The sequence below is a fragment of the Mchenga conophoros genome, linkage group LG7, assembly GCF_057382185.1.
Source record: "Mchenga conophoros isolate Kocher_MC1m ecotype Shallow Benthic linkage group LG7, M_conophoros_male_GT1.1, whole genome shotgun sequence".
Taxonomy (NCBI): Eukaryota; Metazoa; Chordata; class Actinopteri; order Cichliformes; family Cichlidae; genus Mchenga; species Mchenga conophoros.
The window spans coordinates 25,474,872-25,535,661 of NC_140532.1; the positions used below are offsets into that span (position 1 = coordinate 25,474,872).

Below are 60,790 nucleotides of genomic sequence, written 5' to 3' on the forward strand. Positions count from 1 at the left end.
ACATATCTGAATAACAAAAAAGCTTAACTTAAGAAATGTTAAACATGACATATTTCACGCAGTAAACATTAAAATGTTTACATTTTCAAAGCAATCAGTAACATATTCATACATAATGTATGTAATCATGTCATGTGATTCAACAAAGTGAAGTTAACTCTGAACTTTGGTTAACAAACAGAATTCCTCTGAAACTTCCTCAAACCAATGAGCACCATATTTCCTGCATGCTGTATGCACTCATGTTTTCCAAAACATTTTTGTACTACTTAGCTGTGTTGTTTTTGAAAAAGTTGTTGTATCTCATTAATGTAAGTCTCTCAAAGCGTTCACTTGACAGTCTGTTCCTTCTGGGTGTAAGCACAAGATTGCCGAGGCTAAAAAGCCTTTCGACTGGTGCGCTTGATGGTGTGGCTGTGTTGTACCTCAGTGAAATGGCCTTAATCCTGGGAAACTGGCTAAGAACACCCAGCTCAGACCCAGCAGATTTCAAATATTCCATCACCTCTGTTTCAGCAGAGTAGGTACAGTCGTCCTCCTCAAATGAAAAAAAGTCATCAGTGGAGTCAGCAGGGTTCTTGTGATCTTGAGCAGGTTGTTGGTCTTCAAGAGACAACCCACGGCACTCTGTAGTAAGCATTGCCCTAACCATGTCTTTTTTCTCTTCTTCTCTGATCCAGCGTAACTTAAATTTAGGCAAAGTGACTGCAGCCAGGAGAGCTTCTTTATTGTCCATCATTGAGGAAAAGCGCACCTTGATCGCCTATGAGAAAAAATACATCAGACACTTCACATAAGAGCATGATAAATAAAACAAAAATTTATTTTAGGGTAAGGCTATATATAGATTACCTTAACAATGATATCAGGGAGGGATGCTGTCAGCTTAAGCTCGTCCTGCAGTGCCAGCGTCCTGGACATTAGAATCTCCAGAGTTGGAAGAAGGATTCCAAAATAGCAGTTCTCTTCTCCTTGCAATATGTCTAGTGCAACAGTGAGTGGCTTCAACACGATACAATACTCCTTTAGGAACAGATACTCCCAATCAGTGAAGCATTTGATTCCAAACTGAGTGCAGACAGTATTTAATTCAGCAAGGGGAATGTCAGTGATCCTGGACAGAGCGTCGTGAAATGAATTCCATCCTGTTGAAACAGCTACTATGAGTTTTTTCTTGAAAAAATTATCTACCAACTCTGAAGCAACAGAAGAACGGTTTGCTTTTGTCCACATTGCAGAACACTTTGAAGTTGCACTTCTGTAGATGAATTTTGCCTCATTTGCTTGAAGCCATTTCTCAACATCATGAAAAAATAAGTTGAGTGTGTGTGATGCACACCTTAAGTGTGGAGGGAGAGAAAACTGTCCTTCAGATTCTGTGGAGAGGGTCTGCTCAACATCAGTAAATGTCACCTCTTCATCTTCTTCCGATTCCTCATCAGAGTCTGATTTTTGGAACATTCTAAAAGCTTTGATAAAATTGGACCCATTGTCTGTCACGGTGGCTGTCACTTTAGAGAGTCCATAAGCCGAATGTACTTGCTCGATTTCATTGCCAATGACATCATATGTGTGTCTCCCTCGAACTCTTTTACATGCTAGCGCTGCATGTCCTCGTACAAAAGTAGAAGGATCAATCCAGTGTGTCGTCATTCCGAGAAAACTTTTGTTATGGCTCGTCCACATGTCAGCAGTCGTGGAAATATATTCCAAACTCTCGAATGTCTCTTTAAGCTCCATTTCCATGTCAGCATAACACTTATCGAAGTAAGTAGAAAACGTTTTTCGATCATGCAGTGCTGCTTTTTTGCCACACACAGGTATTTTGTTTAATTTGCATCTAAAAGACAGAGACTCTACAGTACTCAGCGGTAGCATCTCTTCCACAACGTAACATTTTCTTCAGCTCACCTTCAGACACTTTCTGTGTTGCTGAAGTGAAATCAAGTTTCGTCTGCTTAGCAGGAGTTGCCGCGGTGTTATCCATGGATGATGAAGATGGCTCACTCAGAAGGCTTTGTCTGTGCTGCCGTGTCAGGTGCTTCAGCAGATTACTTGTGCTATTGACAGCGGCCGATAATTTTTTCTCCCCAGGACACAGCTTACATATTACCGTAATGTTCTTGTCTGCTTGTTTTAGAAAAGTGAAATGACGGGAATATTTCCATTTCATAAAACAGGCCCTCGCTTCAGCCGAGTCCGACATCTTCCGCTGTAGAATACGACTATGTGGCAAACTGGCACGAAATGACGTACAGCTGCACTACAGCGATTTTAAAGCGGCAGAGTTTATTTTTACCTGTAGAAGATAAATTATTGAAATTAAATAATGATTTTCAGCGAGTTTAGTTATTTTACAATGTAACGCAAGTACATTGTAAGTAACTGTATTTAAAATACCTAAAAATGAACAGTAATCAGTTACTCTACTTTCTCAGTGGAAAAGTAATTTAAATACAGTAACGTAAAAAGTAAAATACAGTTACTTAGTAACGCGTTACACCCAACACTGATGACGACCCCCCCCCCCCCAACAGCCCTTTTGAACGTCTCCCTAATTCTGAGGCATCAAGGTTGGCAAGTATGATCGCTACGACTATCACTATGGCCGGTTTCCTCTGCTTGTCCACCACTACTATGTCTGGTTAGTTAGCCATCACCATTTTGTCCATCTATCTGGATCTGTATCTGGAAGTCCCACGGGATCTTAGTCATTCTCGATCACCCCAGGGGGCGTCTCCCACTTCCAGGCCATACTCAGCACAGATATTTCTTTATACTATGCCGGACACTTGGTTATGGCGTTACATGTATACCCTGCCTGCTAGCATCTTGCACGCTGCTGTTATGTGCTGGATTGTCTCAGTGGCATCTTTACACAGCCTGCACCTGGGGTCTTGCCTGGTGTGATAGACCCCAGCCTCTCTGGATCTTGTGCTCAGAGCTTGTTCTTTGTTGTGATATTTTGATACCATGGTAGCATTTACAGGATATTGTTTTATAGTGATATTATACAGGAAAACTGTTACTCAATAAGGCCCATTTACTAGTTGTTTTTCTCTTTCTCTGTGACCCAAGAATTAATGTGTAAGAATCACAGGATGGTACCTCAAGGTCGAAAACACCACAGAGATCACTTCCTTACTCCCATCCTCCCTTCCTTATCTTTTAGAAAAGAGCTTGTTAAAGGCCAGGTGGTTTGTTTCAGAATTCACTAATGAAAGAACTCTGTATTCTATGTCTAGGAGTGTATTTTGCTGGAATGATCATAAATTGTAGCTGAACTGATAAACTACACAAAGGATACTTCTTTGCTCAGAAGGCAGGAAGACGTTTCCTTATTTGGTCTGTACCGGTTTGAACTGAGAATCTGCTGACACACGAACCTTTTTTTTCCTCTATATAAACTGTTGTATACTGAATAAACCTTTGAGTTGATTTTGGAAGAGCTGAAGCTGAAGCAGTTTCTGTGTCATTTTGTTCTCCCAAGCTACTCCCGGCGCTGTAACTAACCTGCTGAACGGCATACCTGAGCTTACTTTGAATAATTAATTTTATACAGAACTCTGCTTATCGGTGCTCACGCCTTGGAGGAAACCCGATCCATGGAGAAACCCGGGACGGAGATTTCTTTCATTCTTATGCTGCCATGATTAGTGCCTCTGTGCTGTCTTTCAGTCCAGCTTTGTCCAGCCACTGGTAGGACTTCTGTTCCTACCAGTTTCCTAGCAGCCTCTTCATGGTTCCCATTTGCATGTGGAATTCCCAGGTACTTGTAGCTGTCCTCATTGCCAGGGACTGCAATGTTGCCTTCTGGAAGTTTGATCCCCTCAGTTCTGAGAACCTTTCCAGTCTTTGTTACCATCCGACTACACTTCTCTAATCCGAATGACATTCCGATATCCTTGTTGTATATCCTGGTGGTGTGGCTCGGTGAATCAATGTATCCATAGCTAGTCTTGTCATTGATCTCACTGAGGGGGTTCAGGCCTATGCAGAATAGCAGTGGGGAAAGCGCATTTCCTTGGTAGATCCCGCACTTGATGGCAGCCTGTGCTATGTCCTTGAAGTTAGCCTCTAGTAAAATACTTATGTGTTTTTTATTTTTATTAAACTTGCAAGAATTTCTAGCAAAATACCCTCATTTTATTACTTTATTACTACTGAGTGTAGAATTTTGATGTGGAAACATTTTATTTAATCTGTTTTGGAATAAGACTGTAATGTGACAACAAATGGAACAAGTGACGTGCTGGAAGCACTGCAGTTACTGTAGTTAAGTGTTGTTCAACATACTGGATTTTACCCTCCAAATCACTCCATGACTGGTGTTCAAAAAACACAACAGGTAAAACATTTCTCAAGAAAAGCAGACTATTTATTTTGGTTACAATAATCAAGACCAAACTGGCTGATTATAAGGTGTTAATACTATGACTTCTAGCTTCTGCATTCTTTCACTCTGCTACCCACACTAAAAAGTCTACTGCCAGTGTCACATAACAGCCAGGGGAGATCACCATACCAGACTCCTCTGCTAGCTAAGCTAACTAATAATGTCAAAGTAAACAAAAAGTAATGGTGTGAGTTATGTTACAGACTAGTAGAATGTAGGTATTTAAACTCTAAATATTTTCATATTAGCATTTGCTCCACTCACCACTGCCAAGATTTCTCTCATTTTCCGCTTTTTATTTTCCTTTCATTCAAAGAACTCCTTTTCATTTTAATTGACACACTGACTTTCATTAGGTTTGTCATGATTTCCCAATAGTGTTATTGATACCTTTCCAGATGTTTCTACACATTGTAGCGTACCCTCCATTTCTACCTGTGCATGTTTCTACAACTGAATGACAATCGCTTTTTCAGTCCTTTTGGGCTGATGCTCAACTTTGCTCAGTGTTGTCATTTTGTAATCATACATAAATACTGAATGAAATATTGTATGCGTTATCATTAGGATAGGATTTTGTATTGTATTGGTGTGTGGAACTGTAGATTTAAGATTTAAATGCTTTGTGATAATGTCTTTAAGTTATTTTTTGGAGTAATCTAAACAACAGGTAATGAGTGGAGTAAGAAATTATAAGTAATTAAGTAATGCACAACATTGCTTCTAAGAAAAAATTAACTAATTTAACTAACTTAATAAAGTAATCTGTAATTTTTGAGTAATGATCCCAACACTGTATATAATATTGCCTTTCACTTTGATGGCGATAATAGTTGGACATACCTATCAGTGAAACCTGACACCAACTCCTATTAATGCTTGTAGTTGTTTGGCTTTTCAATCCACTAAACTATACTTACAAATTAGCTCTGTTGTCAAAATAATCTTTGTTCATCATCTGACATTTAGCTAAGTCAAAGTCAGATTTATTTATATAGCACATTTAAGCAATAACTATTGACTAAGGTGCTATACATTTAAGATAATCAAAAGAGATTAAAAAACATGATAAAAATTAATGATAAAAATTGAGAAATACAAGCATAAAATGAAAAGATTTGAGTAAGAAATAAGACAAATAAAAGTAGTAGTAATCATTGTGATTTAAAAGCCAAAGAATAAAAGTGGCCAAACGCTTGCTTTCTTTCAAAGACTGATTGTAACTTCAAGGCTGGAATATTGCAAATCACTGTCAGAAAAGGTAAGGCCTTAATGCTGGTGGTGCAGAATGCTAGCGCAAGATCCCGAGTGACACATGTAATTTGCAATATTTCCTCTATACTGCCATCTCTGTATTTGCTATCTATTGAACATATAATCCATTTGGAAATCAGATTGTTTCTTTATACATTTAAAGATTAACTTTCAGACCTGTTGCATTATTAGTTCACTCTGACTCTATGAATTGTTTTGAATCATCAGAATATTAACAGTTTTCTTGTCCCTTCAAAATACTTTCAGATTTGTATTTTGTTTCTTTACTGGATGCACAGGGGTGTAAATAATCTATATTTATCTATTTTTATATCCCTCTTGGAAAAATTGTGCTTGAATTAAAGTGAAAAGTAGAAGTATAACAAAAAATTTAGTGGGCCAACAGTTCTCCTGGAATATTGTGACAACGGTCTCTGTTGTCCTCCAAGATAAATTTAACATAGGAACTGTGTGGTCTTCTTTAAAAACATGGAGATTTTCATCATCAAAAAGTTTTGACAGACTTTCTGCCTTAACAGGCGGCATTTCCTGCGGCGACAAAAATGCGGCATGATATGCAGTACAAAAGAGAGAAACGTGGCGTTTGTTGGTGAAGCCAAAACTCCCGGTCGCTTTCATCGAGTCATCTAATTATTTCTCAGGAGGTCTAATTAGCAAAACGATGGCCGGACATGAAGCGAAACGATGGTCCTGTAAGGAGCAAATGGACTGGATATCTATGCATATGGTACAAAAGATGCTAAAAATACACAGCTTTAAACTGCTCATGAAAATTCCAAGTAAAAGTTAGTGTTTTCCCTGAACTTTAAAAACTTTTTAGCGGTGGCACACGGATGAGACAGTTCTTTTGATGGCTACAAATCTGGAACCTGTCAAAGACAACGCAAGTCTCATTTTAGCAAATGACCAAATGCGGTTCCATCACTGCACACAGAAGTCCAAGTAACAAAGTTGTGTTGATTCCAGAAGGTTTTCGAATATGATTTAGTATAGTTATGTAATACAAGAGTCAAACATCACACAGTGCTTGTTAGATAACTTTACGAAAATAAAATAAAAATACCTTAATAAAGATATCAATTATGTTATGTTGTACACTAAACAAGCTCAGTTATACAGTGTGTGTCCAGCTTTTTATAATATGTAATCAAGGGTAACAAATACTACTTGCTGGATATATTTTAAAAATATGGGTATATTCTTTAAAACCTCAATAACAGTCTCTACACCTGCTTAATTTCAAGAGTCATGACAAGCTCACTACTTATATGAATGTCCACCTTTGGAAAATAAACAGAACAGCTTGGATTCTCTCCAGAATGCTAGCTTGATCCTCCAGTCCAAAGACATGCATGTTAGGTTGACTGGTGATTGTAAATTGACCACGTAGGCATGTTGAAAAAACACGTTTTTACAGGATGCTATGCTGTCCTGTGAAGAACAAGTATGCTCTTAGTGCTTCCATACAAATTAAAAGGTAGCAAACCAGTGCTGCTAATCAAATGCACTTGATTAATACATCAGCAGCAGTTGTGATTACCTCTAAATACAAATTATTTAGCAGTTGTTTTGTCTGGCCTTCAGGTATCACTATAACACAATTTTCCACAGGAGCGCACATCCCAGCAAATTCCTGCAGATCATACAATGCTCCGAAATTTCAAGACAACAACAACAACAACAACAACCACAACAACAAAAAGCAAGAGCTCCTCATGTTCTACAGGGTTCATTTGGCAACGTTAAACATTAAAATTCATGTAGTAAAATTAGAAAAAGCTTGAACGAGATGGGACAGTGTCTTTTGGACAAATGAGTCCAGGTTAAAGATGTCTAACAGTAATGCTGAGTGACAAAAACCAGATACAGGATATCAACACAAAAACCTTATTCCAACTGTCAAAACAGTAGTGGAGGGGTGATGATTTAGCTTCTTTTACAGCAAAAGGATGTGGCTTCTTGTAATCACTGAGTAGACCATGAACTCCTCTGCATAGCAAAGTATCCTAAAGTCAGATGTGAGGCCGTCTGTTTAACAGCTAAACCTTGAAATTGGGTCACACAACCGGACAGTGATCCCAAGCACACTTGCACACTGACACAATGGCTGAAAAAAAAGAGAAAAGATCCAAGGTATTAAAATTACTTAATCAAAATCTAGACTAAAATCTGAAACTTCAATGAACTGAAGCAAATCTATAAAGAGCCAAAATTGCTCCACAGTGATAAAGAGTGATAAAAATATAGAAATGTATTCCTTAAAGTTCTTGCTGCTGAAGGTAGCTATTGAATCAAGGGGTGTACTTAGTTTTTTGCAGGACTGCATAGAGTCACATGAAAATGTATTTATCACAGGTGTGATTGTGAGCATGAATGATTGTATCTCTTTGTTGGCCTTGTGATAGACTGACACTTTCCCCACTGCCGTGCCTTACACCCCACTTCCTGAACCTAGTGAGCATCCATCTTATGTTCTTTCTTTTGTAGTCTCTTCTTCTTTGCTCTACTGTGGCCAGCCAACACTCAGGACTGCATGTTAATCAAAGTTTTCTTAACAATTGATATGGGCAAGCTTAAAGCACAGACAAATGGACTAGGATGTGCCCCATCCATCACACTCGCAGAAGACTCATTGTTTGCAGATTTTAACCTAGAGGAGCTCTTCCCATTCCTCTCCTGTGAGACCCACAAATCACAAACTGACAAGAAAAGCCAGACTGAGTTGGCCAAGGGACGGGAAGCTCTCTGGTTTAACAAGGAGAGACTCTTCTGCTCTGCCTTCTTGGAAGTTTGTTCAGAGGTATGTCCTTTAAACAACCTCAACAGCTTGTTAATAACAGTTAGGTAATAAAGTTTAGCTCAGTTAACAGCTTTGCATTTATTTTTGTTTGCCTGCTAGTTTAAATATGCAGCAATGGTAAGAACAAACACTTTAACATTGCAACAGCAACAATTACTGGAAAAAGGCCCTAAGAACATACTGACAGTAAGATTTACACAACAAGAGAGTCGCACTCAGCATGAAGTCAATGTAATGTGGACATTAATGAAGCAAAATTGTGATGATGTTTGAAATTTGAAAGTTTGACCTTTCTTTTTCTTGGGAGAGCTGGAGAACAGAGAGAGTGAGCCATATTCACTGGTTGTTCCAGGAGGTTCTGTAATCCAGGAATACCCATCTCTCATCTCCCCACACTGACTGACTTCTTTATCAGTTATCAATTTTTTATACGTTTTACTCGACCCAAGCTAACGAAGAGAAGAATGTTTAAATATTTATTAGGATAGCAGTAGAAATAAATGAATGAGGGGGAGAGAAAAAACAAAACAAAAATCAAATGTACAGTCATAACTAAGTTGCTTAACAACACAGCATAAGGGCCTCATGACATGCCATTATTTGGTATACACTATTTTATTACCAAAACAATCAAATATAGAGGTGTCAAACTCATTTTAGGTCAAGGGGCACAAACAGCCCAATTTGATCTCAAGTGGGTCAGACCAGAAGCCTGTGCTATGAAGCAGGATTTGGGATTATCGACATAACTTCAGGGTTAAACCTGGGTTTTCTGTTTTATAAATAAATTGCTTCTTACTGTTATCATAATGTGATATTAGCATCAATAAGTCCTCTGACCTACACATATCTTCTCCAAAAGAAGCAGATAAAAAAAGATTACATGAATCTAAGAATGTTATTGCACATCATTCAGTTATTGCCTCGAAACCTGGATGTGGTGAGAACAAATATTGGAATGTATGTTTCTGGAATGTCTCTTAATGCATAATAAAATATTTATTTCACAAAAAATAATAATTTATTGTTGTTTCATTGTTATTGAACTATATATTCACCACTGTGCATGAAAGAGAGGGAAAGAGGGAGAGAAAAAAGAAGAGTAATGTTCCTGGGTGGAAACTCTGATCCAGATGGGAGCTACAAACCCAAAGAGAAGCTTTGATTACTGGAACATAAGCAGGTGCATCTATAGAATTTTCTACATGCCAAACACTTGTTGTAAACGTCAACAGTCTGTGAGATTCATGACCATATCTCCACCCTGTAAAACTCTAACCTGTTTAACCTAAACAAAAATGAATATGTAGTGTTTTAGTTACAGCCTTGCATTTTTATGATTGTTTTCTTATAAACAATTAATTTATTTTTTTGCTTAATAATAACACATTTAGGGGTGATACCTGGATGTGAGTCTCCCATGCCTTAATTGCAGAGTTGTGGTAAATGGACTGTTACTTGTGTAGTGCCTGTCTACACAACTCTTTCGATTTGCGAAACTGAAGTTTGTTCACTTCCACGATCAACATTTTTTCCAACTTCAAATGGGCTTAAGTTTATTGATATAGAAGATTTTTCTGACATTAGTTTTATCTTCCTTTGTAAAACCAGCTATTCTACTGACAGTATGCTTATCCATAATTATAACTGGTCAGTTTCTGCTAAATCCACCTTGGTCTTGTCATGTTGAAGGACATTGTAGAACCTTAAGCACCACTTCTCAGCCTATGTGCATTACAGAAAATCCAAAATACATTTCAACTTGTGCACCAAAGTTCTGCTTTTGAAAGACTAAATTTGTATGCTGTACAATCATTCCACCCTGAAAAGGGATATTTCAAAGAAATCAGCTTTTAAAAAGTGCCGTGACATTCATGTATATAATGAACTGTAAAGTGAAATTAATTTTGTAGGTGTTCTTGATGTATTCTGTGCTCTGTAACTGTGTTTGGCAGTGTTAAAGAGACTTTACACAATTTCTGTATCATAAGGTGAATACATGCACATTTTACTGACAATGCACTGTGTAGTTTGCACTGTAACATTTTTTCCTTTGTGTGATAGCAACAGTGCTGGGGACATCTTTTCCAGGGTCTCAGCTTCAAAGGCACTGTGAATTGTAATGTTACGGACAAGCTTGTTAAGACTTAACAAACAGTTGTAATTAGTGTTTGTTAAGATAAATAAAGGTGTGTCCTCATTGGCGTGGTAGTATTTAATAAGCTGCACCACAACAGAAGGCCAATTACTAGGGTAATGATGGGAATAAGAATTAATACCTGCTACCAGTTGGCTGATTGTAATGGTTTACAGACTGACAGATAAACAGGCAGGAGTGTTTACTTTCACTTCCACTTCCTGACATTTAAGAACCGAAGGTTCTGTTTAGGGATCACAGATATAGATAAAATACATTTGTAAAATAAGTCATTTCACTCAAAGATGCAAAAAATCATTTAGTATACAATTCTGTTTAGAATGTATCATTTTAATTAAATTATTTAATTGACTGAATATATCCATTTGTACATTTGTTGAGTCTAATCTTCATGACATTTTTTTTAAATGTTCTATTCAGTTCCCTGACTTTCATTCATAGTTTTTATTTATTCACTGAACTTCTAACTCCTCTCTCAATCCTTGGTATTTTTCGAGCTTCTTATGTTTGTTTTTCCTGATGTTGCTGTCAGCCTTAGTGACATTTATCACTACTGTCGTCTTCCTCTGGTTGTTCACCACTACTATGTCCAGTTGGTTAGCCATCACCAGTTACTCCATTTGTATCTGGTTTAGTCTTTCTCAACCACCCTGGGGAGTGTATCTTATTTTGACTTCCGGGGCATAATCGGCACAGATGTTCCTGTATACTATGCCGGCCACTTGGTTATGGCATTCTATTTATGCCCTGCTAGCATCTTGCACCCTGCTGTTATGCTCTGGGTTGTCTACAAACAGTAGATATATTTGCCTCTGGAAAATAAAATGTAAATGTGGCAAAAGATACCAATCAGTGAGATAGTCAGGGGCAAGGTTGTTTAGGCATTTGAAAGTAAGCAGCAGAACTTTAAAATCAATACGAAATTTAATAGGCAGCCAATGTAAGTCAGAGAGCACTGGAGTAATAGAGGCAAACTTTCTAGTTCCAGTTAGGAGACAAGCTGCAGCATTCTGAACGAGCTGTAATCAGTGGAGGTGAGCGAGTTGGAGTCCAGAGTAGAGAGAGTTACAGTAATCTAATCTGGAGGTCACAAAGGCACGTATCAGTTTTTCAAGATCTTTGTGCGGTATTGTTTGACCTTTGAAATTTGGTTCAATTGGAAGAAGCCAGATTTAACCACTGAGGAAACCTGTTTATCCAGCTTAAATGAACCATCCAGGCAAACACCTAGATTACTTACAGTATCTGTAAGAAAGCAAGCAAAGGGACCAAATCGGGCAGCTAGCTGGTCATGTGGAGTGTGACTATCAAACACCATAATCTCAGTTTTCTTCTCATTTAAAATGAGAGGATTGGCTGACAGCCACTCTGTAACCTCTTTCAAGCAGTCAGACAAACGATTCAGTGAAGCTGGCAGGTCATCAGACAACTGGAAATAGATTTGAATGTCGTCAGCATAACAGTGGTAGGAGATCTGATATTTGTCAAAGCTAGAACCCAGGGGTAGCATGTACAAGGCAAACAGTAGAGGGCCCAGCACAGACCCCTGTGGTACTCCACAACAAAGAGGAGCGGTGGCAGACAGAGAAAGTCCTACCCGAGAGGTAGGATTTAAACCAATTAAGGGCATAATCCTTGATGCCTATAACATGTTCCAGTCTCCCTAAAATAATTTTATGGTCTACCATATTAAAAGCAGCAGACAGATCCAATAAAATTAAAATGGCAGGGCAACCTGAGTCGGTGATTAAAAGAAGATCATTAAAAACCCTCAGCAATGCCACTTCAGTGCTGTGGTGAGGTTTAAAACCAGACTGAAATTTGTCACTAATATTATTTGCATTTAAGTAGGCCAGTAGTTGGGAGAGGACGATTCTCTCTAATATTTTAGATAAAAACTGAAGTTTAGAGATTGGCCTATAATTCGCAAGGTCAGTGTGGTCGAGGCTAGTTTTCTTTAGGACAGGTTCCATCGCTGCATGTTTAAATGCAGATGGGACACGGCCCGTGAGTAATGATACGTTTATCCATGATAAGAAATGAGGCCCAATTACATCAACGCATCCTTTAAAATCCGGGATGGGAGGGAATCATGATCCGAGTTCGAACTTCTCGATTGATCAATTATGCTTTTAAAAGTAGAAAGTCAGATTGGTTCAAACTGGTAGAAGTTAAAGACTTCATAGTATCACATCTCCCCAGCACTTTCAGAATGCTGGTTTACTTGTGGTTCCTAGAGTATTAAAAAAGGAGAATGGGAGGCTGAGCCTTCAGCTTCCAGCGCCTTTTCTTTGGAACCAGTTCCCAGTTTGGATTGGGGAGCCAGATGGGTGTCATCACATCTTAAAGATCTCATGGTACATTATTATCCTAAAAGAGTTTAAGTCTGAAGTTTAAAAATGTTCTTAACTATTTGCATATCCACATATAGATAAACTCTGTTTTGGCACTGTGAATTACTTTAGCCATAAAAAGGCTGGATGTTAAATCTTTTTATTCCACTTTTGGATAAACATGAGCCGAGAGATCTCAATCTCTAACTTGGCAGCACAATGGAAACAGAACGTACTGGAAACATTTAAACTGTTGTAGATTAGCACACTAATTAGAATACCATCAAATCCCACAGCAGTCCCACTGCTCCCACTCAGTAACACTACTCTCTGTGGTCTCCTTTTGACCTCTGACCCCTCAGTGCTGTTATGAAGTCACCTATTTCATTAATCCTCAGTATCCTCAGATGTAATTAAAGAGCCAGTAGTGTGACTGGAGGTGAATATCAATCTCTGAAGTGGTAATGATGTTGGCGGCAACTTCTGTCCACCCACATGATCGCACCTGTCTATCAAATTCAGCACAGCAGTGGAATAAGGAGTGATGTGTATGTGGGTGTGTTAAAGTTGCCATTGACTCAAATGAAAGATTCTTAGCTTATTTCAGTCATGCAAATTATTCATGAGTCATTTCATTAAAGTGCACTAAACTGCACTTTTCAATTTATGATAACAGAAAAGGTGAAAATAATTTTAATGAAGTGGTTTTAATAATTATACTTTTAGAAGGAACTAGTGCTTTCCTGAAATAAGCAGCGCAAATAAAAGTGTGCCTTATAAAAGCACTGTGTATTTCAGGGCAGAGAGCAAGCTATAATCAGTGATAAGGTCTCACATTAAGCATGCATAGAAAAGTGTGAATAATGTGTGAATGTGAGCTAAAAGACGCCTTTGGTAAAACAGAGGGTTTAATAAGTTGGGTGAACCATAGCATTCAAATAATGTTGGACTAAACTAACTAAAGCTGAACATTTTAAATAGTCTTCCTGCATGGTCACAATCATAACCCCTCTCCTAACACTGTGTGGATTCTTCGGTGAATAAAAATGCATCTTTACACTGAATAAAAGGAGAGAAAACAGAAATAAAAATGTTTTTCCTTGTCCAAATACAGCTGTAATGAAGTTTAACAGGCAACACTCAAACTTTTTTAGTTAGAAATGCTATTTGAATACACACTAAAGATAAACAAAAACAAAAACATGGTTAGACAGCACAGTCTCACATAGCTTATAATATAGTCATTTAATTTATTCATTGTATTAACATAAATTTTATTTTTTTTACATTTTACATTTTTATATTTTGTGATTGTCATTCTATAAAAAGTGAAGATTCTTCTGTTTTAAAGGGTGAAAAAACGCCACATTTTGAGTTTGGAGGGGTTTGCATTAAAAACAATCATGCCACTGGTCACACCTTAGCTCACAGTTTGAGTGGGATAGATTTTAGGACTTTTTAATTGAGTTATTAATCATTGAAAACAGTTCCTTATAATCAGTTAAGTTAATGACATAAAAAGCAGCCGGTTAAGCCTCTAAAAAAGTCAGGTTTAAAATAAAATTATGGTGTTGGTTAGCAAAGAATAGTTTGCTATAAACTGACAATTTTTTCATGCACACAAATTGTCTTTTCATGACTATTTTACATTTTCCTATGAAATGTGTTGGTGTTATTTTTATACCACACTGCAATTATGAGTGGAACTGATTATTATATTTTTGTCGTGGATTAAAGTCCAGTGTTCGATCCTTTCATCCACCACAACCTGATCTTAATGTGGACTTTGTTGTTATGCACTTCTTTCACTACAAGATGAGCTGCACTTTAGTGTTGTCCAAACGTGTGAGCTATGACATCCCAACTGATTTGTCAGTTGCAATAAAGTTGGAGGAACAACATCAACATAGCAACTTGGTCTCAGCTAACATGCTTTCTATATAAGCTGAGACATGCATGCACTGAGAAGTGCAGGCAGATTCATGAAACTATATGTTTATTATTTCATAGTATAAGATTATGCCAAAGTAATAGGATTTGAGTTTAAAAATTAAAAGTGAATTCAGAGTTTCTGCTTCTGGTTATAGTCCATACATGCTGTCTCACCTTTAATCATCTCTGTGTGAACCTTCACCAACATGAAAGCAATATTTAAAGGTTTGTGGAGTCAGAACGAGTACAGCTTTTACTGATTCCATACATCTCTATGTGTTTAAAAGATGTCACCTTTATCTTTCACTCTGTATTTTCTTCTAATTACCTATTAGCATGTTACTGCTCTCTGTTTCTCTTTGGGCAAGGAGCAGTAGATCCGTTTTTTTTCTGACACCTTTTGGGAAATTAATTCATTTCTTGCTAAAATGTCTTAATAATTACAGCGACATTGAGGTTAATTGCTTAATCTCTATTGAATTGGAACCATCCCGTTGAAATCCCCACACAATTTGTTCTAGAAACAGCAGCCAGAAGATCCTTTGTTACCAGAGGGGACGTTCTGACCCAAATATTTTTTTTTATTCCTTGAACATGGAGTAGGTAGCAGACAGGGAGCTCAGGTAAGCTGTCGACTGTTATTAATTCTCTACTTTGATTTCACGTCTGAAACTTGTTGTGTTGCAGAGGGAGAGAGTAGCTGACTGAGGTTTTTAAAGTATGGAGGTTCACTGGAGGAATGTCAGCCAAGGACTCATGCTAGTACCTTAAAAATAAAAGTGCCACAGTTTGTTCTAATCTTAAAGTTCTGAATTATGACCAGAAATCACTTAATGGCAGAGCTTTCACTGAATCATAAAACTTGTCCTTCACATTTTGAGCTTCTTAATAGCCGAATGCCTTTTGTGCACAATGACAAGTAAAGTTTTAAGCGTCTCCATCCCAAACTCATTCAAGAAAAAAGAAAAGTGCAATTTGTTTTGTTTAAGTGTGACTCTATTGTTAGTATTGATCCACAGGTCAGATCTCCATATCTGCACGATGGCTTGCTCTTGTTTCAACACAATAATTCTTGAATTATTGTAGCATAAAAGGCAGCATAAACCTGGACTGCCCCATTAACCCCTTCACTCTATAACACATCACTCATCTGCACAGTGAACTGAATGGTGTGATTGATATGAGTGGTCATTATGTTCAGGTTCAGGCAGTGTAGGACCCAATTCTGAAATCTCTGGTTCAGGCAAAGTGGGACCCACTGGCTCAAGTTCAGGTGGCTGGAGTGGTACTGGAGATAAAGAAGACTCAGAGTTCCCTGGAAGCTCAGGATTCTCAGAGGGTTTGGGCTGTGCAGGGTTCACATTCTCCTCTGATGATTGGGCCTGCTTTGCAGGGTATGCAGTCTTGTCAGAAGGTTGGGGCTGCACAGGACCCACTGCCAATTCTGGAAGCTGAAGGTGAGGCTGGGGACTGGCTGCACTCAACTTTGGAACAGGAATGGGCTGGGCCCTGGCCACACACACCCTAGATGCAATTATAGGTGCAGGGTGTTCAGTCTCTGGAGAGACACTGAAGACTATTGCTCCAGCTGTGCAGGCAAAGCTGCACTGCTACAGGTGGAGCAACAATCTCTCGTCAGGCCTGCACATTAAACTTTCTCTGGGAAGAACCAGTTCAGGAGCATAATATACAGTTCCTGAAGGTTACTAAAAACAGCTTCTGAATCAGCAGGCTGGGAAACAGAATATTCAATATCTGAGTGAAACATCTATGCTCAGCAGTATAAAACTCATGCTGGGCTCTAGAGGATTTACAAGCATGAAACACAGATTTTGAGTGAGGTTCATATGCTTTCGTTCGAAAAGGCACTCAAGAGGTGCTGACTCTGAAGTTAAAAACACGTCGTCTACAGTTTTTACATTAGCTGTAAAAACTGTAGACGACGTGTTACATTAGCTGTTTCAGTTACAGAAAACATAGTGTTCTCTTTTTGTACAATGGATATCTTGGAAAGGTTTGCATTACGTTTAAAAGAAAACTATAAACAAAGGAAAAGAACCAATGTGTTAATGAGCTCTCCATCTTACCTTAAATCAAAGTAAGGACAACATTTAGAAAACAACCATAGAAACCAGCATTTCTTTCTCCTCAGTCTTGTATTCTATGTACAAATATGGTGTGATATTGGCTAAATTTTCTTCAATAATGACATATTTTCCTTATTAAAGATTAGCTGATATAAATTTGAACAGTCCAAATATTGTCTTATTTTATTCATACTTCTAAAAAATGAGACTGTTGGAGCCTTGTTATCTGTTGTAGGACTCCTTCCAAATGAAGAAGCTGCTGAATGAAGTTGGGATGAGTCAAATACTTTGGTGATGGTACTTCATCACTAAATTCATTGATTCTTTGATTCATAAGAATCAAAGAATGTAAAGTGACAAAAACACTACCCTACAAAAATATTAATATTCGAAGCACTCATATCGTCACTCTGTCATGAGGTCACATAAAAATGGCCAGCGCCGACAGCCTCAGCATGACATCACCAGTCAAAGCTCAATTACAGTCAGTGGCATTCAATTTTTTTTTAAAACCAATGACCATGCCCTTCACACGTCAACACTGCGGCAGACTAAGCCGTCCGAGTCACACCGTTTACACCAGCACTGATAGCCCATTTATCACTGTTTCAAACAGCAGCAGCTGGTGGTGGCAGCCACGGCCCCTTCGGCACTCTGACGGCAGGAGAAGGTGAACAAAGATCTTTTCTGAGTGAAAACAGCAAGCAGTCAGTGAAAATGGCTGTTGTCCTCAGGGGCAAACAATGGTTTTCATTTAGCGTTTAATAAGTTGTCATAACATGACAGATGATTTGTGAGATGATTGAATAAACTATTAGCTCAGGGAAGGGGTGGGGGTCTGTTGTATGCTGGTGGACTTGAATGAATATGAAGTTTGTTTTTGAATATTACAGCTTAACATGCAGGACAATATATCAGCAGCCTGCATTAAACTTTATGTCTTTTTTGTTGCTTTTCAAAATAAAACATAAAAAAAGTTATATGCTCCAATGACCATGTTTAAGCATACCAAATAGTATCCCCAGTGCATGTTGCCTACTGCCATCTCCAGTGAAGAAACAGATGTTTTCGACACACCTTACAAGTAAATGCAATGACATTGTGTGTAAAATCATGGGATATCTTTTCCTACTTGAACTTACAGGCTTAAGTATTTTCAGATGTGACACAGTCAAAAAGCTACGTAAGACCACAGATGAGTAGTTATTCCTGTTAAGTGCAGCTGTTTCAAAAAAATTATTATTCATATGCATTAAATACACATGATTTTATCTGTAATAACATCCTTTCAATCAGTATGTACTTATTAAGATTTGTAATTACAACAACCATTTATGAACATCTTAAACATAAAAAGGTACATCCATTATTTTTTTATCAGAATACCATTTTAAAAGTAAATATGGACAAGAAAAACATTTTTATGTAGTATCATATAAAAACCCAATCTATAGTTGATATTTAGTACTTTAAAAAAAAAAAATTTTTAATCAATATGGGTGTCTAGGTCTGTAAGATGTGCAGACTGAGTCCTGAGGTAAAAGACCCAAATACAAAAAGACAGGATTAATCTTAATAAAAGTGAGACATTTACTCCAAAAACAAAAAAAATAATATTAAAATAAAATAAATAAATAAAAGAACTGAGAATTTCAAATTAGTAGAACTAAACTGGGAAAGTGATGAATGGCAAACTGGGAAAATGAGCTGGCAAAGCGAAAGTGATACAATGTATACACTGGAGGGTGATTAGGGGAGTGGAGACAGTGGGGAAACACAGTAGGGACAAATTAGACATAATGAGACGGGGGGAGTAAAACTGAAATAATGCACATGAGACAGGGGACTGTCAAAATAAAACACTAACATACTAAGACACATGAGTTGGACATAGACAAAAACAAACAAACATGGCAGACTTAACATGGAAGAAACTAAAAAATACAAAATACAGAGGTGAGTGTATAAGGACAAGAGGGAACACTAAAGGGTAAACTAATAAACCTGAGACATTTAAAATAGAGATGCATAATAAAGAGGAAAAACAATATTGAATAATAATAACTCATAAACACAAGGAAACCAAGGTATGAAAATAGAAGCAGGGAGCATAAACCATTTCACAAAACGTATAACAATGAAGAGCTATAAGCAGAATTTGTGGCCAATGCAAGTTGCAAGACTGTTATTTGCAGCATACACACAGTAAAAAGAAATCCGTAAAAATACTGTACAATCTACAGTTTTTCCATGAAGGAATTTTCTGTTTTGATATTTCACAGGTTTTTATCTGTATTTCTTTAACCCCCTTAAGACCTGAACTCTTCCATGGCATGCATTTTTAATTTCTCTTTAATATTTGGGCATATTGGGACCTGATGAATGTAAAAACAAAGAATTGCCAGATTTGTTTTCACCTTATTTTTGTTTCAGACAAAAATGAGATGCACATATGAGGATATTCGTTTAAAATTTCAATAGAGCAGTGGCAGCATGATGTCCTCGTACGTGGATATCAGGCCCTTGTAGAGATAAATTTAGTATTTTCATCTAGACAACCCAAAATGTGATGTCTACATATGTGGACACCAGGTCCAAGGAGGTTAATTACGCATTGCATTGTGGAGCAGGAATCCACAAGAAGCGTGAAAATTTACAAGCAAGGCAGCTATCTTCATGGGCAGGGATTTGGAGACAATTTTGCACCTTTCTGAAGTAAATATCAAAAATATATTTTACATTTTAAACTTTATATCTTAAAAGACTTAATTTTATGTGCTTTTGAAAAGGATGTGAAAATTATTGCCTATGCTTCTTGGAACAAAGAAAAAATATATATAATAAAATAATTACAATAATAATTAAATTATAATAAAAAAATAAATATTAATAATAATAATGGATTGGATTTATATAGCGCTTTTCAAGGCACCCAAAGCGCTTTACAATGCCACTATTCATTCACTCTCACATTCATACACTGGTGGAGGCAAACTACAGTTGTAGCCACAGCTGCCCTGGGGCAGACTGACAGAAGCGAGGCTGCCATATCGCGCCATCGGCCCCTCTGGCCAACACCAGTAGGCAAGTAGGGTAAAGTGTCCTGCCCAGGGACACAACAACCTGGACAGAGAGCCCAGGGATCGAACCGGCGACCTTCCGGTTACAGATGCCATTCCCAACCCCCTGAGCCACGGTCGCCCGTAGATTGAATGTTGCTATGGCTCAATGTTTCAGAAAGATATTCTGAAACATTTAATGCCTAGTTTAAAAAAATGTGTCAACTTAATTTTCTTCTGTGACTTCCTAATATAACAAAATACTATATTCCCTAAACTTTAGAATATCTTAAACTGTTCTCATATATTGGCACAGTAGTTGCTGATGGGCGAGTCCTGTTATTAACTATTAAGTAAAATGTATTGTGTTAAAAGTAAAAAAAGATTTTAAAAGTTAAAACCCCTAAAATAGGGGTTAGAAAACTGAAATAAAACACTTTGCCTACTTCAAATTTTTCTTTAGAAGGCCAGCCACTGTTTGATTTTTTATTCATTTAAAAAAATAAATCATTCAATGGCTGCAATTCTGTTAGCTCACTTATTAATGGAATCCTAAAACAACTCCAAATTTCCACATTTCCATCTTCTGCATTTGTAAATACGGTGCTTGTCTCCATACTGAACAATGCTAAAAGTGTTCTTTGCTTGCTTCTAGCTACTCCTTACCCAAATCCATCTTTTTTCTTTTTTTTTTTACCTTTGACTGCTGATCTACTCTATGTGCAGCCATTGGTTTGATTTGTTTTGCTGATCTATAACCAATAAATACTGCAGTAAGCAGGAGCAAAAAATCTTTTTTTTAGATGCCTACAGTTAGCTGATCTTAAGCTGCCACTCATTTACTCACTCATTCCAAGTCACCCCCAGTGACCTTGGGGGTGACTGGCAATGTCACCGGCAATGGATTGCTTCCATATTTACTTACATAACCTGATCATAAGCGCTGAAGACAAATTACTCCACAAACTGTTTCAGGCAAGACTATATATATTTATATGCAGTTTTATATTTATAACTCCAGTGAGTTATTACTCAGCAGCAGAAAACATGAGGAGAATTTGAAACTGGAGCAATGTCGGAGGAGGGCATCAGCAAAGAGCTGTTTTACTAGAGAGTTCAGTGTCATCTTCCTCTTTCTTTCTGTTCCTTAGTCAAAAACGTATGATCCTAAAAACTGCTAACAAAAAGTTATGAACTTAATTTTCCAATCCAATCAAGAATTTAGAAACTGAGTTCTTGATTGCAAGCTTTATTTGCAACAGACTTTTTGACTGTAAAAGGATTGCATTGTTTCACTGAGATAGTGTGTACAATGTTTTCTCCTTTTACTTGTTGGCAATTAGACAACAAGTAAAAGGGAAAAAGCAGCGTTTAAGGTTTAAGTAAATGTAAATGTGATTGAAACAAACATTCATGTTTGAAACATACATAAATTTGATAATTGCAGTTGCTTCGTTACACTAGTTATCTGATGATTTCCTTCAGATTTGTTGATGATTCTATCTTGAATTCTATAGCACATCTTCGGTTTGTTAATATCCTTTCAATAAAATATAACAGGGAAACACATTTAACATTATATCAAAATAAAACTCTTTTATGGAACGATCTTTTATTATTTTAAAGTGCTTGCTCTTGAAGCCTGAAGACTGATAAAAACAGCCAGGATCAGCTCTTTTGTTGTGATGGCTACCCCGACTTTAAGATGTGTAGAAGAAAATGGCTAACAGGTGGCATTTTCACCAAAATGTGTGATTTTAAATACATTAGTCATCAACTTTTTTTATATTCTGTTTCTAGCTTTGATTTCAATATGTTGTTTCATCTGTTGAGACTAAATATAGATAATTGCCAATTATAAGCAGAATTTGTGGCTACTGCAAGTTTCAAAACTGTGGCATTGCAAACAATTGAATTTTGCCCCACAAAAGAAAGTAAATGAAAGGGAGAGAGCTCAAACCCTTTAAAAATGGGGGGAAAAAATTAAGCATTCAGTAAAAAAGTCAATCAGGTCATCCCATGGTGCATCAGCGTCTGATGTGAAGTCCGAAGCTGATGCAACCATTTTATTTAAGTAGAAAGTAATTTCTCCAGTCTGACTGGACTTCTATTATGCAAAGAAACAAACCTAGATACACAGTCCATTAAGTTTTATCAGCAATTCAACAAGGACTCAAAACACTGTGAGGAAACACCTTCTGAAACACCTAAAGTGATTTCAAGTGATGTGAAAGACTAAACAAAGCAGTGCTGTCACAGACACACATCTGACGGGTTTACTATGAAGGAAGAGAGTAATGGCTTGAAGTTGGAATTTTTAGTGTCACATAAGTGGCTCTCTTTTTACCTGGCTATGTCACTTTGGTAACTTTTGCTGAATATGGGATTTAGTATGTTCTGAGTTTTTGTTCACAATCATCTGGAAATGCCAATTTTATTGATTCTTTCAATCAATGCTGGATTTGCTGCTGGGCAGTTGTGTTTTATAAGTTGTGTACTGTACTAACACCAGTAAATGAAACAAAAAGTATCTGTCACATTGTCACTGTGGTACAATATCGAGGCAATATGTGTAATAGACATTTTACTTTGTTCTAAACTGAACTAAAGAGATTTCCATGGCTTTGGGACAGCAATATTTTCATTTATTTGAATGAATCCAATGTAAAGTTTTGAAAGCTCTGTGTGCAGCTGTCAATTTAGAAATTAACATCAGCACAAAGAGTACTTATTTGACCATTCTCTGACATGCCTTCTTTGGCGCAAGTGCATCAGAACCATCTCCCCATCACCATTTTACCATATTTCTACTTTGGTTTTTATTGATTCTGGACACCCCCGAACCTACTTTGTAACTATGGAGTATTTTGAGTGCTGAAAGGAAACTGAAATTTATGAATCCTTTAATAAACCTTTAAAGGTTTAAAGAAGATACAAGAGATGTAGTGAAATCAAAGGGCTATCATGTGAATATTATTTCAGTGCCTAAAAAACAGATTTTCAAAATTTTTTTTGTAATTTTTTTCTTTTTTTTTTGCTTCCCCCGTTATTAGTACATAAATACTCCAATGAATGTTATCAGACAGTTATTTTCCCTTTATAGTGTTTATTTCTTGGATTGGAGCTATATTACATTGTAACTGTTACCATAAGAGTAGTAAAACATTTATACTGGTGCAGATTTGTACTGAATGATAGCAGTACTCAGCCATCCATCACCATCATGGTGGAGACATTGGAGTGGTCTCACATCACCTTTACAATCTGCCAGCATTCAGTAGTGATCTAGACACTGCAGTGCTACAGGGAACTAAACTTTAAAGAGCCAATATCAAGCTCCATTAACTCTCCTTCACAGCTTTTCATTACACTTTACTATTTGCTGGTCGACCACCACATAGCATGTTCTTACAATGTAGGGAAATGCATAGTTTAACTGCTCATTTGTCACTGTAGACATGACATGGGTCTGATTTAGTGGCCATGAGCAGGAGGAAATGTCATGTTCAAATTCATTTCCTGACTGCACTTCTATTTCCTGTTAGCTACAGGATTAACTTGTAAATTAGTTAATGTATTAGCTTTGGGATCAGATTAGCCATCCCATTTAGCATTTCTGTGATTCCTTTGGTCCTTGGAGAAAAATCGATGCAAATTAGCCATTCACTGTGATTTAAGGAGCTCTCTGCTTTTTTTTTTTTTTTCTTTCCCGCATGTCCCGTTTGGTTTGCTATCAGAATTATTGTCTAAAGGCAAAGAAAGATGCCCAGCAGATTTACTTTACCAAATGGACCACCCCAGCTTTGCTGTATTGGTCTATTTGATTCACCTTTGCTTTTATTGTTTATTTTATTTTATTTTCACTTGCTACACGCGGGACAGACATGCCTGGGGGAAAGAAAAGGGAGAAAGAAAGAGGGAAAGAAAAACAGCGGAGAAGAGGGATGGGGATAAAGGGCAAAAAACAAAAACCAACAAAACAAACAGACAAAAAATGCATATATCAATCACCTGGATCACCTGTTGAGAAAGAAAAAAGAGAAAACAAGCAAAAAAGAGAGCAGTATAATAAACAACATCATCACAATAATCTATGTGAATATAACAGTAAATACTAAATACTGAATATTATTGTGCAGCATGTAAGATCGACAGCGCACAGTGTGCTTTGAGGTAGGAGCCAAAAAGGGTGTAGTTTGTGTCTGTGAGCACCCGTGTGTACACCTGTGAGCATGAGCGTATACCCCAGGTCTAGGTACCCTTGCCCCCAGAGGGGGAAACTGCACCGAGACCCAGTCAGTGTTACCCTCTTCCTGGGGTGGAGAGAAGCAGACTGCCCCGACTCCGCAGCAGCAGGGAGGCCCCACATTCCAGACCCCAATCGGACGGTGAACTCCTCCCAGCCCCCCCCCCCCCCCCCCCCCCCCCCCCCCTATATAAAGACATTTACATCCATGTTTATAAATTACATACTAAGGGGGAATAATGTTTTATAAATTATGAATTAAATATATAAAACAAAAACATGTAAATATTGTTTCATAGTTCCATATGAAGTCTTTTTCCACAGTGGCAATAACTGTGCATGGATTCTGTAGCAATGATTTTCTCCAGAACAAGATGTAGTTCCCACGTCATGTCTCAGTAATAGTCTTAGTGTTTGTTATATCCTGTTTTATTTTGATAGACGTTCGTCTCGTGTGCCTTGTATTTAGTTCTGCAACCCTTTGTCTCATGAGTCTGCCTCTGTTTGTTTTTTGTTGTGTCCTCCCATGTTTTTCCTGTTGAGTCATAGGTTTGATTTTCCTCGCCTTGTTTTTGCACTTTATTTTGTACAGCTGTTTGGATTTGCCTTTTCCAGAATACTATGCTTTGCTGAATGATGACCTGTTAATGTCCTCAGCTTTTTAGATTACAGACTTGGCATTTTACTCTCACTGCCTTTTTGGTTCCCTGAGTTTGGGTATTATGGTCTTCTGAACTGTCTCTCTTTTTCTTCCTGCTGTTAAGTTATTCTGTCTCTCTGTGCAGGAGTGTGGCTACTCACTTATTCTTTTGCGCCCCATAGCTAGCCAAAAAGCACTATTTTATTTATTTTTGTAATTTTATTATTATTTCATCTGTTTAAAATAATGGGAAAATTCTGTTATATTAAAAGAATAGCAAAAAGAACTTGCTTGATTACCCATCAGCAGATATATGATAAGATACAGTTTAGATCTGGTTAGGTTAATGTATTTTGTCTGTCTGTCTCCTAGACATAATCTGCCCTTGATCATCTCCATAACCATTTTTAAAAAAAGTCACAGTGTCTTCCTCCCCAGCATCACTTGACACCTAGGTCATTACCTCAGGACCTCCTTGGCAGGGTTGTGGCAATAGATGTGTGCCTGCAGCACTCTGCTTTGCAAACTAATATCAAGATTGTCATATTATATTATTGGACTGCAGAATGGGTGAGGTGAATGTCTTAAGAAGCTGTCTTGGCTTTGTTGATCACTCATTTGTTGCTGCTAGGATAAATGTTTTTCTTGTTTCACAACTTAAAAACATTTCAAATTGAAAAACACACTTTCACTATCTGTAATTAACTCTAGCTAGCTCTACTATGTATAACTATGTTTGTCATTTTCTCTTTGAATCAGCAGCTTTGCATATTAGCTGCTTGGACTGCAGTTTGTTACAATGCAGACACACACAGAAGCATTAACCTTGTACAAAGATTTAGTTTTTGCAAGCTCAGTAGCCAATCGTGTCAGAGCTAATTAACAGTCTGAAATATGCTAATAAGTCAGTGTGGAGACTGACAGATATTCAATCTCTATTCCATCACACAGATGTGGTGCAGCTGAATATTGCCCAGCTTTATTTATGAATCAGCAGATTGATCAGTCATTTGACTTGATGATGAATGTGCTTGTGTGTGACTGACATCTCTCTTAAAAGATGACTTTGGCCTCCCCACAGTACAGGAGGTGAACCCTGCCCACAAAACATAATGTTTGAATCATATGAATAACTTAAGAAATTTTAAGGTGTTCTTTAAGTGAAGTTTCAACTTCTGATGATGATTTAGTTATTGTCTGTTTTCTTGAATCAATATTTTTCTCTAAAATCTGAAATATGTTTTTAAATTTAGTATTTCCTCTTGAACTTATGTTTTAAAATTGTCTTAATTCTTTATCTGTATATTTTTTTATAATCTATTCTCTTGAAGACATTAAAAATATATCCCATACTTTGACACTTGATGGGCTATTGTACTTATTAAGTCTTTCTGTAGACTAAGCTGCTAGCCTGAAGATAGTAAGGTCATCAAGACTGTACATGCAAAACGCAGCTGAGCATGTAGCTCAGGCGGTAGCACAGGTCATCATCTAATTGGAAGGTTGGTGGTTTGATCCTTGTGTCCTCCAGTCTGCTGCAGACTGAACCAAGATGAAGTGGAATTAAATATGAGCCTACACGTCTTGATCTTTGGTCTTTTTGAAAGATTAAATATTAGATTAATAAGGGTAACAGATAAAAGTTTAAGGAATCATCGGCTATTGTAATGCACCCTTAAGGAAACATGAATGTCTGAATTAAGTGGCATCAACAAATACTTGACTGACAGTAGTGCGCTTTTGTAGGAATATTTCACTATATTAAAGCTTAAAAAACTAAAAAATTGCTTGCGGCCAAAAGGAAAAAAGTAAATAACAAAATTAGCCTCTAAAATTATAGACCTAAAACTATAAGCCTGTCTACTATGTGTGCACAGACATCCAGAGTATCTATGAGGATTGGTGGTACCTGCAAAATAACACTGAAGACCTGGGGTTAAACCTGAAGTTACCCGCTGGAGCCTTAAACCCTTGAAAGCCTTTGAGGATGCCTTGTGATCCAAACAAAACATCCTAATCCTAGGTTATAAGAATTACTTTTTCTTTTAGAAGTCTCAGGGGTTTTGCAAGTTTAAAGTGTTTCTTCTGTTTTCTAGTATTGTTTAGGGTTTTAGGATTTTTTTTTATAATTACCAATATTTACAAAAATTGTGCTTTTAACCACTTCTCATGGGCTTTTTTGATTCTTTGGTTACAATCCTTTCTTGGTTGCTCACCATCTGAATCAAACTATTCCTTGAATTCGTGAAAGGAAACACAGAGTCAGTACGCCTTCAGCAAGGGCTAAATTGCAGCACCCCGGTTTGTCTCTTGGCTGGCCTGCCTCCTTCTGAAGTTTGTAACCTTACTCCAAGACAAAAATTCAATAAAAGAAAATGTTGAAAAACTATTTTCCAAAAGAAACAGTGGACATTTTGGGTTGAGAATATTTTTTATATAATGCAGACACTTGAAAAAAAATCTGTCCAATAAAAAATCTAATACAGACTAATTTAATTACACTGCTGTGTTTTGTCAGTCTAAATAAGCTGAGAGTTGATTGTTATAGGTACACCTGGTGTTTCTCCAGGAAATAGGTCCCACTGATGATGCAAATCTCCCCTCATAAATCATGGGTTTTGAGGTAATTCAGTTTAAAGATAAAAATATCTTTGCTGACTCTTGGCTTGTCTGGAAACACTTCAGAAAGTTTAAGATCCAAACATCCTGTGATTCAGACATTCAGAATCACCAAATCAAACGATTGAAACAACTAAGGGAATCCATACAAGCCATGAAGGTACTTCTTGGGACTGATATTCTATTTTTGCATCATAACTATGTATCATAAAATCTATCTTTTGGATTCTTGTGTTAGGAAAACACTTTTGATGAGTGGAGAACCTAAGGGGAGGCCAGGAGAAAAGTCAGTGTGAGAGGGGTTGATGTGAGCAGCTTTTCCTTCCCTCAGTAAAATTTATTGCCTCTTTACTTTTAATGTCTTGTCACAGTTAGTATTCACAGTCTGCTGTCATTTAGCAGTGGGTGGGTGTTATTGCTGGAGCATCCCCACTTGCCCAGAAATGACCACCATTTCTTCCTGTTTTGGATCAGTTAACCTATCTGTTCAGTGCATCACAGTGGGGTCCTGCTCCACAGTTTAGCCACTGATGCATTTATCAAGGGGTGACAAATGAGCTGTCCTTCCAGATGCCTGATTACTTGACCTTTATTCCCCAGGAGCTGAGCAGTTAGCAGGGAGCAGCGGGTGGGGTCGGTGCAATGTCCTGATGGAGCTCAGTGATGCCACTCTCATATTCTCCAAGCTGTTGTAAGAGGAAAATGCCTAGATGGAACACCCAAATGCAGACATGAACATGACTTAAGAAAGAAGTTAAGATTAACTGGTGTTGAGTTGGAGTAAGTGAAATTCTCACATTCCCTAGGAACAGCCAGAGACCGTGCACATCAGTTCCATTTGAGGCAGAGAAGCTGATGAGTATAACACATTAAAGCATGGGAGGAAAACTCTTTTTATTGGACTCTGATTCAAGATCATTACATGAATGGAATGGCATTAGCCTGTGAATGTGGCATTTCTTTTTTTTTTTTTTTTTCTTCCATCTTATTTCTAGTTTTGGGCAGCAGATTGCCACTTACAGCCCTATTTATGTGTTTTCTATTGCTACTTCCCAGTTTCTGCACACAGTAAGCAGGCCTGCTGGTTATCATAAGTCCACACCACAGATAGCATTATCATATCATTAGATTAGATTATCATTAAACGCTGCATTAAACACGCAAACTCATACATGTAAACACACGCACGTACAGTACAGGCATTAACACAGTATGCTGCTGTTAATGCTCTCCTCCCGAAATTCCAACTAAATATTTTCATAGTACAACCTTCTGAAGAGGAACTGAATAGTATGTTTTCATCTTCTGCTCTTTAGATCAGAGAGATTTGGAAAACACACATGTAGTCTTACAGCAATGACTCACAATCTATAACAACTATGATTTGATGCTTCATGAATGACATACTTCAATGCTACATTCATTACTCATAGTAAGACACTGCACCTCTGCTCTTAAATAGTAAAACCTTATGCAATTCAGTTAATCGCCGCGTGCAGCTTTCAACAGAGTAGCTTATAATTTTAGATCAACCACTAGTAGTCCTGTTTTACAGGCTTTTGAGGTTTACAGTGAAATCAAAGAACAAATAGAAGTGCTACAAGGAATATTGTCATCATTTCTTTTATTTTTTGGCAGGAGTGTGCACCTTAAATTTGATCCTTAGCATCAGGCTGTCAACAGGGATGTGAGGACCTGGAAGAGCATTCAGTTCAATAAATATTGTGCATCAGATTGTACAAATTAAACACAATGTTTCACAAGATAGACAATCTCTGATCAACAACTGCCATACTCACCAAATGTGGCTCAATCCCTTTTCCCCAATACGAAATTTACATTAAAGATTCACAGGTCCAGCGCATACGGCCAGTGCTGATATGCAAATAGTTGGCAAAACATTTAAAGAGCAATCTAAAAATAGCATCAGCACTGAATGCAGTGCAGAGGTGCAGAGGGAGATGACCTCCAAATTTAATTAGAGTAAGGTTTTTCTGAGTCTGACTGTGCTGGTCTGCTGGGGGCCCCTATATGTTGGTAACATGCTCCAGCAAGAAGTCTGGAAGTACATAATCAAAAAGTTCAGTTCAATTAATTGAAATTCAACCATATTTATATAGCACAAAATTAAAAAAACAGTCACCTCAAGGCACTTTATATTGTATAATAAAGACACTACAACAATAAAGAGAAACCCCAACGTTCAAACAACCCCCTTTGAGGAAGTTCTTGGTGACAGTGGGAAGGAAAAACTCCCTTTTTTCCTGGAAGAAACTTCTAGCAGGACCAGGCTCAGGGGGGTGGCCATCTGCTGTGACAAGTTCAGGGTGATGAAAGTGTTAGTCAAACGAAAGTGTTAATGACTGTTTTTAATGAAGAGCTTAATAAAGCAAGAAATGGGTACTTCTCTATTTCAATTAACACAAATAAGCACAGCCTTGGAGCTCTTTTTAACACACTGGAGTGTTTAAATTCTGTAACCTTTAATCAGATTATGGTGTTGATTGAGAAAAGTCTTCACTTTCTACATTTTTTCAAGTCTAAAGTTAAATGACATAAAATTCTAAATAGCAGCTCCTCATTCTTTTATTGGTGTCCCTGGCTCCCAATCTTATTTAATGACAATCTCTATGGATGAGCTTTTAAATACTGGTACAACTGAGTTGCTCCTCAAGCTGTGTCCATGTGATTCCACAAAATTTCAGTTAAATGTCACTGCACCAAAATGCTCAGAATGAATAAAAAATATATGTAAGGGAAAACAAATAAAGGTGTAGGCTTTAACATCCATCCATCCATTTCTTCTGCTTATCTGGGGCCAGGTCACAGGAGCAGTAGCTGAATCAGAGAAGCCCAGAGCTCCTTCTCCCCAGTCACCTCCTCCAGCTTATCCGCTGAAACACTTATCCGTACACTTTGCTTTTAAGGTCCCGGTATACCCGCCCCAACTATTTTTTAAAAGATTTTTACTCCCGCAGAAACAATTTGGAAATCTGTGCCTTCCTACTTGGACCTTAGACACTGTTATCAGGTTTGCTACAGTAGACTTTTCTTGAATTGGTTGTGCAGGTTTCTCTCTTATCATTTTGTCACCACTTTCTCCACTTGTGAGTCTGTTAGCTGGAGCGGTTTGGAGCAGAGTATGAAGTGGTGAGTACTGGGACCTCCGAGTCTGAGGCCTTTGGTCTCAACCGGGAAAGAGTGGACTGCACACTTTAAGTCAGGGACGAGTTGCTGCTCCAAGGGGGAAAGTTCAGGTATCTTGGAATCTTGTTCATGAGTGAGGGAAGAGGGGAGTGGGAGATCAACAAATGGATTTGGGCTACCACTGCAGTGATACAGATACTGTACCGGTCTGTCGTGATGAAGAGAGAGCTGAGTGTGAAAGTGAAGCTGCTGGTCAATCTTCGTCCTTACCCTCAACTATGGCCACAAACTTTGTATAGTGACTGAATGAAATTGTGAGTACAATTGTCAGAACCCTTAGACATAGAGTTAGGATTTCATCCATTCTATGTGGAGGAGTAAAGCCGTTGCTCCAAAGATTTCCAAAACAAATTAATCTCTAGAACAAAACATAACAACAGCATCATAAAAGATGTACATCCAGTCATCCATCTGTAATACTCATACTCAATGTATCACCTTCAAACTCCCAAAGCTAGTAAAGATGTGCACTATTTGTCCTGTCAGACAATCAATGAGAGAGCCAAGTTCAGCCAAGTTCAGCTCTGGCAGTAAGCTAATTGATTGCACTGGTCTGCTTTTGAACTGCTGCTGGTAGTTCATTTGGGCCACTGTGCAGTAATCACTCACAATAGATTATATTTCATCATCACGTAGTGGCTCAGTTATACCCTTCAACTGAAAAATAAATCAAGTACCTGTAAACAATAAGGATTGGCTGTCTATTGTATTATGCTCACTAAAAACAACATGTGCTGAAGTTACATCATGTGCTAAAAACGTAGTTTTTCCTCTAACATCTTTTGCGGTGACTCAATCAGAAGTTTGTTAAAGTTGTGCTTTTTTAAAAAAATCTGACAAGTTATAAACTTCATAGGTAAACATTTACAATTTACCAAGTTCTTGTAGTCTTGGTACTCCGGAGGCACTTTTCTCATATCAATATAAAACTTTCAGTTGCTTAGCATAAGTGGCCATTTTAACTTTGAACAGGATGACAATTTTTCATTTATTAATTTTTTTTAATCCTGTGAGTTCTTGAGAGTGAGGACAAAACTTCATTTGGGGCCTCTGCACCTTCTACAACCCTCCCACCCCACCCCAATATCTGCTGCAGATGAGGAGATCAGCAGGGTGTGAAATGGCCATGGTGATTGCTCCGAGGCCATAGGGCCTCTAGCCCATTCACAGCCTGTCAACTCTCTAATAGAGCCAGAGGAGATTGGAGACAACCCCACAGTTACCAGTGCTACCCCACCATCATTATTGCCACCATGCTGTTAAAAGTATAATGCGTTTTAGATATGGAACGGATTTTCTACCAGTTTCCTACAGTATTTAAGAATTAAATAGATGTTCCTATTCTATTTTAAGTTTGATCTCAAGGGAGAAGGTGATTTAGTATGGTAGCCCTTCCTTTTAAAGTCGCCTTATTATTACGTACCAAGTAAAATATGGTCATTTATAGTGTAGAATAGAACAGATAGAAGTAAAAAATATCAGAGCTATACCAAGACAAGGGATAAGAGAAACCAAATAAAAATTATATTGTTTTAATTTTGGATTGGATGTTGACACAAATTCTAGTGAAGTAGCTGCAATTGTGTGAAAGAAGGGATACGATAATTAAATTAATATGACATTTTTGCTCTGACAGCAGCCCTTAAGAAATTATTTTTATAGTGATGATGAAAACATACAAATTTGAATTGTATTATAAAACAAAAGGAAGTGTATGTGAACTATTCCATCAGATAATTTGGACTAAGTGAACGAAATCTTAAAATGATGACAGATCACTGACATTTTGTATCTACTGTGACTGTGCAAACTTGAGTCTTGAATTAAGAATGAACTGCCGTTAAAATATGTCATAACAGAAATGACTTGATCTAAGAATTAGATTTAGTTTCAGAGTGGCCTTCACAGAGTAAGCTGTGCATAGCGGACAAAAAAGTGGGCCAGGCTTCTTTTTGATGTGTGGAGTGTAAATACAGCCCTTCACACCCCTTCCTCTAATTGTAACTGTGTTGTTTTCATATTGTTGAGTCTCAGAGATGTATAATTTATCACACAAATAATCTGGAACAAAACAAACTCTCCTCTCAGCTCCCGAGAGCCCGAGCATCTAATGAGTTCACTCCATAAAATATTCATACCTCTGCAAATTATACTATCACTTTCCCTGCAATATACACAAGTGCACACACACACACACACACACACACACACACAAAGAGCTGTCCAACATTCCATTGGATATAATGGCAGGTTGTACAACCTTAAAAGCTCATTGATCACTGTCAAACAACAACAATGTATTCTTTATTGCTTTACGTCTGTGACTTGACTTAATAAAGACATCAGTTACTCATATTGATCCAGATCTCATTTAAAGTCTTCTCAAATGTTTGGACCCTCATCTTATTGACCAGGGTCATGCAGACCCCAGTGGTATTTTTGTGTGTTATATTTCATAGGTGTGGGTGTTTTTTTTTTTAATAATTTCCTTTTTTTTAAACTTTGCAAATCAGTTTGTATCTCATAAAGCCACATCATTGTTTTCTATTTCTGCTTTGATTAGTGCTTGAAAAAATGTTCTGGCCAGATTAGCGAACCTGAAATTGATAGTTTCCAGGGAAAGGAAAAAACAGGGACTGTACTTTTTCTCAAAAGGTATTCAAACACTTACATTTCTGCAGGTGATTAATCCAAATTTGCACTGATGAGTTTTTAGATAGTGTACAATTAGAAAGATTTAATAGTAGTAATTAGGAATTAGTAGTAATGTTAATACCTCAGACATATTACCTTGAATTAAAACAAAATTTTTAAAAGAACTTAAAAATTCATCTCTCAACTAAGGTTTTATACTTTTTGGCTTTTGTCCTGTAAATCAAAATGTTACACCAATAAACAAATAAGATTTTACAAAAGTACTCTTTTTTTCTCCACCCCGTTCTTTTCACCTGGTTTTAGATTTTCTCATGTTAGAAATATGAGGAAATATTATTTCCAGGCAGCGGGAAGGTTGAAGGTGCCATTTTCATCCAGTCACAGCCAATTATGACCTGGCCATCAAGAGATGAGAAGTGGAAGAGCAGGGAAAGAAATCAGACGAGGTTTTCATGCTGAGAGCCTGCCACCCTCCACCAACACCTTTTTCTCTTCGAGGAGAGAATCCAAAAATCCAAATCAGGAAACCATCTCTCCTCTTTAAAAAAATTCAAATGCCAAGGGGCTACAAAAAGCCCATGTGACAGAAGATTGAGCACTTGCTTCAGCATGTGAGGGAATGACTGAATTTCATTAAGATAGACTCCAACACTTTTGTCTCATTAGCAGATCAGGAATCAGGGGACGAGGCAGAAGGAAACTGCACTCAGAGTGATCACACAGGTAACCACTTGCCCAAGCACTTTTTGATTGGTTAATTAGTGTGTTTTCAATCAGCCAGCTCTTGCAGCGCACTCCCCCATAATTAAAAGGTAAAAAGAAGGCTTCTAATAAAGCCTGCAGCTTCTTCTCTTTTACCCTGTAAAGCTATTATGGTAAAACCTGGACTGAATACAGTGAGGAGTAATGCACACACATAAGTTAAAGTATGTATAACACTATAAGGATATGTGAGAATACTTTATGAAGCTTATACTTGATAAGGTTTGAGCTGGCAAAAAAAAGTCCTATTTAGAGATTTAAAAAGGACAAGCCAAGAAAAAAGACAATTATAAAAGTGTTTGGTTACAGTTCATTTCAAAGTTTATTGCTGGATTTACAATCAGTCATACAGGTGTAGCAGTTGAACAGCCAATCATAAGGGGACTACAAAGGCTTAAATAGGTGATTGCAGCCAGGTGTGGGGACTGCTTCCTGCCATTGTCCTGGACTCTGGTTTGGCTCCCCTGTGGGTTGAACTGATTTACACTTTTGCCTGGTGAGCTGAAATAGTGGACTTTTTAATAGTTTTACCCACTCCAGTGTTTTGTTTTGTACTGGTATATTTCCATTTAGTAATTTGTAGGTGCCATAGCTAACTTATGTTTTGTTTTTTCAGGAGCACTGACTGCTGTTTATTCTGGGATTTATTTATTTATTTTTTAGCTTTCATTTGAAGTATTGTTTATTTAGCTATTTAATAACTGTGTTTTTCATATTTGTTGTTCTGTCCTCTTTGTTTTTAGTGCTGTGGCGGGTGGCTGCCTCCAGCTCTAGGCTTTGTTGATATATTGGGAGCAGTTTGTTCACTAATGGAATACTCCAGGTATCTCAGCAGTGGTTGGTTTTTATTTATTTATTTTAACTACATATTTTAGCAAAATTCTTAATAGCCAGTTGGCAAATACAAATGAACTGAATTATATTAACCCAGTTTTCAGCATAATCCCTCGCAGCTCAGACTTATGCAAAGTGCACACTAAATAGATTTTACCAGAGTTCTTGATTTAAAAACTTATTTTTTTCAACTAAAGGCATCACTTCAGACTAAAGTTCCTTTCTGTGTTTTAATTTCCTTTTTACCTCGAAGAGGAAGGAATTAAACTTGGCACACTTTGTGACACCATGATTATTTTGTTGTAGCTGCGCTTCTAGGCAATAAATCTTATGCTATTGGCGTTATTTCCCTTGAAATTGTGGCACATTTGTAAGGAAAATGCATTTTGGGGTTGAGCATAAGATGTGTGAGTGTATGCACTGTCTATGAAAAACGTGCACAATCTTTCTTTACTCTGATATTGACTTATGTTCATCATTTATTGGACTGGATGATTAGTCATATTGGCAATATAACAATTTATTGAGTTAATGGTCCCTCTGCATGTAGAGGAACCACAAGTATGGAACCACCTCCTGATGGTTACCCACTGTGGGATGGCATCTCATCAACCAGAATAAGATTGTGTTATGTGAACTTGTGGACTCAACATTAGCTGTATTGTCCCTGTAACAAGGAAAATATTGAAAGTGGGTTGTGTTTTTAACCTTCCAATCCCCCAGAATTTTTAGACTTGAACAGTCCTCCAAATCCTCCTCCATACACATGAATGCACATTCACGTTTATCCTTGCCTCTTGGCTTAAGTGAAAGAAAACAAAACACAAACTTCAACTAAAAACTGTATTCTGACAACGATATTGGTTAGGGCTCGAGTGATGCTGCATCAAACACCATGATTTTTACATAATAAAACAGGAATCCAACTGGTGCTGACAGGAAGGAGATTTCAGCAGAATTTGTCAGAATTTTAGAGAGACTGTTTCAGCTTTTTAGATTTCACTCTGGAGAAAATAAATTTCATGACCTTCAACACAAACAAACAGATGCAAGCTGGTTGATTCAGCCAGCATCGTATATGCAGCAGTGGCAGCTGCATTGTTGTCAACATGTGTTAGGTTTATTGATTAGCTAGAAATTGTTAATTATCCATCCAAATGGGTAATTAACAATTTCCAACTTCAAAGACATTTAAACCCCTGGACCCTGCTTCTAATTGAAGGATAACGAGTCATCAGAAAAACATTTGAGGGACGGCTGTCAAAACTGAACCAGCAATGATAATAAAAACAAACAGCAGCCGCAGTTTGAAGAATGGAGCAGAATGACTTTTCATTTGTGTAATCATAGTCTTTCAAAGTAGTTTTTTTTTTTTCTTCTTCTTCTAGTGAATGCATACTCGCAGTGCAAATGAGTGCAATTAAATATTGAATGAAATTATATTTTCTCACTTGAAAAATTAGTGCAGTAATTTGTGGAAATGGTTCTTCCTTCTTTTGTGACATTTCAGTGCTCAGTTAACACTTAAATTGGTCAGACTTCATATTGAAGGCATGTGGAAAATGTAGTGAACCTGACATTAAAATCAAAAACAACATCCACAGCAGAGTTGAGGTCAGGCAGACTTTGGAAGCTCCAGCTCTTAAAGAACAACTTCTATCCACATTATCAGAAGAAGCACGTGTCTCTATAAAGTAGTGCAACTTTGATTTGTGTTGTCAAACAGTGTCATGGTGATGTAGTATATGGAATGAATAGATGACTTATCCCTGTCCCCAAATGGCTACAATGCATTGAGTTCTGCATTTATTATTCTTGTTGGTGTTAATAAGACATATTTCCTTTAATCAGTTAAGGTGCAATGGCTCCATCTAATGGTCACTTGGTGATATACAGGGAAGTTGCTGAACTTGTTTACTCAAAATTTTTTTTTTCAATATAAAAACTTCTCAGTATAACAAGTACTATAAAACCAGGCAAACAGCCTTGATTTTTTTTTTCTTGTAAAGTCTGAATGAAAAATGTGTAAAAACAAAGCCAGAAGACATTCGGATTGATTTAATAACATATTTTAATTTCAGTGTTTTAGTATAAAAATCCCACCAGCCTGCTGTCAGCTGGGTTCTGTTCCCTGTTAACTGTGGTTTTTCCCAGAGAATCAGCTAAAGTACCAAATCTATTTACACACAACATCCACATTCAGAAGGACCAAAGAAAACAGGAAGTCTACCCACTGCTACCCTGCCAAAATAAAACACTGTCACCTCACCCTTCAGATTTAATGCTATCAATATGGGAAAACAAAGACTGACACAGGTAAAAGAGAAGGGGCTTCTATGTGACTCCTAGTGCACCTGTAGTATTTTCTTACTTTCTCTATAAAGTAATGCATATACATTTTTGAATTTACAATAAATTAGTACAGGCACATTCTCTTCTCGCCTACAGCTGACTGTCCACTCCAGGTTGAGAAGGTGATTCTATGACATTTTTACAGAAGACTTGAACTCATCACAGCAAACAAACAGGCCAAAAACCTGAAAAAATCTAATAAAAACCCCATAAAAGATAATTGGGGAACCTGTGGGCAGCTTTTTTTCTCCTTTGTTTTGGTGTGAATGATGCACTTTGGGCATTTTAAACTTTGAGAGTTTTATAGATGTTATATAAATATGTACAAACAGTAAAAAAAAAAAAAAAGTCCAGTAAAAACATTCAGAATTTAAAAAAAAAAAAGCACACACAAAAACACATTAATGCCAAAGATGAGAACTTGAAGCTTGAGAACTCAATAACTTACAAAAAAACGTACAAAAGGTGGTGAAATAAAAAGGTTCAATACAGTATGCATGTTTGATTTTTCTCTGTAGAGATAGCACCAGCAGAAATCCCAACACTGTCAGTGCTGTTGACAGCGCGAATCATCACCTCACTGTATAAATATCAGAATGCTGTGTACCAAAACTGACTGAGGGAATGAATAAATTAGTGTCAGGCCTTGTACAGGATATTTACAGGAGCTGCTGCTGTCACACACAATGATGGACAATTTCATGGCAGTGAGATTGCAGCAGTCTTGCAGCACATTTAAGGAGGTCAGAGGCCAAACTCTGCCACATTCAACAGGTTTAGACCTGCTACTTTTCAGTCCTCGCAGCCAAGATTTGATTTGTTTTTTTTCCCCTGTCAACTTTTTGAATCCACTAACAAAGACGTTTTTCATTGCATAGCTCTTGACAAATAAGAACAACTGTTTCAAGCTACAGTATTTCAGAGAGGTGGAACCTGTGTGTGAGGAAGGGTGGAAATGATTTGGTTCCAGTTTGAAGGACATAGTAAACAAGATGTGTTTGTGTTGTGCGTATACAGCAGACACCGTGTTCTCTGCAGTGACAAAAACATGATTAAGAGATGGGAGATGGGAGGATTCTTGAGGTGGCGGGGCTTCAAATCGTGACACCAAGGCCAGTGTTCGGCTTGAGCTCTCTAGCTCGGTCTAGATGGTTCATGGCTCGATCGAAGGCGAGTCGCACAGATTTTCGGACGGAGGACGACCGAGCCTCCATCAGCTTCATTCTGTCGAGCATCTTATTGACGCCAAAGGGAGCCATTTTGGATTTAGGAAGCCATTGCCTGATGAGAGAGAAGACCATTTTGGAAAATGTTTTCACATGTGACGAAGTGGAGTTCCTTTCAAGACCTTTTGTACAAGACACAGAATGCAGTTCAGCATCTCTTTCATAGTCTGATCAGTCTAAATTGGTTTTGTTTTACATATATAGTAATAATTTGACATAGGACAAAAAAAAGGTCTGTATTAAGTGGCTAACGTGTTTTGTTTTTTGTCTCAGAAGTCACTCTTAAACAACATCAGTACAAAAGTAAATTTTTGTTAAAGTGAAGCTTTCCTTTTTTCTTTCTTTTTTTTTCCCCCCTCTTCTCCCAAACTAGGTCTCTGGAAAAACTGTTTGGGGACCACATCACAATAGTTAAGTTTCCTATTATGAACACATTAAAAAGCTGTCATTAAGCAGGCTACAGTGACTCATACATTGGCTAGCCACAGATATGACTGGTGGAGCTCATCGACAACAGCAGGAGTAGATTAGAGTGGATCAAATGTTGCTTTCCAGGTTAAATAGGTTTCAAACGTACAATCTGTCTTGATCACTTGTTTTGTTTAAGCAAGATTAATTCAATCCCAGCTAACAGTGAAAGAAGTTGGCTGCTCACCAGCTGCGCCTGCTGTCGAAGAAGTGGACGAGGAAGAGTTTCTCTGCGGACCTGAACTGCATCCGCTCTCCGGCTCTGAGAACGTCCAACGGTGGCTGGGGAAGCTCCACCCCGCTGTGCCGACACATTGTCCTCCGTGACCTGGGGTCCATGATCTGTGAAGACCAAGAAAATGGAGCGGGACACTGAGGGAGGCAGACTTCTTGCAGGAAAACGTGTGGCCAAAAATTGGCACCTGGAGTTTGGGACTTTTTTGTTTTGTTTTTTTTATTTAAATGGCTGGCTGAAAACTTGCAAAAATACTAATTTGTCTTGATAAGTACATTACTTTTGGTTTGTTTGTGTTATTTGAACAGCCCACTAACATCACCAAGTCAGTGCCATTTCTGTGAAGAGTTAAATATCTGCTTCTGCCATCAACTCCACATCTAAGCTGTAAGTTGTCCACGTCTTGCTTGGGGGAAAATCTTTCTGTAAAAGGTACTGATAACTGAGAAGTCCAAAAAAACTATTAATTCCAAATGGCTCAATTCCTACTGAGCTAGATCAAATAATTCAAAATGCAAAATTAGCTTTGTCTCCACTCGGAAGTAAAGGAAATAGAGAAGATCTAAACAGTTCTATAATTACTATTTCTATTTCATTCTTACAGTAGATGTGATGTTTTAATGAATGTTATTTTTTTTGGATGGGCATATTTGAAAGTGTTTTCTGCATTAGAAAAATCTGACCCTGAGCTTTTTTTTTTTTTTCCTAATTCTCATTTCACTCGTTTCCATTCTAGCTGATCAAGTAAAGCTAAAGACATTATTTGTAGCCCTGCTACAAGTTGACTACTCGACTTACATTTTATGTCTAATTGCAGTGACTAAAAACACCCCAGTTTGTTAGACATTCAGACTAAGGAGTTAGCAAATATTATACCAATTAAATACAGAGTACTGTCTTTATTTTTAGACAGTACTGTGTGAGCAGTGTAAGTCTTACATGACACTGACATTGTGCCAGCCAAGTTATTTAGCTAAGGCTTTTGACAATGTAAGAAATAAATTACATGCTTAACTATAAATGGACTTGATTTTCATGTTGCTAACTTTAAAGTTTGTAACTAAAACTGAAGGATGCTGTTCTATACAAACTAACAGTTCCTGTAAAGTGACTTTCTTTTTAAGTGACACTGATCGAAAGATCTTTGTTTCTGACTTGCAAACTGTATTTTAAAATCATATTAATGAACTTAAGCTCTTTAAAGAGACTATTCTGCCCAGATTTGCAAGGAGCAAATTGTTGTTATACATGATGATGTAATGTATTTGCATTAGACTGCCTCTGACCTTAAACCCTTCAGCGCAGTCTCTTTCCACCCTGTCATTGGTAACAGGGGATAGATTTTAGAATGCATTGTTTCTTTCCATATGTGAAAGTTGGGAGGTAGCTGTTGAAAAGAACTTTACTGGATTTTATTTGTTAATTCCGCCAAAAAGGGGGATTGGTTCAGTGTTTCTATTTGTTAGCAGATTTACACAAAATGTTATGGATGGGGTTAGCATGACGTTTTTTAGCAGAGGTGGGTTCTTGGCCCAACTTAAGTGATTAACTTGTGGTTCAATCAGGAGAAGGATCCAGGCTTTTTGGAACAATTCTTTACCATTGTGACACTTAGCCTTTTTCCTGGTTCTCAATGCATGTTATGGAGGGAAATTTCATCCTTTGCCCAAGTGGGCAAACTTTCAGGGACTATCCTTTAACTAGAGATCAATTTCACATTGCTCTGCAGCTCCATGACTCACTGGTCCTGAAATTCATTATCCTAATACTAAATTTAGGGAGCTGACTTTTATTATGCTGCACACAAGTGAAACAATCTGCAGAAGCCTGTAAAATTAGATAAACTAATCCAATGTAATCCCCCATCTTGAACTGACAGTTGTGTGAATGCGTGAGATTTCTTTCAACTGATGTATCTTAAATTATTGCCCTGTTTGTTGACATATTTAGTCACTTCCATGTCCTTTGTGTTTTCTGTATTCTAATTCAAAGCACTTGATTTCCAGTATTTTTAAGAAAAAAAAAAAAGAAAAAAAGCTGAAGTGCATAACCTGGTGAAAGAAGGCAGCATTCAGAGAGACAAGCATGCAAGGCCAAGTCAAGCCCAATACACCCAGAGCGAAGCGACCCACACTACACACGACGACAACAACAACCATTCCACTATCAGCCAGCTGGAAGCTCCTGCGTGGCCATGAGCACAAATTACGAGCTACAGGATGGACAATGGCAGAGGGGCAGATGGGTAATGAGATACAGAGGGGACTAACACTCACTCACCAGGGCAGGGAAGGAGGGATATCCACTACATTTAGCCCAAACTAGTTTAAGAGGCTCCAGAACAAATGGAGAAGCAGCAGTGGGTTTCCACACCTCTACAGGAACAACAACAAGCAAGTTATGAAGGATACACTGCAACAGAGAGCACAACCAATCTCAACGCACACACACACCACCAATAATACTTTCTATTAAGTAGACCATGTAAACCATTTTTAGGGTGTATATCGTATGTATGTGTGGGTACTGGCTCTTTTTTTTTTTTTTTTTAATATAAATATGTCCGTGTTAATTTATATATTAAGTTCACGTACTGCTGATACTTTTCATGAATGGCATAGGAAATAACTTTCTTTAGATTTGCTTTTACCATTGCAAACACTCACACTCACAAACACACACACACACAATCAATCCAACTTCCTAACTTCAAGACTGTCATAATGCAATGTTCATTAACGTCGGCAGTAATGATGAACAATGCAGTTTTAGTAGTTGCACCACATCAGTTCAAGTACAATGTAGCTGACGGGCACGAGTGTATAATTCGCTTTGAATCCACAAAGAAAATACCAGTCTTTAGTTCACTTCCACCTCGTCCATCCGCGGTTTCCCGTTTCTGTTGTTCTCCTGCGTTCACAACTTCCTTTGTAGCTTGAACTCAGTGTGAGCGCAGAATATGCTGACTTAAATCCAGTACCTGATGAACCACTTAACCTCAGTTTCAGAACCAGTGTGGAAGACTCCATTGATGAATCGGTGATTTCATGGTTCTGTAGTAACCCCTTTTCAAGGATTTCTATTTAAAGGATTTTTACATCAAAACCTATGACACTCAACATGACTCATTCAACTTCAATTGCTCTGTATTACACAGGTGTAAAAGTAGAAAAGTGAAGATGTAACATGAAAGCAAGAAATTAATTTAATAAAATGCTGCATGCTTGGACATAAGAAGTATTAGTATCCCAATAAAGAGCCACTCTTTAATTAGTTTAGTAAATGTCTTCAGAAGACAGAAGTAAGAAATGACAAATCAAAGCTTGCCAAGCTGTTTCATGCACACTCATTAGGTCACAATCCAGAGCTGATCGGCTCACCTGAAGAGATCTTTGCAGCTTTGATGAACTCGCCATTTTCAATGCAGGTCATTAGAGTGCTTTTGTCATCCACAGTGCTACGTCGAGCGGTGGCCGGTCGCCCTTTACCACTTTTAGACAGGATAACGGTCCTGAAAGATGCAGGAGCAAAGGTCAATGAGGAAAATGTTTTTTTGTTTTGTTTTGTTTTTTAAAAAACCCTCATGTATGAGCTGCTGGAATGATTGACTAACAATTATTAATTTTGTCTTCACCAATTCATTTTCAAACTCCAAATCTAGTTAAGCAAGTGAAACCAAAAGAAACCTACTTCATATTATTAAAAATATATTTTTGTCTTATGACATTTTGTTCCAAATTATTAAATATCAAATTTTATACTTCAAAAGAACTTTTAGTTTTACAAAATATAAGCTAATAGATAATACATCAAACTAGGGGTGGGTGATATATCGAATATACTTGATCTATTGCAAGTTTTCCACGTACGATGGTTAAAACAATTATAAATTGCCATGGCAATACTAGGCTGTCTGCATGGGATTTACTAGGAGTTTTTTTTTCTCCCATGCATCCAATGAATCATTAATCCCCCGCTCCCTACCAGAAATGTTTCTACCTGGCACACTGCACTGAGCATGTGTGTTTATATACTACCAGATAAGGAAAAACATATCGCAGCAGGAGTTTCAGACGAGCGAGGGATGGAGACTATCATTTGGATTTCACAGGAAGGATGCCGTAAAACTATTGCCACTAAAGGTAGCAGCACCACAAATGTATTCCACCAGCTAAAGTCATCCACTACAAAATGAAGCTCGTTTTAAACTCCGCATGTCAGCGTCTCCCCACACACCAAAGAAAACGTTAAATAAACCAGCTGTGACACCTGTGACTGTTCTTGGTTAGTTCTTTTTATAGACACTATCAAGACTTTTGTTTCTGTAATTTAAAGTCATCACATTTTTTATTCTACTATTTTTATATGTTATAACCACAAACAAGCACCTTTTTAATTTCAGTCGTTTCATTTTGCCGCGTGAGTTTTTTGTTGCTATGATCTTTTGTTTGTTAAAGGTCTGGTGTTGACCACAGAAGCAGACTTACTGTGACAGTATTGTCATTTGTGGAAAACCTCTGTGTGCAACTGACGGTTAACTAATTTGGTTTGAAAACAGAAAGTGTCTTGGCACCTTTCGCCTTGGAGGCGCATATATTAATTGTTCTGATTATACTATAAACTTGGTCACCACAATGTTAACACTGGAAGAAGTTAAGGACAAAATTATGAAAATAAGCATAGCCACTCAGGATTTGGTTGGTTCTTTTCTCACTCACCTTGTGTCACAAAGGATACTTCCACTTGAAGAGATGCTCGACTCGGAGGCACAGCGTCGGCGTGGCTCAAGCAAACGGGGAGATTGTGAGACCACACCCTCCTCTTCCACCACAAAACCGTTTGCCATTCCTGAGAGGGATAATAATACAAGAATTGTTTTAAACTCACTGAATCTTTTTGTCACCAGCATTGTTTGCAATTGAAACAAAATAATTAATATCTGACTGGCACCTGTACCAAGGCGTTTGATCGGCGACTCCTCGTCGTCCTCACCATCAGCGCTGCTGCTGCGTTTTCTTTTCTTTGGCAGAAGGAGCGTCTCCAATCGAGGTATCACTACTGACAGGAAGGTTTTGGCGCCCAGGGGTGGGGGGGACCCAGAGGAGACCTCTTGGGTCCGGGGTAGTTTCTGTGGGCTAGCACTTTTTGACTTCCGAAAGAGCACATTGGTCCTCCGGTTATAGCGTTCCACGTAGAGGTCACTTTTGGGGAGCAACGACTCTGGGATGTGCCCATTAGGGGTGTCCGATGGCACTGAGGTAGATGTGTTGGTGACGTCCTCAAACTCTGTGGGTGACTGGTCCAAGGGCTTTGTGAGCTTCACGGGGGTCGGGTCCAAGTCCATAGGCAAAATTTGGGATGGTAAGGTTAATGTCTCTAATGGTGGTGGAGGTAAAGACTTGTCTTCCTGTGGTATACTGGGATCTGCCAGCAGTTCTCGTAGTGGTTGGTCTTCAGATTCAGCAGGAGATGGGCTGGGATCTGGAGTAGAGGGTTGTGGTGGCAGGGAATTCTTCAGGCTTATCTCACTGCGGACCTCCGTGATGGTTTTCTTGAGTAGCTTTAGCCTCTTGCTGCGGGACGGGCTGTGCTTCATGGCTATGCTCAGGTCCAGTTTCTCCAGGAGCTCCTTCAGCTGATCCTCCAGAGGAGTCTTTTGGCGGTACGTGGGAGTCAGTAAGCGGTCCACTACGGAGGACAGTGACATATAACCACGTCATTATCCTGATTACATGACTATTTTACTATTGAACTCACACTTTCACTGTTTAAATATTTATTATTATTCAATATACTTAAGAGATAACGATTAAAGATAAGTTACTTATCACTTTCAGATATTACTTCATGAAGCACTATAAGCCTACCATCTTCCCAGGTGAATGGCGGTGTTGGCTGCAGTTTCGGAACTTCAGGAAGATGCAACCCACTGGGGAAGTCGAAGCCAATCCTCTCTGCTTCTCTGCGGGCCCTGCGAAGGATGGCTCCGCCATGGTCTTGCATCCGCTGAGCCGCCTTGTAAAAGAAGGTGTCCTTGGAATTGTATGTCATGCAGTTGGATATTATGAGGTCAAAGTCTGCTTCAAACTCCTCCAGGCTCCTGTAGAAGTGAGCATCGATTCTTTTTCTCATGGTGGAGAAGTCAATAGGGTTCTTGATGATATCCAGGTAGTCAGGTACCTGCAGAGAACAGAGAACAGACATCAGGTGCAGCAGTCTAAGAGGAGGAAGAAATTCTGGTTCACGATATCCCTTTTTCAAAAGGCACGCTGGAAGGTACTGAGCCTTGACCCTCTAAAGCTTGATTTTTATGGATGATCGGTTTGGGCACTAGTTTCAGAACTTGGATGTCAATTTTTAAACCTCAAAATGGTCAACCTTTGCAACGCAGGTTGACCAAATTTAGAAAACAATGCATGCTTTCATTTATATCAAGAAGCTTTGCACTCACATAAACAAATTGCATTTCTTCGATCATTGGCACAAAAGGTGCCATTAGTTTCACTGTTTAGCTGTTCATACAACCCACTTGATACTGAGGTATGGAATCCGTGCTACATGTTTCACTGTCAGGGCAGCACGGTGTTGTGTGGTTAACACTGCTGCCTCACAGCAAGAAGGTCCTGAGTTTGACTTCACCACCTGGCTGGGACCTTTCTGTGTGGCGCTTGCATGGGTTCTCTCTTCCTCCCACACTCCAAAGACATGGAATGAGTGGGGTTAGGTTAACTGGTGATTAAAGTGTGAATGGCTCTGAGTGGTGACCTGTCCAGGGTGTACCCTGCCTCTTGCTCTATGGTATCTGGGATATGACCCTGATATGGATAAGTGGAAGAGGATGGATGGATGTTTCATTGTGGTAAATATCACTTTAAATAAAAAAAATAAATTAAAAAAAGGAAAAAAGAAAACAGTAGAGAGAATACCACAGATGCACAGGAATCGCTGATTTGAATCGCAGGCCCCTATCATACACTCTCTATTTGCACATGGACAAATATTCTTCAATTAGGCTGAAGAGAGTGTGGAGCCAAATACACATTGTGGAAGTACAAGGGCCTGAAACCCTGTCTGTACCAGTTGAGCATGGTGGAACCAGACTTTATACCACACAATCTACTGCTAAACTTGCAAATATGGTGATATGGTGGTGATCCCTGATATCCCTGGTAGTATGTTATTTACACTTTTACCATTAGTCGAAACCAATACTCATTAACAACTTGGTGTCAGTGCATCTCATTATCCTGAAATGTTCATCACGTGAACATGGGACATCGTTCCTGAGTTTCAATGGAAAGTATGCTTTTAAGGAATGCAACTGTTGCTTAAAGCAACTGATAGAGCACTATAATGTAATGAAAAGCCAGTCATCTCAAATGCAATGCGTGAAATGTTTTCTGAAATGAGAATACTTTCACATTAAATTGGGTCTTCTTGAACTGGTGATTTCGGTTCAGTGAACTACTTTTAGTATAATGATGGAGACACACTTGATTTGTTTAATACAGTTATGTAGATGTTAAACAGACTTTATAAATAAACATCTTTGACTAAGACTATGGCAGGAAAAAGAGGTGTTGCTAAATGTCGTTATATATTAGCCATTTCATTTGAACTGGGGAAAAAGACTTGCTTTAAACTGTTTTAAAGTGAATAATGAACAACTGCTGACCTCTTTAATGCTGACAGGCTGAGCGAAGATGCTGTACTGGTCCTTCTCCTGCAGCTGACTGAGCACAGCTCTCAGCAGGATGTTGAAGGGAGTCAGCTGGACCTCCAGCACTGATTGCTGAAGCTTCATCTGTCGAAAGAAGGTAGCCAAACAATGTTAATCCACATGAATGGCATGAGGTGTTATCAAGAGTCCAAGGTCAATGTTTATTAAAACCGAATGTGTGTATACAGTAAATCCCATTTTGGGGTCGATGTTTATGTTTTAGCGCATTGGGTGTTTGAAGCACATAAAAGGTTTTAGACTAACAGTCAAGTAGTCAAATTTGTGAGGAGCTGTCCAACTAATCAGTGGAATTTGGGATGTTGTGGGTAGTAATGAGTTAACTAAACAAGAACAAATATAATTACAATAGTGAGTAGTAAATGAAAAGTAAAATATTTAGCTTTAACTTGAGAATAAACAATGTGTCCTGAAAAGAAATGATGAAAGGAATAAAGCTCTGCACTAGACAATCGTGAAGTAGTAAATGCTGAAAGGGTTTTACCTCCTCCCTCTTCAGTTTTTCTCTCTTCCTGATGAGCTCCAGCAACAGGCGGGCTCGCTCCAGGTCGTGACGGAGGCGGTGCCACTCTTTCAACTGCTCCTTCAGTGCCTGGTTAGACTCCATATGGTCCTGCAGGAAACAAGCGTCAGCTCAATAACAAGAACTACATTAAAAAGGACAATACCCTACTGTGTGAGGTTGCTAGCTGTCAACAGAACTGACCGTCTTCTTGGCTTTGGGCGGCTGTGGGTTGGCCTGTAACCGGCGGATTAGGGGCACATTGTTCCTTGACTGCCTCTTCAGCACCCAGTAGCTCAGCACCCCCTCAACAAATGAACGCTTCCTCTGAACTGATACCTGGTTGAGGATGGTATCAAAACTAACCCAACATAGAAGAAAAGGGGAATATTAATCAGTGAATAATAATAATAATATTTTTGATAATATTTTCTCCGTAGCTCTAAAATGCTGTCAGATCTCTGGCTTGTCATTTTTGACCAATCAGATATCTTTGTATTCATCTCTTATAAAAATCACTGCTGACACACCCGTGGAAAAAACCTTTAACTCCACTGTATTGGAATAATGCTGGCAAAGTTCTCTTGAAGTACTACTGATAAATATCACTTATCTCAAGTTAAACTTTCAATATTTACTTTTTCCAGATTCATACAGTTTTACTGTTTTCTGTATGTATTAAAAATCCCTACCTTAGATAGCACTCAACTAAAATTAGAAGCAGAAAAAAATTATCATTTCAAATGAAATAAAGGACAAAAGACCAAGGAGAGAGAGTGTTGATTTGGTAAGCTAAGGCTGACTGTTACCTTGAAGCAGTAATGCTAGGTCCAGAGCTGGTCGGAGTTTCAGGTTCCGTTTCTGGTTCAGGGTCTGCTCGTTTATTCTTTTTCTTCTGCCAGCCCTTGGCCTTCCCTTTCTTTTCAGCTCGCTTGTGAAAGGCTCCATTTTTAGGGTGGGGCTCCTCATAGATGTTGAGTGGCCGGCGGTCACAGCCTTCAGGTGTGTGGCTGCAACAGTAAGCAGTCTTTTTCACAGAGAAAGTGGTGGCACCAGATGCAGTCACCTCTTTGACGGGCTCCATCTTCATGCAGAGACCAGCTTTCTGGGCGCAGCTAACGTGGAAGGCGGTGTAACAGTTGATCTTGTCACACTGGATGCACGCGCCGACACCTTTCTCCTTACACAGATAGCAAGTAAGCTTCCAGCGAGCAGGTGGGATGTTGCGGACACCGTCAATGGGCTCGATGAAAACTGTGTCCGAGAAGCCAACTTCGGGCACCCACAGGGCACATGCTACATGGCCCCAGCGGTCATCATCTGTCTTCTTCAGAGCTCCTCCTCGATTCGGGCAGAAAACACACTCAGCCGGTCGTGTCGGACACTGGAGGCAGTGGCGACAAAGCCACTGGCCTTCGGGGATGTATGGCACACCGTAGCACTCCTGGTGCACGGCAATGTTGCAGGAGTCGCAGAAGAGGATGACGTTACTGTCAGCTCCATCTCCATCCATGCATATACAGCACACAGCATCCTCATCCACAAGTGACTGCAAGTCACTCTGACCCTGCGTGGCTAAGAATGACTCTTTCTCAAAGCGATCCATGAGAAACTCAAACAGGTTGTGCGACACTTGACTTATTCCCTCACTTTTTCTTTTCTCATTGATGATCTCCATCCAGGCATAGTCTTCCTCATCCATGTCATACTCCACCTCCTCATCCAGCTCCTCAGGTGTCCTCTCAGTGTATTTGTAGTAGGTTGCTGGCCTTTTCGGTACCACTGGCAGATTGTATTCAACTGTTCTAACCTTCGGCTCCAATAGGCCACTGGCACTGCTGTGGGTGGCACTACCACCATGTGAGGTGGTGAGAGCTGCATTCTTCTTCTGCTGGTTGTTTTTGAGGCGGACAGAGCGCACCAGAACCTGCTGGGGCTTCTCGTTATTCTCCTTGTTGCTGTTACACTCCATGATCTCTTGAGCTGTGGGGTCGTCGTCTGTGATAACATCCAGCTTGTCGTAGATGCTGAGCCGGTGTACACGGCCATCCACCTCCAACTCCACCATTCGCTGAGCTTGTGCATATGTCAGTGTCTCCCGGTTGGGCGATGGCTTGATGGGAGAAGTCTCTCTCTTAATCACTGCTGGTCGTTGGTTTCGACTTTTCTTCTTCATGTTTGAGCTATGAGGACCCTGAAAAAACCCAAGCAATGAAACAAATGTGTAAATATATGTTTTAAAATTTATACTCTTTTGTAAATCATCGTTGGGTTTCTTGAAAAGCGCTACACAAAAAGTTATTATTATTATTATTATTATTATTATAAATAACTCGCTGATCTAGCAGCTGCTGAGAAAGCTGTCATGTCATGGATTTCACTGTACATTTCTGCATGTACACAACTGGCTGCTGTCACATCTTCCAACCCTTGTTTACAGATAAGGGAAAAAATGTCCCGAAACAAAGTTTTCACCTCTGTATTTTGTGTCTTCTTCGTCAAGCCTAATTTAAAGTAGTAGTAAGCCTTCTACATTTAAATGACCGACTGCTGTCTTTTGATCCTGATGGTGCAATTGTTTTGACTATATTAAAGGAGTGCTATGTTAAAGTTGCTAAACAAAACCCTGTTCATTACATTAGTTAGGGAATCATATCAAAATACTCCAAAATGCTAATTAGTAAATATTAAATAAAAACCTTAATGTGAGATCCAGAATAAAGTTGTGACGTAAATTTTAATCCTACAGTAAATCTGATCCATTGACAGCTACAGAAAAACAGATCAGGACTGGGGCTACTTGGATTTTAATTTCTTGTGCTCTTTATGAATTTGTTGACACACCATTAAAAAGATCTATCTTTCTGTAACCAAAACGTGAAAGATATAGTTAAATGTCATAGACGAAGAAAACCACCAAAACCTACTTTCCAAGCGTATCTATTATTGGCCAGGTAAACCATTATCAAATGAATTATTCCAGCCATGTTTGCATATGTATATCGATTTCCCTGAAATCCAACTCCCCCCAAATAACGCTATTACTTAGATTTGTACCTTCGCGACACACACACTTTATTTTATTTTTTAAACCAGGGCAAGTGAAGTTAAGCTAGCAGCTTTGAACATAGTGCTCCAACGTGTGCTGGTGCACCTTTAACTCGTGAGATCAATGCGCTTTCAGCCGGCTGCGCTAACAGTACCTTCAACCTTCACTGGACAAATGAAAGAAATGCATCGAGAGCAGGAAGCAGCAATGCCGAAGACAAGGAGCCTCCGATCTGCGCAACCTGTGTGGTTTGTTTCCTGAATAACAGCGGCTCCACGTAGCTGCAGCTTGTTACTAGATCCATGTCCGGTACGGGTAGGTACGGTAAGTCCGTCTAGACAGTGATCCGTACTATGTTTCGAACCTGCTTTAGAACGACCAATCAAACACTGGCGGGTTACAAGAAAAGACAACCATGTTGTTCCCCTTAATAAACAGGCGGTGGCCTCTCTAGTTGCTAGTCCGTCCAGAAACCGGGCTAACATTAGCCTGCTACTACAGGGACTTGAAGAGGAAGGAAATATGGCGACCAACACAAGAAACTACCTCAATTAAAAAAGTTGTCTTTTTCTATGAGTAGCACTGTTTCGTTTCTAACTTAAAGGTATCCAGGGTACAGGGAAAAACATTAAACGGGTAAAACGAGAGTGAGGTAAAACTTACCTCGCTATTTTCAAGAATTAAGCTTATAAAAACAGCAGCAATGGCGGTGCGGCCTGCGGAGCGAAGCAGCAGTTAAATCCACATTCAGTCTGGTCATCCAAAGGCGACCGCGGCTCGCGCTGAACCGAGTGAACCTTAGAAGTAACCGACAGGTATCCAGGGCGACGGGAGCGGTTTCAAGTGATATACTAGGATATGAGGCTTAAAATCGATCGCTGGGACTGTGGAAAAGCAGTAAGAAGTGGCAGGGCTCAGCGGCTGCCTGAGCTTCTCTTCCCCCACAACAATGCGGTTGTGTGAGTCGCTATGCCGCGACGTCACCACGCAAACCAGGAAGTGTATATATATTTATTATTGTTATTATTTCATATTTAAATACGAGCATATGATCTCTAAATACGATACGCAAAGATTATTAAAAACATTAAAGTCGTTCTGGCATCCAACAGATGACCGATCGAAAGGGTATGGACTTTCCGACCGCATCGCTTCCATATGGTACACGCGCTAACCGCTTGTGGGGTCGTCTGAAAGACGTTTTGAACCTACCCACTGCACTTTAGTAAAAGGTAAATTACGATTCAAGGAATATAAAACTATGAGCCGTATGTATTTGTGATTGTAAATTTTCTTTTTCTTTTAAATGATTGCATTAAATATATACATTTAATGTACATTAATATATCTTTTATGACTGAATCTGAATTTATTTTGAATTTTCTCTAATCCATGTGGATTTATAAGTATACATACTGGCCCAAATATATACTCAGGTAGTGATGTTGAAAGTTCCACAATGCTAACCTGAGAAGGCGAAGGCATATTAACTTCTCATTAGTGATCGTGACCGACTACAACTGGTAGTTTCTCTTTGCATAAAATGATTTTTGACAGCCTTTATGTATACTTCTGGCACTGCCAATAATATCAGTCAACCATATATTGATCTATTTTTATGATCCTGAAAAAATGTCTCGTGTTTTTAAAAAAAAATATATAATAAGTAAAAACTGCACCAGTATAAATGCGGAGCAGTGAGTTAAAAATACCATCCGTAAGTCTCATGTTGAGACTTACGGTTTATATTAGGTATATATTTTAAAACTATTACTGTTCCAAGTAGATAATCCTTGGGGTTATTGGCAAGAGTGGCATTATTAAATACTAAACATCACCATAGTGAGTGCTTTTATTTCACTTTTTTTTTTTTTTAAATACAATTTTATTATAGTGTGACAACTGAACAATTATTAGTCATGGAAAAAATAACATAACATTGACTGTGCCTGGTTTGGCTTAAAATAATATTTTTCTCAATTTAAAAGTAATGGATAAAAACATTTGTTTCAAAGAATTTTGCATCAAAATACAAACCAATAAAAACATACATCTCTGCTTAGAAAAAACATTCAAAACAGCCTCCTGTGTCTTTGTTGATAGACATGCCACTACAGGCCTCATAGAAATTAAACTGTTAGCCATCTTCTCATCTGTCAGGAAAGAGTTCTTTTAATAGTAACTATCCACCGTATCTGGGTGTTGGCCGATTTTGTTTTTTTGTTTGTTTTTTTTCCTTCAAACCACCAAGAGCATAACTGATTTGGATCAGGTTGATTCAGCGTTTGGCTCTGGCTCATCTTGGCTCTGGGTGGGACAGACTGATGGAGCATCCTCTCTGGACAGCAGGTTCTTTTTGCGGAGATGGCAGGCCTGCTGGTATGGGGGACGTATGGGTGGCTGAGCAGGGGGCGTATACTGGTACTCTTTACCAGCATCAAGCTGAGGAAAGGCAAGAAACAGCCAGGACACAAAGACAGCAAAGAGAAAAATACATTAATTTCTTTGGACAATTTGTTCAACAGCATTTATGTATGTAGGTAAATAAGGATTATTTTTGAACGGTGAGTCAAGCAAAACTGCACCCCCTATTATATTTCACTCATTTATTACTAAACCATTAAAATTCAGTATTAAGATATTGGAATAATTATGCATTCCATATTAGAGTGAAAAAAATATAAAGCAAGGGATAACCAAGACATCACAAGAAAAACAAAAGTTTAATTAAAAATTACACTCAAACAGAAATTTTTTTCAAAATACATTAATTAAAGTGGACATGAAACACTACACATAAAGACTAATTTACACCATGGAGCTCTGCTAAAAAAAGTAAGTTTTTAAAACATGTTTAATGTCATCTTCTGTCAGTATACACATTGACCTACTTTCCCTGCAGACGTGCTGATGGGATTCCCGATCGTGCTTCGGTAAGAAACATAGTTACGTTTGTGGTGTGATGTGCATGTAGCGTGCTGCTATGTTGTAAACTGTCTGGGCGTGCTTGAGAAAAGAGATTTTATTGCATAAAATAGAGCTTATTGCATCTGCTGATTTCCCCACTCAGTACACTCGGCCAGAGGAGGAAATATCAACTTCTGACTCCAGCTTGTTGGGCTGGTGAACCACCTGTCACCTGGCTCAAGCACACTCTCTTCCACACAGTTCTCATTTATAAAGTGCTTTACAAACCTGAACATTACAGCTAACAGCTGGATTTCCCCATGTCACAATTAGCTAGCAAAACAATAACAAACCACTGATTGCTTAAGAAACAGAGTGAAAGTGGACAGTATATCCTCAGTTTTAACATAAAACTCATTGTTGCAGCCAGAGACAGCACAAAAGTGACCCCCCTCCCCCTTTAGACTGATTTTTAGTTTTAGTGTAGTTTAGTGCTTTCCACAGATTTATCAGTTCTGTCACTAGTTAGCTAACACAAACTAATGTGTCTATTAGCCCGAACCAACCAGTGATGACACGTTCCGTACTGGCACAAGATGGCGCTAAACATGTTATAAAATCTGTAAGCACTTCTATCTTAAATACAGCTTCACAGACGGAGTTATATCTGTCAGTTTTTGAGAGCAGGGCTCCATGGTGTAAATTAACCTTTATACACATACGGTTTCATGTCTACTTTAAGTTTGGTTGGCAAGTTTGACTCTGTATCAGGATCAAGAGGATAAAGCAGCTCACCTGCAAAGGGTAGGTTCTGTCAGAGTCAAAGGCACTGAGGTCACCACACGCCAGGAATGGGACAATGACACGGTTTGGACCTTCTAACTGGTTAAAATCCACATCTTAAGCACAGAGACCAGAAGAGAAACTTATAGGTGTGAATTTATGCTGCAGAAAGAGACTATGCAAAAGTTAATTCAACATTCAAAGGAAGAAGCAAAAGATGTGTAATGCAGTGCTGCACAGTCTGAGGTTCTGTTCATGCAATACACCATGGTTTGGTATCTAGCTTGTGTTGGCTTAATGTGCAAGCAAGGAAAAAAGGAAAAAGCAAGGAAAAAGAAACACGTGGCAGGACCTACAGATGCAAAAAATGTAGTATTTAAACTTTAGCTTTGAATAAAACTTACTAAATATAACTTTTGCTTATGTGCAAGAAAACTCCACAGGGTATTTTTTAAAAGAATTACCAAATGTGGCCACAAAATTATTGTTAGCATACACTATTTTGCCAAAAGCATTCACTCACTCATCCAAATAATTTAATTCAAGTGTTCCAACCAACTCCATGGTCACAAGTGTATAAAATCAAGCTCCTAGGCATGCAGACTGCTTCTACAAACATGTTTGAAGGAACGTCTCGCTCTGAGGAGCTCAGTGAATTCCAGCGTGTTACATGATAGGATGGAAGTCCAGTGGTGAAATTTCCTCACTACTAAATATTCCACAGTCAACTGTTAGTGGTGTTATACCAACTAGTGGAAACGATTGGGAAGGACAGCCATGAAGTAGTGGCCATGTAAAATGACAGAGCAGGGTCAGCTGATACTGAGGTGCATAGTACGCAATGGTCGCCAACTTTTGCTACAGACCTCTAAACGTCATGTAGCCTTCAGATTAGTTCATAAACAGTGAATAGTGTTTCATGGAATGGGTTTGCATGTCTGAGCAGCTGCACCCAAGCTTTACATCACCAAGCACAATGCATGTCATCACTGGACTCACTGGATCAGTGCAGAGGTGTCTCTTGAAGTGACAAATCACACTTCTCCATCTGATGGAGAAGTCTGGGTTTGGCGGTTGCCATGGGAACGGTACTTTTCTTACTGCAGAGTGCCAAGTATAAAGTAGAGGGGGGATTATGGTGTGGGGTTGTTTTTCAAGACTTGGGCTCAGCCCATTTGTTTCAATGAGAGAAACTCTTAATGCTTCAGCATACCAAGACATTTTGGACAATTTCATACTCCCAACTTTGTGGAAACAGTTTGGGAATGGTATTTTCCTGTTGCACCATGACTGTACACAAGTGCACAAAACAAGGTCCATAAAGGGATGGATGAAAGAGTTTGGTGTAGAACAATTTGACTGAGTTCTGACCTCAACCTAATAGAACATCTTTAGGATGAATTAGAGTGGACACTGTGAGCCAGGCCTTTTTCATCCAACATCAGTGTCTGACCTCACAAATGTGCTTCTAAAAATATAAATACACTCCTAAACATTGTAGAAAACTTTCCAAGAAGAGTCAAAAGCTGTGATAGCTGCAAAGGGTTGCCCACCAATATATTAAACACTATGGATTAAGAATAGGATGTCAGTCTAGTTCATATGTGTGTAAAGGCAAATGAACTAATACTTTTGGCAATACAATGTATGTTACACACTTAGTAATTTACGTCTGTAAATTTTAAGACAACTTATTGTCTTGCAACTAAAACTACATGGTTGAAAACATGAGAAAACTATTATTTAGACTTGGTTTACATTTTTTCAATGACTAGTTTGAACACATAGAACAGGGTGATAATTCTGACCCAAGTACAGTTTCCTGATCCAGTTCAGATAGCAAAGTAAAGACTTATGTGGTTAAATGATTGATAATTACCATAGGAGTGATCCAGCAGAGGATTAGACATGTTGGGGATGTAGCCTTTGGGAGGAGAGTAATTCTGACAGACCACGAAGGCCTCTGTACACAGAAAGACAGATCATTCACGCAGTATGTCAACAGAGGTCATTCAAATGTTTGAGATGGGAATGGGTGTGTAAAATCAAACAATGGATACTGGATTAGAAAGTTCCTCAGAGAGAATCTCCAAACGATTTTATAAGACCAGGCAGCCATTCATTATTAGTATAAGATTTTGTGTAGCCCACCGCCTGTGTGTGAGTGCTGCTGAAACATGTAATAAAATCCACAGCAAATATAAATTTCTTTGCTTTGGATTTCATAATAAAATAAATAAATGAAATGGAGATGAGATTTTCCTTCTATTAGATCCATGCGAGTGGGTTATGACTGTGGTGGCTCACCGATGCTGGAGTTCCTGCTGCTGCGAGGCTTGGTGCAGGTCACACCATCGAAGAAGAGCTTCAGCTGGGAGTACAGCAGTGTCACATCTTTACCTCTGAAAATCTGTCAGAGAGAGTAAAAGCCCGGCTGTCATTACAGGCCAATCTGACAAGAGACATGAAACCCAGGACCCACAACAGGGCTAATTCAGATGGTGGAAAAGGAAGGTTTTACGCAGCTGTGTAAGAAAGCCAACCAAACCCAGGTAGAAAATATTTTTCAAATTCAGTTTTAGCGTGCAACATTATTGTGCCGCCTCCTGAAGAGTTCCAAGGTTTGGTTAGTTTAGCTAAGTTTTACTTCTTGTTAAGTAAACCAAAAAGTTATGCACTTATGTTATACTTAAAATTTCATGGGACCTTGGATGCTTTAGTGCTCACATTTGATGTACAATACTTTTGATATATACATTTGACATATAATACTCTGTCACTATTGTTGCATTACAGCACTACTACTGCTGTGGCAATAGCTTGACAGTTCGTCTGTCATAAATGACAGCAGGAAAAGAAGGACGGGAAGTGTCCATGAGACTTTAAGAGAATGGGTGGATGGATTTTAAATGACTGTCACCTCTCTGGCAGACAGGACTCATTTATTTAACATCAAATGTTATAAGTGTACATTTATGAATTACCACAAATCCTGAGCTCACCTTAGCCACAAACGTTCCTCCAGGCTTCAGGACATGTGTGGTAATGTTCAAAGCCTAAGAAACAAACAGCTGTTAGCGTGACATCACAAGAAATCTGACAGTGCAATCAAACACATCTCTGTACTCACAGCTAACAGGAGCTGAGCCTGGATGTATTCATCCACATCGTGGAGTCCAGTTACTAAGAAAAGAACATAAGAAATAGAATAAGAACAACAAGAGGGGGACAGAGGAGACTTAAGAACCAACGACGTCAGACAGAAAGCAAGCCTCTCACCATCTGGAGCTCCGTCACACACTACAAGGTCGGCCGGGTGACCCTCAAAGTGGCGAATTATTTCCTGAGCTGTTGACACCTAGGAGAAAGACATTGACATAGGTCTTCACTCCTCCACGCCTACGAGTTGAGTTACTGTGATTACTAACATCATTGTGCTTATGTCCCTACCTTGGTGATGTCTCCCTGGATTTGAGTAACTCCGGGCAGAGGAGCCATGGCCTGAAGGTCCACTGCCACAATCTTCACTTCCTCACCGCTCTCACCCTTTTCAGCTTTCTCCGCACACCCTCTTTTAATAAAAACAATCAAACAAACAAAATGCACAGAATAGTTTTTTAGTAAGTAGACACATTTTATGAATATATCACATATCATAATCCAAATACTTTATAATAGAAATAAAGCAGCTCCAAAAAATTCATTTAAACACATATTCACACAATTTACATAAAATATCACAGCAACAAACTGTCCTCCATCCACAGTCCCAGAGATTAGGCGTTGAAAGCTTAATAAATGTGTTCAGATTAGATTTAAAGACAACCACAGCTGATGCCAGTCTAGGGGTCACTTGGTGCAGAAACAACAAGAGCAGCATAAGGATGGTGTGTTATTCTTAGCATGATATTCTGGTATTTCCAACACCTTTTTTAATCCTATAGGTGTTTTCATACCTATAGTTTGTTAATTTGATCCAAATCAGTTGATGAGTTTGTAAACTTGTAGCTTTTTCCTGTGGGTTAGTTTGTTTTCATACTGAGGAAGATCTAAAATGCGTCACTATAAACCACATGAGAATGTTCAGTCAGCTCATTAGCCAGATGTGTCTGGGGCAAGTGCAACAAAAGTAAATACAGGAAGAAGGTGCTGTGTTCTGGTTTATTGGAGAACACAGAATTTACTTTCATTTCAGAGCTTGTTGCTAGCCCGTACAGACCTTTGCACATCTATAGTACCTTTCTGCACTGAGAAAACAAGCATACATGGATGGCTATGGGGTGGGGTTTTTTATAGCTCAAACTCGTGACGTAGTTGGATCAGGTTGACACATAAACAAACTGCTCTGGAGTTTATTTGTAATGGTACTGAGACCACCTCCTCCAAATTGTCTTGGTGGGGTTGTTTTGGTTCACATCTCATTACGAATACTGTGTTCACACTTGCACAAATGAACTGCACCAGGTAGGAAAATGAACCGGGAGTTCAATTGAAATGGATTAAACACCGCAGTTGTGAAAACACCATATAAATATGAGAATACACCCCTGCAGCAGTTTATATGCTATAAAAAGAGGAATAGGATAAGAGTTCAACTCTAAGGCCCATGTTATTTCTTTAATGGTATATTTCTAAAAAAAAAAGATTTGTTGTATAAAAGTGTAATATACTGCAGCCATGCAAATCATTTTTGCTCAGCTAGGATATGTTCACTATATGTTGGCATATTAAAATAAGTAACATGTTACCTGAGTTTCCGGCTGAGAACCTGACTCCAACTTCCAGGGGCTGCACAGAGATCCACTGCTCTGTTTACACCTAAAAAAGAAGAAAACAGACATTTATCAACAGACACAATAGTACAAGGGCTGGCAGTGAGTTTTTCATGTCACTGTGGAGAAATTTTGGCCCACTATTCTTTACAGAATTATTTTAATTTAGCCACATTAGAAGGTTTGTAAGAATGTATGCCCTATAAGCTCATGACAAAACATCTCAATACTAAATCATTTTATATCATGAAAAAGTCACATCAGGGTTTTCTAAAGAACCCCTTTTCTACATATTATACATATACTAAACTATTGATAAAAGTCTTTCTCAGGTGACCTATGGGTCTCACCTGTGAACAAGTTGAACTCTTGATCGAGCTGCAGCAGCTTGAAGGCGCTCCTCGCTCTCCAGCCCTCCTCTTTGGCCAGTCGATAGTAAATGTCTCGTTTGTCTTTGGAGGACCGACCCATATTGACCTATGACCCCTCTGAAGGAAAACACACAGTCACAATGGCCCCTATTCTTTTAGAGCTATTATCGCTATAATGGAAGCTGTCTGTATAACACAGGCTGTATTTCTTGAGTATTGTTGCATTTGGATTTCGGTTACTACAGGAGAAGACCCGCTGCATGGCTGTCCGTCCTTGTTGTTTGAAGGTAGGTAAGCGTCTTTGTGTGAATTAAATTCAAGTTCATACTACACAAAACACGTAAAAACACAAAGACTGGTTCACGACATCCAGACTCACTTACTTTCACGTGGGCTTTGCTGTTGTCGACTGTGAAAAGGCTCTTCTTCTTTTCGTCCTTCCGCCTCTTCTTCTTCTTTGGTGTTTAACGGCAATTCGCATCCAGGATAGTGCATTACTGCCTCCTGTAGGATTGTCGAATCATTTAAGGTCACTAGCCAATCATTTTGCTTCTTGATCCTCTTATGTCGCCAGAGGTGGGAAGTAACGAAGTACAAATATTTCGTTAATGTACTTAAGTAAAGTATAGATACCTGAAAATTGTACTTGAGTATTTATTTTTCTGAAAACGTTACTTTTCCTCCTACATTTTCACATAAATATCTGTACTTCCCACTCCTTTCATTTTCAAAATAGACTACTTTCGGTTTAACATATTTGAAGTGATTTTTAATTTCATGCCACAGCGGGCCTTCAAACATTAAACCGATTTGAGCCAACACAGTAAAACATGAAAGATAGTCCTAATGGTGTGTCAATCACCAGGGGTTAGCGTACTTCAGCATCTACCTAGCTCTACAGAAGAGAAGCATGTACAAAGGGGGTAACATTTTGTAAGTGTAAGTATTTTCAAATGTAAGGTTTATGTCAGCTCAACAAAGACACAGACTGTTTGTTTCTCACACAGTGTGTCTGCTAGCTAAAGGTGTATCTGCTGCTACACTTAACTTTACTCAGAGGTGGAAAAAGATAAGAAAGTCAGGACAGGATAGGAAGAAGAGAAGTTGTATTTAAAATTAAGGCCTAGCCAGTGGGATTTGATGAGGGGGAAATTTAAAGCTAACATGTAAATCCTCATTTTTAAAAATAAGATATTTGCTCTGTATATGACATTGTTTTGCAGGATGTTTCATATTGTGAAACATCCTGCAAAACAAACTGAGGTATAGCTTAGTAACTTTGTATTATTGAAAGGTTGCATGAAAATACTGTGCAGTTTAATGCAGGATAAACAGGTTGGTTTGCTGTACTGTGTCGGACTGGTGCACAGAAGCTGTGATGTTC

The 60,790-nt window shown here is 38.5% G+C and overlaps 3 protein-coding genes and 1 long non-coding RNA gene across 6 annotated transcripts; 1 reads left to right on the plus strand and 3 right to left on the minus strand.

Moving 5' to 3' along the window:
• Nucleotides 1–265: 265 nt before the first annotated feature.
• Nucleotides 266–1,242, minus strand: LOC146570200 (uncharacterized). Its single transcript, XM_085279417.1, has 2 exons — nucleotides 853–1,242; nucleotides 266–763 (listed from the first exon to the last, which is right to left on the minus strand). Exons 1-2 carry the CDS (start codon nucleotides 1,231–1,233, stop codon nucleotides 266–268), a joined length of 879 nt encoding a protein of 292 aa, XP_085135543.1. The 5' UTR covers nucleotides 1,234–1,242.
• A 33,360-nt stretch (nucleotides 1,243–34,602) lies between these two features.
• Nucleotides 34,603–39,560, plus strand: LOC146570201 (uncharacterized). Its single transcript, XR_014893442.1, has 4 exons — nucleotides 34,603–34,665; nucleotides 34,913–34,992; nucleotides 38,955–38,991; nucleotides 39,209–39,560. It is a non-coding gene; the product is annotated as an uncharacterized LOC146570201 (long non-coding RNA).
• Nucleotides 37,038–51,548, minus strand: LOC146570202 (bromodomain-containing protein 1-like). Of its 3 annotated transcripts, none has more exons than XM_085283088.1 (12): nucleotides 51,237–51,548; nucleotides 48,334–49,718; nucleotides 47,729–47,885; nucleotides 47,507–47,635; nucleotides 46,960–47,088; nucleotides 45,152–45,464; nucleotides 44,241–44,972; nucleotides 44,003–44,132; nucleotides 42,665–42,795; nucleotides 41,565–41,659; nucleotides 39,237–39,391; nucleotides 37,038–38,636 (listed from the first exon to the last, which is right to left on the minus strand). In XM_085283088.1, exons 2-12 carry the CDS (start codon nucleotides 49,698–49,700, stop codon nucleotides 38,450–38,452), a joined length of 3,525 nt encoding a protein of 1,174 aa, XP_085139214.1. In that variant the 5' UTR covers nucleotides 49,701–49,718; nucleotides 51,237–51,548; the 3' UTR covers nucleotides 37,038–38,449. The 3 variants fall into 3 exon arrangements, with proteins under 3 accessions (XP_085139214.1, XP_085139213.1, XP_085139216.1); XM_085283087.1 differs by having other exon boundaries at nucleotides 37,039–38,636; nucleotides 44,235–44,972; nucleotides 51,237–51,547; XM_085283090.1 differs by lacking the exon at nucleotides 41,565–41,659 and having other exon boundaries at nucleotides 38,475–38,636; nucleotides 44,235–44,972; nucleotides 51,237–51,547.
• Nucleotides 51,549–52,409: 861 nt separating this feature from the next.
• ftsj1 (FtsJ RNA 2'-O-methyltransferase 1) lies at nucleotides 52,410–59,892 on the minus strand. The gene is made up of 11 exons (XM_085283091.1): nucleotides 59,790–59,892; nucleotides 59,386–59,523; nucleotides 59,012–59,081; nucleotides 57,714–57,834; nucleotides 57,543–57,621; nucleotides 57,394–57,446; nucleotides 57,266–57,319; nucleotides 56,571–56,673; nucleotides 56,143–56,226; nucleotides 54,276–54,379; nucleotides 52,410–53,015 (listed from the first exon to the last, which is right to left on the minus strand). Exons 2-11 carry the CDS (start codon nucleotides 59,504–59,506, stop codon nucleotides 52,842–52,844), a joined length of 963 nt encoding a protein of 320 aa, XP_085139217.1. The 5' UTR covers nucleotides 59,507–59,523; nucleotides 59,790–59,892; the 3' UTR covers nucleotides 52,410–52,841.
• Between the last annotated feature and the right edge of the window lie 898 nt (nucleotides 59,893–60,790).

What these genes read in the sequence shown, in the direction of transcription:
- LOC146570200 (XM_085279417.1), bottom strand. Translation starts at nt 1,233, where the DNA reads ATGTGGACAAAAGCAAACCGTTCTTCTGTTGCTTCAGAGTTGGTAGAT. An exon ending in TCCCTGATATCATTGTTAAG is followed by an intron (nt 764 to 852) that starts GTAATCTATATA and finishes TTTTTCTCATAG; the next exon opens with GCGATCAAGGTGCGCTTTTC.
- ftsj1 (XM_085283091.1), bottom strand. Translation starts at nt 59,506, where the DNA reads ATGGGTCGGTCCTCCAAAGACAAACGAGACATTTACTATCGACTGGCC. An exon ending in GTGTGACGGAGCTCCAGATG is followed by an intron (nt 57,447 to 57,542) that starts GTGAGAGGCTTG and finishes TTCTTTTCTTAG; the next exon opens with TAACTGGACTCCACGATGTG. An exon ending in AGGCTCAGCTCCTGTTAGCT is followed by an intron (nt 57,320 to 57,393) that starts GTGAGTACAGAG and finishes TTTGTTTCTTAG; the next exon opens with GCTTTGAACATTACCACACA.
- LOC146570202 (XM_085283087.1), bottom strand. Translation starts at nt 49,700, where the DNA reads ATGAAGAAGAAAAGTCGAAACCAACGACCAGCAGTGATTAAGAGAGAG. An exon ending in AGTATCCTTTGTGACACAAG is followed by an intron (nt 42,796 to 44,002) that starts GTGAGTGAGAAA and finishes TGCATCTTTCAG; the next exon opens with GACCGTTATCCTGTCTAAAA. An exon ending in AGCTGCAAAGATCTCTTCAG is followed by an intron (nt 41,660 to 42,664) that starts GTGAGCCGATCA and finishes TTGTTCCTGTAG; the next exon opens with AGGTGTGGAAACCCACTGCT.